A 72,089-nucleotide genomic window follows, 5' to 3' on the forward strand; every position below is an offset into this window, starting at 1 on the left:
CTGGCTATTCTGCAGATGCTTTACATAGATGGTGTCACTTAATCCTCACATAGTGCTAAAAGGAGGTTTCATGAATCTTATTTTACATGTCAGCTTACAGAAATCAGAGAACTTGCCCAAAATCAATATATACAGACATGCATGGATAGTTGATCCCCAATATTCATGGATGCTGTATGTGTGAATTCACCTATGAATTAAAATTTACCTGTAACCTCAAATCAATGCTCGTGGTGCTTTCATGGGCATTTGAACACAGGCACAAAGTGATGAAAACTTAGAGTCACCCACGTGCACGTTCTCAGATGGGGTCAAAGGAGACAGCCCTCTGCCCTCCTGCTTTAGCCCGCGCGCTGTAAGCGTGCCCTTCTCATAGTCTACTTAGTGCTGCATGTTTTTACGTTGGTTATTTCACTATTTTATTATTTTTCCCTTTATTTATTGAAGTACAGTCGGTTACAATGTGTCAATTTCTGGTGTACAGCACAGTGTCCCAGTCATGCATGTACATACATATATTCAATTTTCATATTTTTTTCATTAAAGGTATAAAAGATATTGAATATAGTTCCCTGTGCCATACAGAAGAAACTTGTTTTTTTAATCTATTTTTATATTATAGTGGCTAACATTTGCAAATCATGAACTTCCAAATTTATTCCTTCCCAACGCCCTTTCCTCTGGTAACCATAAGATTCTTTACTATGTCTGCAAGTCTGTTTCTGTTTTGTAGATGAGTTCATTAATGTCCTCTTTTTTCCTCTTTTTAGATTACACATAAGAGTGATATCACATGATATTTTTCTTTCTCTTTCAGGCCTACTTCACTAAGAATGACAATCTCCATGTCCATCCATGTTGCTGCAAATGGCATTATTTTATTCTTTTTTATGGCTGAGTAGTATTCCATTGTATAAATATACCACAACATCTTTATCCAGTCTTCTGTTGATGGACATTTCAGTTGCTTCCATGTCCTGCATATAGTGCTGCTATAAACACTGGGATGCATATATCTTTTCAAATTAGGGTTCCCTCTGGATATATGCCCAGGAGTAGGATTGCTGGATCAGACGTTAAGTCTATTTTTAGTTTTCTGAGGAATCTCCATACTGTTTTCCATAATGGCTGCACCAAACTGCATTCCCATCAACAGTGTAGGAGGGTTCCTTTTTCCCCACAGCCTCTCCAGCACTTATCTTTTGTGGACATTTTAATGATGGTCATTCTGACTGGTGTGAGGTGACACCTCATTGTAGTTGCGATTTCCATTTCTCTAATAATTAGAGATATTGAACATTTTTTCATGTGCCTATTGGCCATTTGTATATCTCCATTGGAGAATTGCTTGTTTAGGTCTTCTGCCCATTTTTGGATTGGGTTGTTTGGTTTTTTTTTGTTATTAAGTTGTATGAGCTGTTTATATATTCTGGACATTAAGCCTTTGTCAGTTGCATCATTTGCAAATATTTTCTCCCATTCTGTATGTTGTCATTTTGTTTTGCTTATGGTTTCCTTTGCTGTGCAAAAGCTTGTAAGTTTGATTAGGTCCCATTTGTTAATTTTTGCTTTTATTTCTATTGCTTTAGTAGACTGCCCTAGGAGAACATTGCTAAGACTTATGTCAGAGAGTATTTTGCCTATGTTTTCTTCTAGGAAGTTTATCTTGTCTTGTCTTATATTTAAGTCTTTACGCCATTTTGAGTTTATTTTTATGTATGGTGTGAGGGAGTGTTCTAACTTCATTGATTTACATGCTGCTGTCCAGTTTTCCCAACAACACTTGCTGAAGAGACTGTCTTTTCCATTGTTTAAAATGTCTCCAAGCACAGGGCCAAAGTGTTTTCTACTGTTCCGGAGCACAAGAAGGCTGTGATGTACCTTACAGAGAAAATACGTGTGCTAGATAAGCTTCATTCAGGCGTGCAATATAGTGCTATTGGCTTTGAGTTCAATGTTAATGAATCAACACCATATAGTAAATGCAGTGCTTTTAAACAGAAACGTACATAATAAAGGTTACATATGCATCTGTTGATGAAAACGTCATGACCAGAGGCTCACAGGAATCTAACTCTGTATCTCCCCTAAGAGCTACGGTTCAGTATTCACTAATTCAAGGTTCATGGCAGCTTTATAGAGCAAAACTACTGTGAATGATGAGACTCAACCATTTTTTTTAACCCTCAGCGAAAATTATAGATATACATAGACATACACATACACACATACATATACACACATATATACATGTTTATCCTCAGGGAGACTCCTGGAACAGAAGACTTTGAAAAATCATTTGAAATAGGAGATAAGACTCTAAGGAAATTGCTAAACTGCCTCCTAAGAAGAGAAAGTCTGAATGAATGTGGTTGGATGCGGGTCTGTTACCCTCTAACACCTCACGTCTCTTCACATCTGCAATGACCAGGCACTTTCTATTTCTTGAGTTCCAGAACTCCAGAGAATAAGAAGAAAGAGCCTGTCATCCTTCTGCTGCGCACAGTTCACCCTCCTCCCATTTCTGAAGTCCTGTCTTCTTCTCACCAGGTCATCCTAAAACAAAAACTGAAACACTCAAGAATCCCATTCTTCACTCAATACCGGTGGATATTTTTCTAAGAACTGAAAAGGTTCCTACGAGCTGAATAGCATATGAGCACGCTGGTTGCTTTTACGTAACTTATAATGAGGTACGTTTCATATTTTTCTGTTTCTCTTTCCCCTAATGTCACCCAGCTCACCTTGGTGCTGGCTACTTCTTTATGCCTTTTTCTCCTTTACAATCTATTCCCACTTACTTTCTCTTCATTCCTCAATTCAGCAGGTTTTTCCAGCCCCACCATCCCATTCCCCAAGTGCCAGAATCAGCGGACACTGTTCATTCTTTATTTTCTCCTCTCTTTAGCCTTTGGCATCATTGACTGCATCTCCATTTTTTGAGGCCTTGTGGAATGGGTGAATGAAATTTCGGGTCACAGAATGTTCAAGCAAATTGGATTCTAGAGACCATGAGATTAAATCACTCAGTTAAGAGGGGAGTGGGAGAGTGGCTTGCCAAAAATCACAGCTCCAACTGCTGGAGGAAGTCCAGTGCCCGCTATCCTGCAGCATCTGTTCTCAGCCCATGGCACCTGCTATTCTATCCCAAGCCAGTCTCTCATCCAAACATTATACAGGTCTGACCCTGACCAACTCCGCGACTGGCTGAGCGGGGGTATGCTCAAGGTGATAGATCTATCTTGTCTGTCACTTCACCCTCCTCTGCCTCGCTGGGGCTTCTCACCCCTCAGACTCGCCTTTCGCTGATCATGACACCAGAGAATCAATACCAAGAGGAGAAGAAGATTGAAAGTGCCAGGCAGCATCCTTGAAGACGCCACGCTGCGTTGATAAAGATAAACTGATCAGAATTTTACTGCCCAGAATGAAAGACCCTTGGACCTGTACTCCATAGAGTGAAACAGGTACTCAGCAGTAAAGGGATATAAATTTGGGGGCATTGTCTGCTTCAGCATGTGAATCATCATTTGTGCAGATACCCTAGTCAACTTCGTATGTCTGCTACTAATGGGTATCATGGGTCCTTGCACTCTGAAAGTCCCACGCCACATCCCGTACAGGTAAAAAGAAAAAGACTTTGAGAAGAAAAGAGGGAAGGAGGGAGGGAGGGAAGGCAGAGGGAGAGTTCAACTTAGGTGATCTCCAGTGTGGCTGCTTTTGTAGGAGTGGGGCCATCAATACGGGGAAAACTCCCTCACCTCATCAGCAACAACCAAGGGCTCATAGACTCAAGCTTCAGCTTGCAGTGATGCTGCTTCGCCCTGGAGCTTTTGGGAGGGTTCCTCATGCTGATGGAAACCTGGGGTGGAATCCATTAGGTTGCCTGCGCTGCACCGTGGGAGCCAATCCAAATGATGAGCTGCCCAAAGCTCTGACAGGGCACAGACACAAAGGACTTACAAGATGCACCTCTTGCCTCTACAAACACACAGAGTGCCCTCAGGATTTGGAAGGAGAAACCACATTGAAGGATTTTCCTTCTTTTTCCTAATTCTTCAATGTTTTACTAGTAAACCTTAAATATTATAACAGCCTAACCCCTGATGTCAAGCTTCTTTCTTTCTTTCCTTCTCTCTCTCTTTCTTTCCTTCTCTCTCTCTTTCTTTCTTTCTCTCTTTCTTTCCTTCTCTTTCTTTCTTTCTTTCTTTCTTTCTTTCTTTCTTTCTTTCTTTCTTTCTTTCTTTCTTTCTTTCCTTTTCTTTTTTATTCAACAGGATAATGCTGGGCTGGATTGTGTTTATTAAACTGAAGAAGATAATGCATGTAAACGATGTTCTGCAAATTGTAAAACACCACACAAATGTTAGTCATTGTTACCATCTTTTATTAACCAATGCTGATCTGTATTCAGAAGAGTTTGGTGAGCCTGTCTCCTACTTAATCACCCTCAGCATCATATGCTGTTACTTTATGATGCAGAGTAAGTTAGGAAGAGAGAAAAAGCAATAAGTCTTCCATACGCCACGTGCTATCAGAAAGGGAAAGGACCTCCATTTAAAGATTCATTCGTTCATTCATTCAGCAAATATCTATCGAATAACTACTATTTGTGAGAGCAATACAGTGGTGAGTTAAACATTCTCCATCCCCAGAGACCTTAGTGCACTGTAGGAAAAAAAAAAGACATTTAAAAAAGTAAACAACAAATTGATGATGACAAATTGTGCCAAGTACTACATTGACTGAACAAATGAATAAGCAGTAAATGAACTAATAAATGGTTTCTCTGCTTAAGTGATATTTAACCCGAGAACTGAAGGATAAATAAGAATTAGCCAGGGAAAGAGCTTGAGACATTTAAAGGACTGAAGAAGGCCAGTAAACCTCGTGAGCAGGGAAGGACAGAGCCCAGCAGGCGGTGGGGCGTGTAGAGAACCTCACGCCACAGGAAGGAGTTGGTTCTGGCTTGGATGACTAGCCTATGATGCTTTGGTCCAGGAGTAACTTAATCTGATTTCATCTCTAAAGGGACCACTCTGGTTATTGCGTGAAGGATGAAGTGGTGGGGGAGGCAGGTAGGGATCCAGGGGCTGAAGTGCGGGGACCACTTAACGAGCCATTGGACGAGTCTAGATGAGTGATACCGGAGGCTTGGACTAAGGTGCAGGCAGTGCAGACATAAGTGAGCAGACATCCTCATGGACGCATTGGACATAGAGTTAAGAGGCATTTGATGATTGGGAGGTGATGGAGATGCCAAAGATCACCTCAAGGTTTTTTGCTTGAGCACCTGGATGGATGAACTTGGGAACATGGAAAGAGTTTGGGATGGGTGGTAGGCATAATTTTAATCTGAGGGAAAAAAAATACCTTGGTCTGATGAGAGCAGCGCATGAGGTCTGAAATGTAAGATGGGAAAGACAGAACTGCATCACCAAACTCCTTTTTCTTTGAGACTGGGATTCAACAACCCGTCTTTTGAAAGCATCTTGCATAGAGTAAGTTTCTGTCAATTCTGAATAGATGGTACAATGTGACACAGAGCTCTTCTCCAGGATCAAGGAGACTGGAAAAGCAGAAGCCCCACTTTCATTCATGGGGGTTCTGTTTCCAGGTTCCCCCAGGAGGCTGTGTTGTCATGGTGACTAAGTTATGATCAATTGCTTGATTTCCTTGTCATCCCTGGGGCACTTCCCCCTTTTGTGACTCTTTAATGTCTTCTAATAATGTTTTGAAGACCACCTCAATTATGTGATAATAGTCTTTTCTTTCAATTGTGTTAAAATACACATAAGATAAAATTTACCATTTTAACCATTTCTGATTGGACAGTTGAGTGGTATTAAGTACATTCATTGTTACACAACCATCCCCACCATGCATCTCCAGAACTCCATCCTGCAAAGAGAAAACTCTGTACCCATTAAACAGTAACTCCCCCTTTCTTCCCTTCATGGGAATACTGTTTTTAACTCAGATGTACCAACTTTAGTTGCTTAGAAAGAAAGGTCTTCTGTCTTGAGCTGGGGCACAGGAGGCAGTAGACAGAGGAGGGGAAAGCCAGCTAGGACTCTGTCCTCCGTGAAAACCAGCCTCCCCTGGGGATCTGTCATCATGGCAGGTAAAGAGTGATGGAACCCCAGGTGGAGACTGAAACCGGAAGGGTCACAGCCCAGCTTCCCATATACTTTTCTCCCGATACCGAGAGACTCCTTCTCGTGCTTCCCAGACAAAACCTTGGCATTTCTGGGGTTTTTGTTTGGTCTTAACAGCTTGATTGAGATCTAATTCATATAAAATACAATTCACCAATTTAAATTAGACAAGTCAATGGTTGCAGTATATTTACAGAGTTTGTAACCATCACCCCAACCAATTTTAGAACATTTTCATCACCCCGGAAAGAAACCCTGGACTCATCAGCCGTCACACCTCATCCTTTCCCAGCCCCGACCCTGCCCGCTGCCGGTCACTAGGCAGCCACTAATCTACTTTCTTTATTACTTTTCCTATTCTGGACACTTCGTATAAATGCAGTCACACTGTATGTGGTCTTTGGTGACAAAATGTTTTGTTTTCACAGAGGAATGCATCACTTTTTCGCTAAAATCTCCCTTATTAAGCAGTGAGAAACCGCAGCCCTGACCCCAAATCACAGCCCGGTGAGCTGGGAGAATTGCAGTGTCAGAGGGGCTGCCAGAAGCCCCCCTGGCCTCAGGCTCCCCTGGGGCCAGGGGATCAGGGCTTCCGAGCTCCCTGTCTCATCAATTTCTAGAAGCATAAAGCCCATTCCTTCGTGCCCTGAGGGATCCCCTGGGGCTCAGTGCTCCAGGTAACAGGAAAGCCTCAGGCCTACGAGCATTTCAGGTCAGGATTCTCCACCCTTTAAAACAGAGGGAGGTTAGAATAGAAGGAAGAGCGACTCAGGTTGATGCTGAGACAGAGGAATGACAGCAGAGCCGAGCGGCCAGACAACCAGCCCAATGTCTCATGGAGGAGCCACCAGGAAGATATTCCCCTAAAAATATTCCCCCGCTGGTACGAGAATGCCTCAGATAGCAATTCTTTCCTTTGGGCGAATCACAAACGCTGCCTCCCTGTGTTTGGTGCTTTAGCTTCCCCAGCACGTGGGCACGCATCGCCTTCACAATCTCCTTCTGCTGGTTTTGAGCGAGCGCCGTCCACCTGTCTCCTTGTAATGCGCTCGTTGAGGACAAGGTGCGTCGCCTCACTGATGCTCCCAGAACACTTTACATGGCCCCCTATCGTAGCACTTAGGACCTCTCATCCTCTCTGTTTACACAGTCCACTCCCCCCTTTAGACTATCAGCTCCTACAGCGGCAGCTTCCAGACCCAGCACACTGCAGGGCACGTGGCAGGTAGACATAAAGGATGCCAGTGCCTACAGCCCGTCTTACAGGAAGAAGGCAGGGCTGCCTCCTGCAAGGATTTAAAGGGATGCACTGAAGTCACTATTCAATACGGCACTTGGGCTCAAGTTTTGTTAACTGCGGACTCAGGGCTTTTCACTTTGCACAGGTGCTTATAGACACGGTTTGCAGTTTACAAAGGGCATTCACGTACATTGTCTCAAGTGACCTTCATAATAGCCTTGTAAGGTAGGTGCACCATTTATGACTTAACAGGTAAAAAAAAAAAAAAACAGACTCAGAGATGTTAGGCAATTTACTGGGCAAACCAGCCGGAAACAAGGGCTTTATGGAACTGCTTTCAAATGCTGGTTTTGCTCCTTCATGATAGTGATTTAACAGTTACTTCATGTCCAAAATGGGGACTGTAAACCCTGCTTTGCAGGTTTCTGAGATTTACAGACAATGTAAACGAAGCACGTGGCTCATTGCAAGTGCTGCCTGGAAGGTAACTACTATGATTGCCAGCTCAAAGTTTGAAGCTAAAAGCTACATCTGCACTTTCTCAAGAAGCCCTCTGCTTCTTGGTAGTTCTGGTAGAACTTTCTCTTAAAATGTCAACGAGAGGAGACCCAGAGCAGCAGGTGTTAGGGTCAAGTATTAGGGAGTTACACTAAATACCAAAGAGGAGGGAAACTCCGGGGCGGAGGTGACAAAGACAAATTTACTGACGTAACCATTGTATTCAAGGGGGTCTCAGAGGGTGCAGAGTGTCGGGGGTGGGCAGCTAGACTGCCCGGATGCTTTCCTGTGCAGCTCACCACCCTCTAGGGGAGTGCGATGGAGCCTCGACACCTGGAGCCCACGGCTCGGGAGGAGAGAAAGTTGCACCAGCTCCCGCTCTCCCTGGAAGCTGGGGGTAAGCGGGTGTCTGGAGTGGTGATGAATCAGAGAAGTCCGTGCACCTGTTTGACTTTGATGTGTCCACACTTGTGTGCATATGTCGCCTTTTGCAATGTTTGGAACACGAGGGCCTGGAAGATGGAGTGTTGTACCTCTTGCCTTGGTCACCCTCGCAATGAATAGCCTTGTCGCCCTGAATTCATTTGGTGTTTATGGGAATATCATATGTAGTTCTGTCGACATTCCCTAACCATTATAATGCAGTTACCATCGATAATGCTCTCCTCCTGCAATATGTTATCGCCATTTTAACAACCTGACATACGATCGGCTCATATTATCACTTAAATGAAGCCATTAAGCAGCTAGAGGCTTCCAGAAGTCGGATGCGAGAGCATTCAATGGACAAACCTGTGCCACTTCCAGCACGGCCGACCTCATCAGCTGAGGGGGAGGACGCGGCTCTACCTGCAGGTCATCCAGCCAGCTGGCCACAGACTGGCAAAACGGTTCCCTTCAGAAGCTAACTTAGGCCCTGAGCTAAGAAAGAAACTCCTGCCTTATTACAATTCCTGTTTAATGTAGAAAAGGAATGTTGGTGCCTAAGAGCAAAGCAATGAGATGTCATCAAATTCACAGCTTCATGAGTGGGCTGAATAGTTGCGGTCTGAGGGAGGCAGCAAACTATGCAGAGACCTGAAATTACACCTGAAATCACCACTCGCCCGTGCGGTTTGATTTGAAGGCTAGTAACACTGTCCACTAACAGTTGTAAAATGCATGAGGTTGACAAACTCTGATCACATATACTGTATTTTATATGATCTTCAAAAGCAGCCAGAAAAGTAAACATTATTATTATCCCCATTTTACAGATGAGGAAAGGGGTTATTTTCATCGTCAGCCTCATAGGATTGTAGGAGGGGTAAACAAAATAATGCATGTGAAAGCGTAGCTTTTAGTAGGCACTCTCCATACCTCCCTGTTACAGTCCCATCTTTCAGTGGGAGGTTTCCTCTGTCTGAAATCCTCTCTCCATCTTCCCAAATATTCATCCCTAAATCCCAGCATCAAATCATCGGTCTGATTGGTATGAGATCCATGAAATGGGTCTGCGGTAGGAGTCTGACCCTGTGAGCCCCTTTTCATAAAGTGACCAGAGATGGGAGGAATCAATAACTTGGGAACCAAAAGAAGTAGATCTAACTAAATAATTAAATCTCAGGATTAATGAGGTTTCACTTAACTACAAACTAACAAATGAATTTTACAAAAGGTGCTGCTTAGACCAGAAGATGAAGTTAAGACATCCAGAACTCTGAGAGGTTTAGATCAGGAGAGTCGAATTTTGAAATTAAATAATTGCAGACTTTTGCCTTGGGCTCTGCCGTTTGTTTGCAGAACACCCAAGAGTGAGCAAACACGCTCTCTTCACAGCAGTACCTTAGGGTTTGTCTTTGTAAATGGGTCTAACGTGATGCGACAAGACCAGAGAAACTGGATATACATTTACATTTTTGAATATGCTTGTTTGTTTCACATGATACATTTCGGGTAAGTGGCTCCCTTTGTAGTTTTTATTTTTACTATTTAAGTTTGGAAACGATGCCAAATTTTTGTATTTCTTTAATCAGTGTGTCCTGTTTGGTGGTATAGATTGCATTATATATGAATGTGTGTGTCAGTATAAGCTGATATGTATACACTTACACAAACACCTAAATAAGAGGGGGTGAAAACCGTAGCCTTTACATTCCCTGTATCCTCTTCAGAGAGGCCCTAAGCAGTGAAACCTTGATGTTGTGATGCACAGAAATGGAGAGGAGTACTAAACTATATTTAAGAAAAATAAATACATTAAATTAAACAACGAAATTTTGTCCTCAGCTGGAACAACAGAGACTTTTTTTTTCCCCAAGATTTTACTTTTTTAGAGCAGTTCACAGGAAAATCGAGAGGATAGTACAGAGATGTCCCATATACTCTCTGTGCCCCACACAGCATGAAGTTTTAAAACCAGCTTCTAGGACTCGGGAGGTGAGACAGAGTGAAGATCCCAGAATAGGAAGGACCTCATCCTGGGACGGAGAGCCACGGGGGCTCTTGTGGGAGCAGAAACCCACTCTCTGTAAACTGACAAAGTAATTCCGCCGCCAGCTGGGCCTGCAGTCACCTTAAAGCTTTGGTGAGTTATGCCTTGAACCCTCCAGTTCCAGTATTGAATTCTGCCTGGCCCTCCGCATTCTGGGCGGCCACTCTTGGTTTTATCCCTTGCTTGAAGCTCAATGTCACCCTCTTCCCTTTTTTTTTTTTTTTTTTTTTAACTTTTTTTGATGGTTTATGGGCTCATAGCGGGTGGAGGTGGGGCTACCATTCAGAGTGGCTCCTACCCTCGGTCCTCCCTTTCTCTCACTGCTGACCCCCTCATGCTCTTTGCCCTACTTCCTTCAGAAACCCGTGGAATCAATATGTGATTCTTCCCATGGCATGTGGACCCATCTGCTTCTCTCCAGGGAGCAGCCCTGTCCAACAATTTACTTCTGTAGCTCCAAACTGTTCCCAACCTTGGCCACCCCTGTCTTAGGGAATTCCAGCAGATTTACACTCAGCCATTCTTATGTGCTTGTTAATTTCCCTTCTGTATCTCCGCATCTCTTGCAGGGCCAGAGGGGAGAAAAGAGGACCACGAGAGAAAGTTAAAGGGCACTGCAGCGAACTATATCTACTTTACATTCATGGCCTGACACTAATAAGCTGTAAATGGCATTCACCTGTGGACAAATAACCTGGCAGTGCTAGGCTAAAGAAGCTGACTGAACTTTTAGCAGAAGAGATGTGCAAAACACTTAAGAACCGGCAAGGCTGAATGGCGCTTGCCAGCCATAGAATGCTGGAGGTCATGGGATGCAGCCTTCTCCCTCCAGACACGTCCATCCTGTGTTCATTTTATAGTTTGTCTGAACAAAGGAGTACAAGGAAGTGTGACCTGGGGAAAACAGATTCAGTGCTACAGCCTGGATCTGGTGGAGACGGGAGGCACTTTGATGAGCCCCAACAAAGCGGGGATCTTCTGTGAAGAGGGAACATTCCTTGCCCACTGGAGCAGGTTTGCCGTAAAGAAGCCAGAAAACGCTGTTGCCCCCTCTATGGTTAATGGGGTAAAAAAGGGCACTTCCTCAGCTCGGCAGCCTGTCCCATCACATAAATTGAAACAGACAGAATTACCATTGATACAAATTAAAAACAAATAAAAAGGGTACACAGAGCTGATTCTGAGAGTTCAAACTCCATTACCAGCTGATTTACTGAGCAGTGACCTGTGATTGTTGAGGGGAGGGCAGGAGGAGTGCGGAGTCTCTGTGAATCCCATCAACCCCATTGCCATGTGGCACACCAGTCAATAAGCTATTTAATTTAATGGGAAACGGTATTGACGAGACGAAGAATGCAACTCACAAAAGATGCAGCTGCAAGAAGCAGATAAAGTCCTCAACCTGGCCTCACTCTCCGGGTGTCCGCCCCTCGGCATCTCCTCTGTCAGAATCAGAGGAGGGGTCCATGGCATTTGGGAGGGATTGGGGCCCCAAGGGGACAGTGCTTAGGAAGGATTACCAACACTGATAGATGGAGTCAGCAAGAGGTGGATTGGCGGGGAGATTGGTAAGAAAATGGGAAACAGATCTCCTGAACTGAGGACAATGCTATGAATGACCTTTCAGAGTGAAGGCAGTCAGTGAGGGGGAGGCCAATAATTTCGGAGGGAAACCCATCAGCCACATCCCAGGAGGAGAACAAGCCCATCTGTTTGTTTTAGTCTGTTTTATGGGTCAGGCCAGGAGTGTAATGCTCCCAGAATCAGAAGCACTCTTTGCCCATCACCGAAGTGAAGCTGAGAAAACCAAGCAGGTCACACGTACCACTGGGGCTACAGTGGGAAAGGCGAGGGAGATTTTTAGAAAAAGGATCAGACATATAGAAAACTAGGACTGGAAGAGGCCTAGGAAAGAATCTGGCCCAGTGTCCTCCCACCACAGCTGGGGGCAGTGACAAATATAAGGTAACAAAGACAAGGAGATGGAGCTGAATCCTTTCACTCCAAGTTCAATGCGATTCCCACTTCTGTGAAGTGTGTAACAGATACAAGTGATGGTGCAGGACTTGGACCATTCCCAGCCTTAGCACACACTGAGTTTTAAGACATGCATTTTAAAAAATAAAAATAACAGAGAGCTAGTTGGTAGACGTGTCCCATACACTGATAATTACGCATTAAATCAACGGAGTTTATTTGTGTACTAGATATTGTTCTAAATGTTTTATAAACATTAGTTCCTTTACTCTCCAATACGATCCTATGAGAGAGGTACTATTTTTATCCCCATTTTTACAGATGAGGAAATCGTGGTATGGAGAAGTTAAGTAACTTTCCCAAGGCTCAGCAAGCTCGTAAGTGGAAGAGCTGGGCTGTGAATGCAAACAGCTGACTCCGGGGGCCACAGGTAGGCTGGGCCTGGGCTGCCTCCATGAACAGTCACAATATTCAGGACCGTTGGTGGAGAGCTTACAAAGTGCCCAGGGTGCTGCAAAGCATGGCATTATTTAAATACCCAAACAATTCCATGAGGTAATTATCTATTATCCCCACTTTACGAATGAGAAAACTGAGGCCCAGAGAGATGAAAGAAAATCACGTTAAGTCTCATAGCTACGATGTGCCAGGGCCAGGGCTTGAAGCCAAGTCTGTCTGACCCCAAAGCCCCTTCTCTGAACTACTGTCAGAGAGTGCCCTGCCCACCCGCAGTCAGAAGGCTGGGCTCCAACCTCAGCTTTCACAATGATCCATGATGTAACCGAACGTCAGCTTCTCGTTCCTGCGTAAATTACTAACCTCCAGGTGCTTCAACATCCTCATTTGCTGAGTGGAGGAAACCTACCTCTTAGGATTGTTACGGAGATTAAATGGCATAAATGTATTCATTTATCAATCAATGTTTATCGAGCAGCGAGTCCATACTAGGCCCTGTTCTAGGAATTGGGGTTTCATGCTCTGGGGTTGAAATTGACTTGAAATTCTCAATAATTGTATCTTTGTATTTTGTAAGCAAAGTCTGATGGGATGGCAGAGCATGAGCGGGGGCGTGGAGCCTCAGTCTCACGGACGGTTCTGCTTCCCTGAAACAGGCGATGACCACCTGTTCCCCTGCTTCCTGGGGCTCTGACCTCACCTGACTTCCCTCTACCCCCCCATCCTTGACCATGCTGCCCTCTGCCCACTCTGCCTCTGTGAAACAGGTAAGATATGTATGTCCTGCAGCATCTCGGTCAGAGCATGACAGTGGCCATTCCTGCTCTGGGCTGGCCGTGCCGCTGTGTGACTGGCAGGTGGCCTGTCTGTCACCCACCCCCGATCCAGGTAAACAGAGCATCCCAGCACAAAGGTTTTGATACACTTAGGGGCTTCCTATCTGCATGGATTGGTGGTGGTGGGCTCAGGGGAAGGGGAGATGCTCAACTTGACTTCTCTAACCTGTGGGTGGCAAGATGCGTCAGTCAGCAGCTGGATCCTGGCAGCCTGTGGACCCCAAGTTCCCTGAGTCACAGAGGGGGCATGTGGGCACCTGGGAGGGTCTGCACAGGCCTAGAAAGGATGCCTGTGCCCGACAGAGTGCGACATTAAATAGCAAATAAAAAACACAATGATGGGTCAGGAGACCGTGCAAGAAAAGGAAAAAAGCTTAATATTTTAGTACCTCAAATGACCCTTTTGTCCCTGCTTTTTAAATAAGGGTACCACAGTTTCATTTTATACTGGGTCCCTGCGTTAGTTTGCTAGGGCTGTCAACACAAAAACCACAGACTGGGTAGCTTAAAACAGAGCTTGGTTTCCCACAATTCTGGAGACGGTAAGTCCAAGGTCATGGTGTTGGCAAGTTCGGTTTCCCCTGTGGCCTCTCTCCTTGACTGAAATTTAACATCTCCTCCCTGTGTCCTCACATAGACACAGGTTCCTGTGTGTGCACATCCCTGGTGTCTTTTTGTGTCCAAATGGCCTTTTCTAAGAAAGATACCAATCAGATTGGATTAGGGCACAACCCAACGACCCAATAAAATGGGGTCATTTTAACCTAATCACCTCTTCACAGTCCCTCCCTCCAAATACAGTCACATTCTGAGTTTCTAGGGGTTAGGTCTTCAGCATAGGATTTTTGAAGGGGACACGATTCAGTCCATAATAATCCCTGAAATTAAATAGCTGCTGTTGTATAGAAGTGGAAAAAAATTCCATTCTTAAAGAGCTTGCTATCATGAGCAAGGACACAGGTACCTAAAGACTGAATACGTGGCATTTCAGATGCTGACAGGTGGTATGGAGGGCAATACACAGGGTAAAAGGGATTGCGAGTGATGGAGAGACACTTGCTTTTACACAAGCTGTCCAGGGACAGCATCTCTATTATGGTAACATTTACACAGTGACCTGCAGGAAATCAAGAAATGAGCCAGATGTATATACAGATTGGGGAAAAAAAAAAAGGCATGAAGTTTTAAAATAGTGTCCGGCACCCAGTGAGTCTTACGTAAATATTTGCCATCACCTTCACCATCATCACCATAGTTTCTGTTATCACTTTTCCTAAGCCCGTTTCCCTGCAGGTAATGGAGACCTACATGCATTCCTCAGTTCTTGAGCAGTTCTGACCAAGATTGACCAAGTTCAGGAATTCTCTGTCCTGCGGCCAGGTGAAGTCTGGAGTTAATCTTGTTGCCATGGCTCAGTGCATAGTGCGTCCAGGGTGAGTGAGCCCTGCGTGCCAGCTGTGCCCCGTGCTCGGGCCCCATGAACCCTGCTGAGTGGCTTCTATTTATATAATGAAACTGTAAGGGCCCCGACTCCTCCTTGACCTTCTGTGTCCCAGGCAGGACTGAAGTTCAGTCCTTACCCCAAGCTGTTTGTCTAGGGCCTGGCTCTTCCAACACCCCTGAAGTTCTTGTCTCTAGAGTAGTGGTTCTCAACTGAGGGGAGAGGCTGTAGTTTTTCAACATTTGACAATGCCTGGAGACATTGTTTTGGTTACTGCAACTTGAGGGGCGCTACTGGCATTTAGTGGGTAAAAGCCAAGGATACTGCTAAGCACCTACATTGCCCAAGACAGATCCCCCAACAAAGAATTATCCAGCCCGAAATGGCAGTAGCGCTGAGGTTGAGAAACCCAGAATAAAAATAATGCACTAAATGCCAAACACAAGGGCAGGGTAAGGGGATCAGAAAGGGATGTGCAACGTAGGGCCAGGTGTTTCCTCAGTGCTGGGTCTTCCTCTCCTGATCACCCCAGTCCCTTTCCCAGTGATGCCGGGCAGCACCTGAGGGCTCCTGTTAATAGAGGGATCCGCAGGAGCTGCAGCCCAGAGCCTGGGGCTTCCTCACTGTCTGCGGTCTTCCGACCCTGCGTTCCCACTTGGCTGGACACCCTTCAGACTGGCATGGCTCCAAATGGTTTGAATTCACAGACCCCTTGGGAGAGTGAATTTTTCAGTCTCATTCTTCCCCACAGGAACAGACTGACAGCTGGGCATGCGACCGGAAGTCAGGCTCGTGCCAGCTCCCCCTCCTTCCCCGGGAGGGCTTACCGCAGGGTCCGCCCCAGGGATGACGCTGGGGATGTTACCAAGACGGTCAGCCACGTCCTTCACATAGAGTCAGATCAGAGCTCCACCTTGGGAAGGGCATAAGGCTCAGCTTCTCGCAATTCCACGGTCCTGCAGCACAGACGCTGGCCCCGCGACAACTTCTGTTACGTGAACCCCTCTTCCACTCCCCAAATGACTGAGGATCTGTCCTCTCGCACCTTGAGTAACAGAACACGCAGAGATGTTCTTGAAGTGAAATCAGCCTTCCTCCTTATGCAGGGAGCGTCTGGCCCTGGCCCTGCCTTCGAGCAGCAGCCCTCTGCGGGCTGTGGGCAGGCTGAGGGAGTGGTGGGGCATTTCCTGTTCACAGATCCGAGGACAGTGGCTCAGGGACCAGCCAGTCCCTGCAGTGTCCGAGAGCTTTTGTGACCCCCGCAAGGCATGCTCCAGCAACCCAAAAGCTCCCTTCAGACAAATTTCTATGGCAACAGACAGCGTCCCAGAGATGAAAGTCGTGTTCCAAATGTTACTAGCATCTCAGGAACCAATAAAGTAGGGTCTCTTAAAGGTATGTGTGTGTCGGGGCGGGGAGGTGCAGAGAGGGAGAGAGGACGTTGGAGTAGGGAAGACGTGTGGCGAGTTTGAAGCCAGGTTATTCATAAACCCTATAGAGTTTCTCCCAAGAGGACAGAGGTAAACGAGAGTGAGAGAGCGTACCAACTGCTGAACCTAAGCGGGAAGCTGGGGAGAGGAGGGGACAGGCAGCGGGAGGCAGAGCTCTGTGGGTGTGGGGTTGCTCCCTCCTCTCTGTTTTGTCCTCCTCCTCACGCTTACCCAGAAATGACGCGTTGCTTCTCAGAAAAGGTTAAAGAATTGCCTTGAATCCAATTGTGGTAGCAAAGAAAGAGGGAGGGGGAAATTATGGAACAGTTTTCCAACCTTGAGAAACCCAGTGCCAAAGGGAGGGGAGAACACACTGGGCTTGTCATCCAGAGGCATGAATGTAAGTTCTGTCATGGTCGCTTTTGGCCACCTGGTCCGGGCCAAACATGAGATCTCTATAAACTGTGGTTTCTCCCCAATAAAACCAGAATAACCACTCTGCCTCCACCAGGACCCATTCTGGGAATCGAATGAGATGATAACGGTAAATATGTTTTGTAAACAGTAAAACATTAAACCAGCATTCCCCATAATGTTCTCTGTGGAACATTAATTCCAGGGGATGAGAGTAAGATTCTGAAGTCAAAAAAAAAAAAAAAAAAAAAAAAAAAAAAAAACCCACAAAAAACAAAAAAACAACAGTAAAAGTTAAAGGGCTGCTGCTGTTGTTTTAATTGTGGGATTTGAGAATGTCTTTCCAGAACTAAACTGACGGTAAAATCGTTTACACTGAGAGTGTCTTGCATGACTAACGTTGCAGAGCACAATTTGGGAGGTGCTTCCCTGTAGAGGCGTAAGGACGTGTTCACACGCTCCTTGGCTGTTGTATGAATGACAATGATGTGCAGAACAGAGGGGTCAGGCTGCCCTGGCAGCAAGAGAAACGGGCCCTAGGACTTGCTGGTCCTCAAGCGAGTCAAATGCTCATCAAAGTTTGAGAACCCCTCATTTTCTTAGCAAGTACATGCCACATGTTATGGGTGGAATGGTGCCCCCCAAGGATGTTGAATCCCTGACTCCCTGAACGGCACATGTCACCTTGTGTCAAAACAGGGGGCTTGGCAGAGGTAATTAAGTTAAAACGAGGTCACTAGGGGGCCCTAATCCAATATGGCAGGTGTCTTTATGAAAACGGGACATTTGAACACAGAGACAGGAATAGGGAGAGACAGGCACGTGGTAACATGCTGTGGGAAGATGAAGGCAGAGATAAGGGTGATGCATCTACAAGCCAAAGATGGCCAGCAAATCATGAGAAGCCAGGGCAAAAGCATTGGACAGACTTCCCCTCCCAGCCCGCACAAGGACCCAACCCAGCCATGACACCTTGATCTGGGACTTCTGGCCTCCAGATCGGTGAGACAATGCATTTCTGTTGTTCAGGCTCCCCCGGTCTGCTGTACTTCGATACAGCAGTCTTAGGAAACGGACACACCACACCTCCTCTAAAAAAACCCTGGCCACCTTGTACACAGCATTTGCAAGGGCCTGATACGTGGCTGGAACTCAATAAACAGACAATTTTAAAGCTGGGCTCTATTTAATAAAATCACAATAAAATCTGCAGAACATTCCTGATGTCTTTTTTTTTTTTTTTCCCCTTTGAGCTCAAAGCAAACCACATTTGAAAAACCAAGTGACTCTAAAAACTAGTCAGCTGCCTTCATTGGGAGAAACACTCTCACGAGGGGTAAAAGACATGACGTCCATTTGCAGTAGCTGACATTGTCAAATCTCTTCAACAAATATACCCAACCAAGCCATGGCAGAGATGCGGGCCAGGTGCTTCCTCAGCAGGAACCCCCGGCGGGGTCTAGACTTCAAATGATGTCCAGTATCAGGCACCGAATGGATGTCTGAAAAGAAGGGGGGAAAACGTGGTAGTTGGGCCTGAGTGGCTGCTTACTGGGTTCCAGACAAAACTTCAATTCGTTTCAACCAATCAGCCTTCTGAGAATTACAAGGGTTATCTCAGTGCCATTTGACAAGGTTTTTTAGAGAAATTGCTTTGTTTTTTCCCCTAAGATATCCAATCCTTACAAGTATTTAAATAATATGTTGATTCATTTCTTTATGACTTCTGACAGGGTCAAATATTTTCCCTAATTTAATGGGGAATGTTTCAGGGCCAATAGTGACAACGCAGCATCTTTAAATTGTATTTGCCGGCTTTTAATTTCAGGGAGTGTCGTTAGCACTCTGCCATTTCCCCAAATTTTCTGATCTATTATATTGAGCAAATTCGCTTTTTTCCTGAACTCTGGCAAATGGGAACACAATGTGAATAGAATCAGAGCTTCCATTTTGTCCAGACCTCTAGGAAGCTCCAAGCTAAATTAAACATTCAATATCAATAACTGTTAACATTTTTGCTTCTTCTTTCTGTCTCTTTCTTTTTTTGAGTTCATGATTTTTATTTTTTACTTCTTTTTTTTCCTCTCTCATTTTTTTTTTAATTGAAGTCTAGTTGATTTACACTGTTGTGTTAGTTTCTGGTGTACAGCACCGTGATTCAGTTATACACATGTATACATACATATATATACACATTCTTTTTCATTACAGTTACCTACAAGCCATTGAATATAGTTCCCTGTGCTATACAGTAGGACCTTGTTGTTCATCTACTCTGTATGTACTTTTAACATCTCATTTTATCATTAACTCTCTGAAGTACGTCTTAAATCTCTTTCCTGAAATTCAAACACCAAATATCCAGCTGTCTAGCATGTATCTCTGCCCGGCCATCTCACAGAAACTCATGCTCAAGACTACATTCAAAATTGTGCTTTTACTTTTCCTTCTAAAACAAACAAGTCATCTTGCGCTTCTGTCTCGGTGATTGTCGCCAAGCCACAAATTTGGGAGAACTTCAGACACTTCCTGCTTTTTAACTACCCACACTCAATCCATTACTGTTCTGTTGACCTTGACTTGACTATTTCTTAGATCCGTTTCCGCCTGTCTATGTGCTGCACTGACCTTTATTCGGGTCTTCCTGGATCACTGTAATGCCTCTTAAGAAGTTTCCCTTCCTGCAATCTATTCTTTCAAAAAAAATTAACCCAATGATGTTACTCACTATTTAGAATTCTTCCAGGCTTGTTCTCATTGTGAGGATGGATTTGGGCTCTCTTAGGGTGGCACACAAAGTCACCTCTCCAGCTTAGTGTGGTACCCAAGCTCATCTCCTCAGACTCAGCTCATCTCCTCAGCTCCCTTAAGGAGGGTCACATGCTCACCTCCAGAGCATCAGTCCTCTTAGCATCAGACACAGGCTCACCTTTTCAGCTTCTGGCTCCAACGTGCACACATGCACACCTCCACAGGCTCCATTCTCACTTTACTTTAAACTACAATTTTTGTACCAGACATTCCGAATTACCTTCAAGTTCACAATGAAAATCCATCTTAAATATACACAGTCTCTGAGCCTCCTTCTTCTGGGCCAGTAGTACTACCATTAGACATCTCAATAGCTCTGACTGACCCAGAAATAACAGTGTCTTCCCAAAATCAAGTGTCAGAGGGGAAATAAACTGCAGGCCTTTGAACTGGCTTTTTTTTTTCTTGAATGGAATTTTCAAATTCAGTTCACTTGGATAATTCCTCATCATCTTCAGAGACCCAACTCAGACATCTCCTCTTCCCCTAGAAAGGTTTTGATATTTTTTGCTTCCTTTTAAGACTTCTTGCTTGTGTGCTTCTAATGTATCTTATACACAGTTCTACTGTATCCTTTCCTGCTGCGTTGTGATTGTATGTTACCTTGTCTGTACTCACCACTGCCATGACCACTAAATTTTAAGTTCCCTGAAAGCAAGAACTGCTTTGCATCATTTCAATCCCCAGAGTCTAGAACAATGACTTCAGTTCCAAGAATCTAGAATAGTCACATAATGTGAATTCAATAGAAAATTTGCCTAGGAAATGAACAAACGAGAGCCTTCTTGGAATTATATAAGTTATAATAGGTAAATAAAAAAAATAATAACCTTTAAAATATAAGGCCATACCAAGTACAGCTGGTCACAATTACGACTAATCTGCTTTACTGCAAAGTAGTTTGTGTCTGTGAATCTATTACCAATGCTATGATGTTCCCTATGTAAATCACATGTAATTAACTAAACTTTACATTTTTACTTTTATAAAGCAAAGCCTTAGGATAAATCACAGGCTGCAAAGACATGGTCCCTCCGCCTCTAGGAAGCTTATGTCTAGACACAATATAAGACTGTTTTACAGATAATAAAACTGAGGCATTGAGAGAATAAGTAACTTACTCAAGGTCACTCAGGGAATCAGGGGAAGGATGAAGATTCAAAGGTGGGCACTCTGCCTGCCTCCTGGTTCAGACGACTTTCCATCTCTACTGACTGGAGATATTAACGAGAAATTGAAACATAACATCCTTTTCAGCTCAAAGTTGTAGTGCAGGAAAGCTATAGGAGGTCAGAGAAGTGGCTGGAAAATTCATCGTGGACGATCACGTGAGCTGGCCTGAGAACTGGCTCCACAAACACAAAGGAAAAGGAAAGGCATTCTCAGAGCGGGAAATAGCATAAATGGAGGTTCCTGCTTAGACAGATCATGTAAAACAGAACAAGAGTACGAGGTAGAAAATTAGTATTACTTAGAGACAGTAATTGTTAAAATAGACTTAATCTATTTTCTCCCAGAGTATTTTTTTCCTTCTAAATGCATATGCTTTTTCCTTTTCAAAATTGAGATCATAGCATATGCACAATCTTGAATTCTTTTAACTTGTAGACGAACATAAGCATGTTCTTGTCATTATGAACTATTTGTAAGCATTATTTTAATGGCCCCCTGATCATTAAACAGATGTATGATAGTTTAATTAAACATTTCCCTATTGTGGAACACATACAGTTGTGTACAATTTTGGGAGGATTTAGAAATAATGCTACGAAGAACGTCTTTGTCCATAAAACCTTTACATATTTACTCTTAGTTCCTTGTGATCAAATTACACAAAGCAGAATTGCTAGGTCTAAAGTTACTATTTTTTTTTCACTGTTTTCTCCCCTCCAGAGAATTAAACCAACACTTGCTGGAAATCGGGCCTCAGGGCTAACTGAGTTAAACTCGCTGTCCACAGGAGCTGACTTTCTAGAAGAAAAATACATAAAAAACCATAGACAAATAAACAAAATGCAGTAGAGAAAAAGTCTTCATTGAAAGAAGCATGAGCAAAATCTGTGGGACCAAGTGAAGCAAACACCTCTGTTGGGAGAGTATGAAACATTGTCACAAAGAAGTGATTTCTGAAATATGTTTTTATTCGCTTAATTTGACACTGATTTAGGGGAGACAGCTGTTATTTCTGATCGAGTCAGAGCCACTGAAATATTTAAAGCTAGTGCCACCAAGCCAGAAGAAGGAGGCTGGAGATTATATATATTTTAAGATGCACTTGGCTACATAATTCACTAATCTGATAACAATGATAAACTCATATAACCAAAATACTAAGTACAAAACACTGAGCTACCTAACCTCCATTTGAAGAAGCTCAGCGCCTTGCTGGCATCATTCAACTTTGTACCATCAGGGGAGAAGTGAACGATACTGGAAAGAAACAAGAAACTGTTTCTGTTTTGGATGATTCTGGCAACAGCATCTTGTTAAAAACCAGAGAGAGAAGAGAGGAGAAAGCCCCAGGGTTCCGAGGACTCTTTCCTTCACACACACCCTCTAGCCCACCAGGTTTCCAGACTCTTCAGTTTATGGCCCCCTTAGTGTCTCCATAATGGCTTTCATGGCATCCCTAAGCCAGAGGAAATAACTAGCTACCCCATTTACTAAGCAGTTAGGTTAAACACATACCTCACTGACATTAGGTTAAATGCATAATGATATTTATGTTCTAGTAGCATCGTAGCCATTGGAAAAATAATAAAAAATAATTGGAATAATTGAAATAATAAAAAAAAATTACTGAAAGGACAATTTATTTGCACTTGATTCTTAAATAACTACAATTACTTGCAAGTGAGACGTGCAGAATCCTCAAACCTTGGAATTAGATTAAACATTGCCACTCTTATCTCCTGATCTGCATTGGTTTTTATCACGATACTTAACTTTTATCATAGTGACTACTATAAATGCAACATTCGCTGGTGTGAATGTAAAATGGTGCGGCTGCTGTGGAAAACAATATGGTGGTTGCTCAGAAAAAAAAAAAAAGAAAGAAAGAAAAAGTTAAACAGAATTATTACCATACGGTCCAGCAGTTCCAGGTCTGGGTATATACTCAGAAGAATTCAAAGCAGGGATCTGAACAGGTATTTTTATACCAATGTTCATAGCAGCATTATTCACAACAGCCAAGAGGTGGACACAACTCAAGTGTGTCCACTGACAGATGAGTAGATAATGTGGCGTGCATATAATAGATATCACCCACCCCAGAAAGGAAAGAAATTCTGACGCATGCTGCAACATGGCTGAACCTTGAAGCCACTGCGCTAAGTGAAATAAACCAGACACAAAAGAACAACCCTTGCATCCTTGCACGGTCAAAGTCATGGAGACAGACAGTAGAATGGCGGTTGACAGGGGCTGGAGGGAGAGGAGAATGGGGAGTTGTTGTTTAGTGGGTACAGAGTTTCAGTTTGGGAAGACGAGAAATTTCTCAAGCTGGATAGTGGGGACAGTTGCACAAAAATATGACTATACTGAAGCCCACTGAACTATACATTTAAGAATGGTTGATGTAGTACATTGTATATACACTTTACTACAACAGAAAAAAAAAAAAAAAAGAAAAAGATACAATGACATAGAAAGAAACTCTGTGCAACTTAATGTCGAAGCACAAGCTACCTGGAGCTGACACTTTGCATGATGTCTTACCCTGTTGAATTTCACTGTATTTTCCTCAAAAATGTAAAATTTCCAGGGCTCCGCATGGGTTTGCTGCAGCACTCCGGGGTTCCCTGGCTGACTTTATAGCCAGCTATAGGTCATGTTCACTGCCTTAAAGCTCATCCTTTTCCCTTCGGGGTGGTTATAGACAAAAGGGCATGGAAGGAATCAGCACGGCTGTTTTGCTCCCTGATGAGCTCTGTGATCTTAGAACGCAGCTTACCTCCCTCGCCCACAGCTCCCTCCTTCAATGAAGATAATATATACCCAGACTCTTGACAAACTCTAAAGCACCACATAAAACCTACACTAAGTTCTCTGCCACTCACAGGGCTCAGAAAGAATAGGGGTTTTCCACTGCTCTTTTGTTCAAGTCCTCAAAATGGCAAGCTCCAGCCTGCCCAGTCCACCCAGGCGGTCAGGCGACCTCCCCAGCTGCGGCCCACCATCCCCATCACCCCAGTCTCTCCATTCCCGCCACCTGTAACCACTCTCTATTGCAGACTTGTCCTCAACTTCCCTCACCAAGCCCTTCCCCATACTGCGCCTTCTCCCAAGAACACTTTTCCCCATTCCACTCTCTTTACCTAAGAAAGCCCTGCTTATCCTTTAATACCCAGCCAAACTGTCACTGTCCGTATGGGACCTTCCCTGATGTCCCAGACTAAGCGGCTGAGATCACTTCCTTGCAGCTGTTGTAGGATAAATCTTCCTCTCTAGCCTGTAAGCTCTCTGAGGGCAGGCACTGCACCTATCCTTTCCCACACTGTGTCCTCAGTGCCGGACTTGGTTCCTGGAACATCATAACCGCTCCATAAACAGTAAGTGATGCTCATCACAGGAAACGTCGATATTCGTACAAGTGACCCTGAGATACAGGAAAGAGACTGACTGTGTTGCTATGAGCTCACTTTATCCCTCATTCACCTCAGTGACTGCTTTTCTTTCTTTCTTTTTTTTTTTCTATCCTCCTTTTCTCTTTCTTACTATCTCCCTCTCTCTCCTTCTGGTACTCTGTGCTCTCATACCAGGGACTGGTAAGAAAGTGCTGTTCTGTTCTGATGGTCTGAAGGGGGCAAGGAGGAAGGAGCTTTTTGTTCCTTTCCTTTGGCACAAAAAGATGAGAATTTGTATATTGAAATGTATCTTTGAACAAGTATGAAATTCAGCCCTCACTCCCCTCTTCCCTAAAAGTATAAACAAGCCTCTGCCTCCTTTCTGTGTTAATATCCATGTAAAAAGGTCTCCAGCAGTAGTTGACGGGGTGGGGTGGGGGGTCTCCTCTTAGAGGGCCACTGGCGATAAGAGACTGCCTGGGCAATCCAGTGCCCACCCCCCTCCACTTATTACTGAGAGTCTCAGACGGCCAGGGTTGGGTAAATCACTTTACTCATATGCTCTCTACTTCACTTTTAATTTTTTTTTTAATTGAAGTACAGTTGATTTACAATGTTGTATTAGTTCCTGGTGATTCAGTCATTCCTATGGTCTCTACTTCTTAACAGGAGTCCTGCAGCAGAGATATCATTATTCCCATTTTACTGGTGGGGAAATTGCCTCTCAGGGTGGTTAGGTGACGTTCCCTACATGGCTAACTTGGTCCTCAGTGTAGCAGGCATTCCTTCCTATTTTCCAACTCCCCTGCCACCGCCCCTCCACTCCATGCCCACTCCATTTCAGCTTCTGGAAAGAGACATATGGCGATGATTTCGTCTCAGGATCCTACTCATTTTCTTGGGTGCTGGGGCTTACGCAGAGCTGAGAGCGCCTATGATTTTGTCTGCCACTTAATAGAGATTAGCTGGGAGCAATCTGCTGAAAGTTTAAGCATCAACTTATCACTTTGTTAACTGTGCATTCATTTTCAAGGGGATGGTTAACTTTAATGGAAATGGGGGACTCAATCATGTGGCAACAGGTTCTGTGACATGTGGGAGCCAGAAGGGAAGTGGGAGGCCCTCCTGTCAGATGTTGTATGGAGGGGGGTCTGGTGTAAAGACCTGGATTAATTTTCTGCCTGCGATTTCCCCACAGGCGACAGACAGGAAGACTGCCATTCTGTCACTGTGTAATTGACATCCAGAGTTCACTCTCCTCACAAGACAGGGGGATGCCTGAAAGGATGAATAAAGGGAGGAGTCAGGGCCAGAATTTCTCATGGCCGCTGGATACCTGGGTGGTGCACAGGCTATCAGAACTTGTCCCCTGGAAGGGATCTCCATGCTCGTTCAGTCTCACCACTTCACTTTACAGAGGAGGAAACTGAGGCCCAGAGAGGGATAGCAGCCTGTCCTACGATACACAGCAGGTCCTAGAATACAGCAGACTTGCTTCCCCATCTCTCACCTTCCAAGGGTCTCTTGACTTCTCAACAGTAAACCAAGGACAGTTTGCTTAATTCCATAAACCAAAAACCAACTTTTCTGGAATTTTAATAAAAAGCATTCTTTGATTTCATGCCCATGTGGTTTCCTGTTTTCTCCAGAAGAAGCAAAATTTTCCTTTGAGAAAATTAACAGGCTCATAACGTCTTGAATTTCCATAAGTTCTTCTCCCAACCTTCTCTATGGACTATAGTGCACAACCTCCTTTTTGTCGTATGTTCTTATTAGATAAGGAAGGCTTAGAAGTCTTAACTTCATCAATAATGGGTGAAGCAACCAGAGGAGAAGGGTAGTTAGGAGAACTTACAAATCCAGAGATGAAGCCTGACTGAAAGCCTGGCTAGTGTCAGTCTTTAACCCGATAGCTGATTTTAAAATGTTTCCTTGCTTGGCATCTTAGAGGTGCCATCCTCTGGATCCCCTTGAACCAGCCACCCTTCTCTTAACAAAGGTCCATTCTAGGTCAGGCATGTTTCTCTACTGGCAACTCCAATTTCTCATGCCCCTTCATTAAACATATGTTGAGCTTCTACTACGCATGTGACATTGTCCAATATTCTGGAAATAAAAGGAAAAAAAGAGATAAATCCCTCGAATAGCTTGCAACAGATCTGATATAAAGTCGCATCTTTCTGTCTGCGGTGATCCATTTGCAGGTCATGAAATAATCTAGAAGGTTGTGAGCAGAATTTTCTTTTCATGAAGCTATCATGACCCTCAATTTTTTTCTTGCCTCCCTGAGACTCAATGGCCAATGGAACCATGGCAAGCGTGACACAAGCAAGGACTTCACAAATGCTTGGGCTTTGGAACATGTTCTTTCCTGTTGCAGGTGGGAACTCTGAGCCCATCAGCAGATGAATGAACCTGGAGCAGCCTTGGGAAGAAGAAAGATACATGCTTCAGTTGTCTGTATCCTGGACTGCAAACCAACTACCTTCTGTGTGAGTACCGCCCATCCAGAACCAGCCAGCCTCCCACCCCCGCAGCCCACCCACCAACGGACCACAGATGCATGAGTGAGCCAGGCTGAGGTCCTCTGAGCCTAGCCCAGGCCAGAAGAGAGTTTTTCCAACCTTGGCATTATTGACATTTGGGGCCAGAAAATTCTTTGCTTGGGGGCTGTTCTGTGCCTTACAGGATGTGCAGCAGTATACCCACTAAATGCCAGTAGCAACACCACCACAGTTATAAAAAGCAAAAGTAGCTTCAGACATGGCCACATGTTCCCGGAGGGGCAAAATGACCCCCAGTTGAGAACCACAGGTCTAGAAAAACCACCCAACAAAATCATGAGCAAATTAAATGGTTGTTGTTTAAAGCCATTGAGTTTTGGGGTGCTCTGCTATACAGCCACACTCTCTGATATAGAAATAGACTGGACTAGGCTAAATCAGGACGGTCGCTCAGTAAAGCTAAGTGCTGTTTTATGAAACACCATCATGTGCGTACAGGCTCATGATGTAAAACGGATTTCTTGCTCCGGGTTATAGTCAAAAAGATTTCAAAGTCCTCTGGACTGTAAAGGAAAAGGCATGGAGCTAGTGAGATTCCTGCTCAGCTCCGATATCTATCCACTGGGTAAATATTAGGTCATTTTGCTAAACTTTCTGAGTTTAGACTTCTCATCTAATCAAACCAGCTTATCTTAAATTTAGTTATGAGGGCTAAATAAAAGCGCATTGTAAACTATGCAGAGCCATAGAAATATTCATTAATGTCATCCTCAGGTCACTTTGTCTTCTTATTTTGTCTTTCCCTCCCCTGAATGCCCTCTGTCTCCCAGCTTCTGGTCAAACTTCAACCATGATTCATGGTTCAGGATCCATCTTGTTCAGAAAACATTCATTCATGGAATCCTTCCGGCAGTTTTTAAATGTGCCAAATGCCCACTTATCCAATGCTACCTTGATTGACACTTATTACTGATTCAGCTTAGCACTCAGTTCCATTCTATTTTGTTTACACATGTGCCTATTCTCCTTTCTCTCTCCACCTGGTCTCCACGCTCCCTGAGGACAGGAGCCGTGCACATCCTATTTGCATTTCCCGTAGTGTCCAGCACATTTTCCTGGACAGGTCTTCGGAAGGACTTAAATTACTGATTCTCATTCAAAAGACATGGCGTTTACTTTCTTTCCACTTTGTGGATCTTACCTCCAGAAGACTGCGGTCTCCTCTGTGAATTAGTATGTCCTCTGTTGGACAAGGCAAGTCCCTTCTGGGATTTGAGCCGTCACCCAGCTCCACCTGTGCGATTCATACAGGTGCTCGGGAGCACAATAACAGCGGCGTGCTGGCTGTGTGGGGTATCACCAGATAAACCATCTCCTAAGAGGAATGTCACCCACCGGGAAAGTAGCAGCTGCCTGTGATAACTGCGCTTTTCAGCTAAAGAGGGCCTGGGGCACCTGACCCCCCTCCTTGGCCACAAGCCCTGAGCCAGACAATTAACAGCACAGCAGCTTTGCAGCCTGCAGAGCTGGGGTGGATCCTCCAATCCTCACCCAGTTAATTCACGCTCTTCCCATAGTAGGCACGCCAGGCTGGAGGGGCACCTTTGGTGGGGAGCATCCTTATTGCTGTGGGTTCTCTGAGGCTGTGCCTGGCTTTCTTCTCAGGAACGCTACTCTCTGCCTCCCTTTCCTCCCCCCACCCAACACCGGGAAGTGACCCTGCTGGGCCAGCATGGAGAGTCTAGGCTGAGAGGAGGATTTACTGTTTGTTGTCAGACTATTAACCAGCCAGGCTGTTAATGCTCTCTGATTGATTTCTGGATGCTTTTTCCCTTCTGGACTGTTGGAACTCAGCTGCGGAGGATGGTGTGAGGAGACAAAATGTTTACATGGTTCCTCACCCCAAGGGCTGCAAGGAAAAAGCATAGGGATTTATTAGACGAACACCTAGAGGGGAGACACAAAGCCAACTGTACCTTCCCTGGAAATCATGTTCCCCAGAAGAGGCAGCATTGTCGGAAGGAAAGCTTGCTGGATTTGGGGCCAGAATATCTGAGTTGGAAGCCTATTTCCTTCCAGTAACTGATTCTGTCTTCAGTTGTCAAGGTGCCGCGGCTTTGGGCATCTCACTTAAGCCCTTGGTGTCCGCTTTCTCTCCCAGTAAATAAGGACAGTAATAGTCCTGCTTCCAGGGTGGTTGAGGAGCTTACATGAAATACTCTCTGGAAAATTCTAAGTCAGTAGGATCATTTGGTAATACACAAGTGGAATTAGAACATTTCTACGACTGGTAATTCTGGGACACAATGGGAAAATGGGACACATTGTATCTCATTGATAATTAGACACAATGGAATTAGCCCTTTTCTATGACTGATGATTCTGGGACGGTTAAGGACAACATGGCTTTTTTCTCTCTCCCTCTGTACTGAGGGTCATGCTACCAAATGTGCCCACTCTTTTAAGAAAATCAGGGTGTGCTTTTATTTTATTTTATTTTTTTGGAAAAAGGCAGCTAAAAGTCACTCTTGGTTTCCCTCAAGAAATAAAAAACCTACTTTGCAGTGGAAGATTTTAAGTGAAAGGGGAATACTTTTCAATACAAAGAACTTAACACTGCGGACTGATACATTAGTAATAATCTATGTCTGTTACACTTTACAGTTTACAAAGGTGGCTTTTCTTTTTCCCCCTCTGGATGCACTTAAGAGCAGAGTTGGTGGTGACAGCTCTAGAATTCATTCGTTCAACAAATCTTTACTGAGCGCCCACCGTGCACAAAGCACTGTTGACGCCCTCAGGACATAGCATAAAAGGTGGCAAGCAAACCTGTCTTTGTGGAACTTACATACCCCCAAGAGACAGTTCAGAAAGAATTAAAAAATGTAAAAATAAACCAGAATTCCAGGTTTTAGGAGGAAAATGAGATAGATACTACGTTGCTGAATCAAACTTGGGTCTGCTGTCCACGCACAGTCAAGACAATCTACTGACACCAGGTTGTGTGAAGGAAAGCGCAGTGTTTAATGCAGGGGCCAGCAAGGAGTCCAGGTAGCTAGTGCTTAAAAGACCCAGACTCCATGAAGGCTTCCAGGGAAAGGTTTTTAAAGACAGGGTGAGGGAGAGGGGGATGCGGGGCACACGATCAGCTGATGGACATTCTTCTGATAGGTTGGAGGTGAAGTAATCAGAAGTCAACATCATCAGCCTTCTGGTTCCAACCCATCTGGGGTCTACGTGCTTGTGGGCAGCATACAGTTAACTTCTTCCACCTGGCGGCAGGTTCAGTAAACATAAAACAGCTCAAAGGCTATGGCTCAGAATATTATCTATAGTCCTTGAGGAGGAACTAAAGATCCATGACTTTGTTTGATGGCTAAACTATTATTATTTTGTCTTGCTTGGCTGTTTTTCTTTCCTTCTGCATTTTTCTCACTTCTCTGCTTAAATGTACTCTTGGAACTTGGGGAAGCCTAGGAGACTAAAGTTTTTCTATAGAAAAGAGGCAGGCAGAGGACATGGGGGGGACATCTGTTCTAGGAAGGCCCCACAGGGTCCTGCTCAGTTACAATTAGACTATAGAAAGGAACTGTGGGGTTCCGTTTTAGAAAAGATGACTAGGGAAGGACTTTTGGAGCCACTGACATTTGAACAGAGATTTTAATGAAGGAAGGGATTTCTGAGAAGAATGTTCCCTGATGAAAATGAGTGCAAAGGCCCTGAGGTAAGCATACAGCTGGCATATTTGAAGAACAAGACAATTCAGACTTGCCCCTGTTCAGATGAAATGCTTTCTCAAGATTCTTTCCAGCATTTTCTATTTTCCTAAAAGAGATTTAGTGTTTTAATGATTATTTATTCACTCTTTATGGGTAATATATCAGCAACATAAACTTTGCATGCAAGTGGAATGAAATTTCCAGTCAAATTTGGCTGAGTTGAGGATGTCAGCTGTTTCACATAAGGCCCCTGGGCTCTGAAAGAACATTTGGAACTGGTTATACCAGGCAGATCTCCTGAGACCCCAAGGCTCCCTGCTTATCGTCAGAGTTAAGTGAGAAGACGTGGTTGGTCTCGGAAGTGCTGTGGTTGAAGGAACCAAAGAAGGCCTCATCCCCACCCTGCCTGGCTCCTGAAAGCTTCCCAGCAGAGGAAGAGCTGGCTGGGGAACTGGGAAAGAAGGGAGGGGACAAAAGGGACAGGCTTTGCAGGATGGGGGGAAGCACATCTTCTTGGTCATTTTTATCTGCAGACACCGATCCGCACCAGACAATGAAATCCACGTGCACGGCTCAGTCCTCTCTGCAGACAGGGGTGAGAGCTTCGCAAGGAGCCGCCTTTGCGTCCCAGATGAAATGGACGTGAAGTTCCAACTTCCCTTGCTTTTCTCTGTCTCCTGAGTCACCAGCTCAGTGCCACTTGGCACCAGAGGAACTGGGACAGTGTCTTTGTAATGGTTTCATGTTAAACTAGTTAATGGGGCCCCTTCTATGTCCTTTCACATTAGAGAGAAAACTGTCACACATGAGATTCTATTTAGTTTTCCTCTTGGGAACCCAGAAGGCAACTATGAATGGACTGACTTAGGATCCCTGGGTTTGCCATGACTCCAAGTGGCAGTGGGAAAAGAAAACAGACTGAATCTATATATCAGTTAAAAAAAAAAAAAAAAAAAGAAAACAGAGTGGAGGAGAAAAGGAGAGCGAGGAGCAGAATCTCACCTCTTGGCTGGCTTCTGTTGAGTTACTCTGGTTCCAGACTTAGCCCCTGTTACCACTCCTGGCCAATCACCCCTTATTTAGATGCCCACACAGAAAGATTTGAGAAGCAGGCCAACTCATAATTTTCTTTTCATTAGAATCTGTCCATTGTCAAATTTCTGTGAATTCCGGCTCTGTATGATATATTTCCTGGGCTATGCGTCTTTCTTACAAACCCGTCTCTACCCTTCCATGTAGTTATCCCCTTTTGCTGTAATCTCTGTCTACCTAGAAGGCAGAGTTGTAGGCAGTCTGGATGTGCTCTTGAAGAAGACTAAATTCCAACATTTAGGCCACTTGGTAAGGCTTTCAGAAACTCAAGTCCTGAATGCCTTTTTTCCCTCCCAGGTGTGAAAGGCTCAGATTTTCCACAAGAGTGATGAGTAGATAAATTCTCCCCTGGAAGATACCTTCATCCACCATCACCATTCTACTAGGGGTGGTCGATTATCTGCTAATATTAGATGTAATAGGTGTTCTGGGGAAAGGGGAAATTTGGGCTTCAATCCTTGCTCTTCACCGATGAGTCATGTCTTCGTCTGAGGTCTCAGCTGTCTCATTTGTAAAATCAGGGCATTAGGAGCAAATCCGCGAGCCACGGGGCTCTGCTGGGGAGCCCTGAGCTCTCTGCTGTCACTTTAGCCAGTGCAGAGCTGTCTCTGACTCCAAACTGTGGGCCTCTATGTGGGATTTCATTTACAGGGAGTTTCATTGAAGGAGTTTGAACACCCCTGAGCTGGATAAGCTCTAAGTTGAAAAATCTGAGGATGCCACACCTGAGAGGACACCGAGGCTGAACTGGTTTCATGACCAGCTGCTGTCTTCATCCAGGTGTAGGTACTGGTAATGGTCTCAAAGTGTGGTCCCTGAACCAGCAGCAGCTCTGGTCACCTGGGAGCTTGTTAGCAATGCAAGAGCCTGAGCTCTACCCCAGCTTTACTGCATCGGAAGCCCTGGCGGCGGGCCCTTCCATCTGTGTTTCCTCAAGTCCTCCGCATGATGCTGATAGAGGCTCAAGTTTGACAACTGTTGAGATGGGTGGACTCGACCCAGTTTTGCCAGATCCCTTACAGTCCCCCTTGCCATCCCTTTACCCTTGTGTTTTCAAGGCCACAAAAGACACACTCCCAACTCTTGGAAGTATGCCAAACCCGGCTTCTGCAGGTGGAACAGGGCATCCGGAACACCGACCTCTAGGGAGGACCAGGCTGAGGGCAGGGCTCTGTGATCGCCTCAAGCCGCAGGACTGGTTCCCCTCTGCAGCTGCCTCCAGGACACCAGGGTTCTCCCAAAGGAGGCGACTCACTTATTAACATCGTAACTCAAGCAAGTTGCTTGGAGTCACCGCGCACGGAAAATTGCATCCTGCAAAGTGTTGAAGCTGCAAAGTCACCAGCTGAGTCGATAGACTTATTTTAAAGATGTTTGTGATCAATATTTAAACAGGATTGACCGAGCCCGCTGCTCGTGCACCTCTCTCCTTCCAGCTGCTTGTGAAAGATAAAATATTTACTGGGGTAGGGGGTGGTTTACAATGGTCGGAAGCCAAGGGGAGTAGTTCGGGGCTGTGATATGGGACAAGAGTGCCAGAGGATACATTAGCATCGAGCTCTAACGGGTCTGGAGTTTCTCAGGACTCAAGGGGCTTTTGTTCAGACATTCTGGGCAGATTGGGAGAGAATGAGAAGAGAATTTATGGAAAGATTTGGTCATTAAGACCAGTGTAGTATTTAGGGTAATAAGAGATTTTCTTGAAAGTAGTCACAGCATATTCAACCTTGATTTTATTAAAACCCAGCAACAGTTAGTAGGCAAGAGCCCGGTTTGGGGTTCAGACCAAGTGTAACCCTACCTACTGCGTTTTCACGGCATGCTAATGAACATCTCTGGGTCACATTTTTTTTTTTAATCTGTAAAATGGTTCCTCTTGTAGAGTATAAATGAGACACAATGTAAAGCAGTTGAAATACTGGCTTCCTAGAGCAAGTGCTCAATAAATGTTAGAAAATTGTTGGTAGACCTGAGGCTCAAAAGCCAGATCTATTTGTTCCTAACACTGTAATTTCAGAGACTCAGATGATCTATGTACACAATCAGATAACATTTGAGGACACAGTTTGATTAAGTGCTAGGCTATATAGTAATCTCTAGAAAGGGAAGTCTGAGTAGAGAGAAACCAGAGATGGCTTGAGAAATCAGGGGAAACTATGTGGGGAGGATCAAGCTGAAGTAAGCCTGGCAAAGGTGAAGAGGACAATTGAAAAAGACACTGGGAGAACAGAATATGAGAAACATCCCACGCAGGTATGTTTCTGGGAGGGGCGCGTTGAGTCTGCGGTGCCTCTGCGCTTAGCAGCACAGGGGAAGGGGGAGGGCCCCGGTGAGTAAGGCACGCCGGGAAATGTGTGGTCTGCGCAGAGGGGGCTGGAGCTCCGCTTCCGAAGGATGGGCAGCAAAGAGGGGCCCATGCCGGGGCCTGGGCAGAGAAGATTAGCGGTTGTGATGGGGTGACCAACCTGTATCAGTCTGTCTAGCACTTTCCCATCTTGGCAGTAAACGTCCCCAGTGCCAGAAAGCCCTCAGTCCTGGGAGAGCACGGCAGTTGGTCCCTCTAGAATGAAGAGGGGCAGCAGCACACGTTTTCCTAAAGCCAGAGGACGTAAAGCTCCACCGAGGAGGGCGTGCTTGACAGCATCTCGTGCAAGAGAGAAGAGCTGAGAAGTTTCTGTTGGATCTGACAGTCCAGAGGTCACTGGGGACTGATACAGGAAAGCCGTGTTGCCACGATGTAGGTTCTGGACTTGACTTTCTGTACCATGGAACATCCCCGTGGTCAGTTTCTCCAGCCCAGGAATGAACAGATGAAAGTGATTTGTTTTGTTTTTTTGTTTTTGTAATTTTTTTGGTTGTTTTTTTTTGGGGGGGGTTAATTAAATTTACTTATTTATTTTTTAGAGGGGGTACTAGATACTGACCCTAGGACCTCATGGACGCTAAGCATGTGCTCTAGCCCTTGAGCTATACCCTCCCCCAACCCCGAAAGTAATTTCTTAAGAACTTGATTTGTCTTAGGACTCTTTTGGAGCACAATAAAAATGACCTGGTCCTAAACCTAAACAACCCCCAGGTGTGGTGTCTGGAGCCTGTGTGTTCAGCATTCCTTTCCGCCAGTGCAGACAGTTAGAGGAGTTCGATAAACTGGTCTCTGGTGTTTGGTTCCTAATGATTTTGACATTATGTGAATGGCCAAATGACCGACTTTCCCATTGATCATGGGAGCTTGAGATGTGAGTGATGGATTGGGCCACCCAAGTGGCTGCCTGCGGGAAGTCTGATTTTGTTCAGATGAGATGATCCAGACAACCTCTCCTCCCCTTCCTCCATGACACTCTGTTTCAGGCTGTCTGTCTGTCTCTCTCTTGAAAACCCAAACCTTCTCCTTGACTTCCTTCCTTTTTCCTCCCTCCCTTCCTTCCTCTATTCCTTCCTTCTCCCCCTCCATTTTTACTTCCCTTCTTTCCATCCCTCAGTTCTCTCTCCCTTCCTCCTTTTTTCATTTTCCTCATTTATCCCCCTTGTCTCTGTCTCTTTTTCTTCTTCTGGCTTATTTCTTAAGGTCCTTTTTTATTCATTAGGGACTTGGCAGGAAAAGGGTACACAAAGCATTAAGATTCTTTCCTTTAAATCGTGGGCTGGAGTCCAAAAGTCCTCTTAGCACATCCCAGGTCTCAGAATTGTATCTACTCTGGGTTTGGCCCAGGGGATTACCTAAATCAGTGGGAAGCAATGTCTCCCTTACCTGGCCTCCTGAAGACAGGGCTGCCGGGACAGGCTACCCTGAAGGAGATAGGGAATCCATCACTTTCTATTGGGAGAATTATTTCCAAGGTGCGAGAAACTGTATCTCAGAGCTTTAGCTTCACAGACTCTCCTATTGCAGGAGAGTGAAGGACTCTATTTCAAGGATGCAAAACAGATGCGTATAGAAGATGGGCTGACTTTAGTTACTATTTGAAGGGTTGAACTGAAGCCAGCATGGATTATTTTAAAAGCACAGATATATTTTTAAAGTCAAATCAGTCTGGATCTTATTAAACTTGCCTGCCTCCATGTGTGTATGAGTAGGCAGTGGACGTGGATGTGTGTCTAGATGTTTTCATCCTTCTTAAATTCTGTGAAGTCATCCCTCAGCTAATATATAGGATCAACTTCTAGGCTTTAGATCTCCCTCTTCAGAAACCACAGTGCTAACTTTGAGGGTCTGAGCTCAGACATATTCCGCTTCTCCTTAGAAGTCTCGGTGCATGACTGGGGGTGTGTTTGAGAAGGGATTGTAGGTTTCTCAGTGTGCTTCTCGTGAGATCAGAGATTAGAAAAGAAAACAAACAAAAATTTGTTTTGGTTTGCAACACATGTCGTGTGGCCCGTGGCAACAAGCCACACCTGCTGTCATTTACCCAGAGTAATTCTGTCTGGATTGTTTTTATAGCTTCACCTTCCCCCCAGCTCACCCCATAGATTGTCCAGACACCCTCCTAAAGGATTTGCCTCTGTGCATCCAGATGTATCGACAGACTACCAAATTATAAGTGTGTGTCTACATATACAGAAGCTCATCGGGGAAAAATGTATATTAAGCATTCTGTACAATCAAACTGATTTGGTTTTCTTTTCTTTTTTTTTTTGCCCATGGAAATTCTCAACTGCACACGTGTGTGGCCCTTTTCCCAGAGAAAGGTATTTTTCCCAGTAAGTGAATCTCATCTCACATCTCACAGATTTGACTCGTCCTCCGTCTCTCACGTGTATACATCCCTTTGGTGTGTAATCACACCTTAGTCTTTACTATCTTGACAAAATCCTCCCTGCAACTTTCAGAAAGACTATAATACTGAGTCTTCTTTCTCTGAAACTCAAAGCTGGTTACCATTTTCTCTTTCTTCTTCTCAGTATGTACCCCTCAGATTCCAGACTTACACTGGGTTCCTTTCTGCTTATCAGAAAGGATATCATTTCCTTAGAGAATCTTCATCCCTGAAGACTTTGGCCAAAGACACCATGACCGTGATCTGCAGATTCTCACCGTAAGCTTAACCGTTCACCTGTGGTTCACTTCCACATTTCTACTCACCCATGGGATTTTTAAACTAAATTTTGCCCCCAATTTTCTATCTAAAATCAAGCCTAATATGTTTTCCTTTCAAACTGCTTTCATCCTTTATTTCTCACGTTCTAAATTTACTAAAACCATGACATCACCATTTAATTCATCTCTGTCAATGTGTCTCATCAGTCCCTGGGGGTTGCCAGTCTGGCTGTAGTCTCGCACTTTCTCTTGCTCACCAACCCCTCAGGTCAATACGTCCTTGTCAATACCTCCCTAGATTTGTGCAAGAGATTCTTTGTTTTTCCCTCTGCCCCGTCGTCTCCCATCTTCCACTCCAGTTTCTGCATTAATGACAAAAGGCTCTGCAAAATATCACCTCAGCATCTGAGTTCTTGCCTAAGAGCCCGCAGCATCCTGATCACCACTTGGCTCACATCCATATTCAAAACTCTCTTTTCTAAATGTATCCTTTATCTCTCCGGTCGTATTCCTCTCCACACAATGTTGGAGCTACTTACCACGCCTTTCACTTCTCAGGTATCCACCAATGCTGTTTCTCTCCCTCGAGTGACCTCTTACTCTCTACAAACCCAAATTCCATGTCTCCTGCTGGGTCTAATTAGAACCAAAATGAAGCTTTCCCAGATCACATCTACCCTTCAGTGTTCTTTGCATTAGATTTCTCTCCGTACATTTATTGAGACACGTAATCATACATTTATGCATGTTTCCCCCATACATATTCCAATTGTCGCATCTTATTTCCCTAAATGCATGTTAAATAGCTTAATAAACCAGACCTTGTTAAAATTCCCAAAGAGTCAAGTATACTACTTTGAAAATAAGAGACATAAAAATGAGTGCTTGTTGAATGGACTAATCATATTTTGGAAGAGGGTGCTATATTCATATCTGCATGTGATAAAAACTCAACTCAAACTGACTTAAGTACATAGGGACCTTACTGGCTAACATCTAAGGAAGATCCAGAGGTAAAACTGGTCCATGACACGGTTGGACGACGGCTCAACAGAAGTTAGCTTCCAACTCTCACCCTTGACTGTGTTCTCCTTCAGGTTGTTCTTACTCTTAGGCAGGACCTCCCTGTGAGTGACCTCCATCAGCTCCAGGTTTATGACTTTCCAGCTCCAAACCTATCAGAAAGAAAAATTCTTTTTGAAATGATTAGCTTGGAATTGATTTTTATTGAACTAACCTTGTTGTGTGCCCATCCTTAAACAATTTATCACGGACTTCACAAAGGGGATTGTGCTGACTGGCTGGGCCTGGTCACCCCTCCATCCCCGAGTCCATCGGTAAAGTGAGGGCATTTGGTGCTCTGTCCAGGCAGGCCTGGGACGTTCGCCTAATCCTGATGCCACCACTCAAATGATAGGAACTAAGGATGAGGAAGGGGTTTTCCTCAAGTAAATGGTGGTTTGTAGTCAGAAGAAAGAAGAAAAGAAGGAAGATGCTAGACAGATAAAAGCGACAAATGCTATTATAGGAGATGATTCCCCATTTATCACTATCTGATAAGGCTGAATACTCTGGAAAGAAGGAAGTGGGTCCCAGGGTGGACAATTGAAGACTAATGGTTGGTTAGTAAGTAATTTTACCTACTCTCATTTAATGAAGGAAGATACTGGCTCTGGGCAGAATTCCATTCTCCTATGGGTTCTGCTTCTCTGTCAGATCTGCCTTCATTCATTGTCCATGGCAAAAAGAAACCAACTCAGTTAGACATTAAAATGTAGTTGAATTTTGTTGTAACCTCAGAATTAGGGAAAAAAACATAGAATAAACTGAAAGTTGAAGCAAACTATAGGATTTCTTATAAGAGGAAAATGGCCATTCCTTTGCAGATTTAAGAAAGATTCAGGTGAGTTAGATCTGTAAAGTGAAATGGGACTAGACTTAACGGGTGATTAATATTTATTAAGTTTTTAATACAACAGACATCATTGAGGCTGATTATTGGTTCAAATTTTCTTACATAAAACCTGACCTTTCCCTTCTGGGACACTTTCCAGCTTTCTGAACACAAGACAGTGCTACGTAATTCTCATGCCCATGAGGTGGAGGAATTGATTTTGAAAGAAAGAAATTCAAACTACACCTTTTTCTTTTCCTCCTTAATACAATTAACGGATGCATTGATCTGTCTGTCTCACCAAGCCACCTCAGTCTCCTCTAGGTCTGTTTCTGTATTACACAAATTCAAGAATGCTTGGCAGGAGGCAAAATGTCTGGGTTCCCAGTTGAGTCACCAAATTGGCCCATTAACCACATTTCAGTTTCCTGTTCTCCAATTGTTGGTGGCCTTCACCCTCTAAGTGAAAACTAATATCATGTCTTCACGTGGGGCTCCTTAATGACACCGGGAAGCAGAGTGGTGACTTCTCATGTTAAAGCAATTTGTCAAAGCCCCAAGGAACTCTGCAGAAACTGCATCAAGCCATTTCCTGCTTCCCCAGCCAGACAGGGCAAGTGATGAGACTCGGACTCGCTGTCCAAGTGAGCTGTGTTGTTAGCCTGTCTTCGAAACACGGACGATTAAAAAAATCATAAGGAAATAACTTTACAGGTGGCCCAGTGGAAGGAAAAGTGTGGCAAACACGTGTAAAATGAGAGAAGAGTTGATCTCTGATTTTGACAACTTAGCTCAAAATGAAACAGAAGCGCCTGTAAGCATGGTTCTTGAGTAAAGAGAAACAGAATTCTTTATTCTGAGCTCAGACAAGCAGGGTTCCCACCCTCCATGCATTGACACCGCCAGACTTGAGAAAGAATGTTCTCTGATATGTTTTGTCCTTGTTGCCTTTGAGGTAACTGACTTAGCCCCAGAACATGTTTACCTAGGGGCTGAAACGTGCGATTCCACAGAATGGCTTGTTGACGTCATTCATTGTAAGTGATGAATGATGACGCGGCATCCACGTCTGGTTCCCAGCGCTGGGACCGCGGTTTTCTCCCAGGGCCCCACCGGCTCCCTGCTGGACATTGTCCACTGCCGCCCGGGCTCTGCGCTGAGTGTTCACTCCCTCCTGGCCCATCACTTCCGGATGTGAAGCTCCTTTTCTTACTCCATCTTTGGTTCCATTGGAGGCTTTCACTCTTGGATACTATCCTCAGTTCCTCCTCATCTCCAACCCTCAGCAATTCTTACCCTCATGCCTACTTCCTGCTGTGAATGAAAAGTACTGCAAACCGTGTCAGTAAACAAAGAATGCTGAAGCCATCAAGTCGTCACTGGCGGCCGCCACCCCCCAGTGAAGACAAGGCTGCAGCCCGGCCTCTGCAGCCACTCACAGTGGTGCCCTCTGAGCGGACTCAGACTAAGAAAGGACAGGACACTGGCCCTAGATGCTAGTTGCTTGTCAAAGGAATGAATTCAGTGAGCCCAAATGTTTGCTTCCTTCCACACACAGAAAAGCACTAAATTCTTTAACTTGAGATGCCTGGTTTTCTTTAACAAATAATCTTTTATTGTTCCAACTACCTGGTCTTTGTTGTAAAACTCTTATATATCCTAGCTCCTCCCCTACCTCCTCAGAGCAGTCCCTCAGAGTGACCTGAGAGGCTGTCATCCCGGGCTGAGTCCTCAGAACTTTCCACTGAATAAAACATAACTCTCAGCTTTTAGGCTGTGCGTTTATTTCAGTTGACACTGCCGTCTTACCTGTGATCGGAGCCATGGGCCCCTTCTGGGCCCAAGAGACATGAACAGAACTGAGCTCTGAGGCCTTCGTGCTTCATAATGCCAGAATCTTAACACCTCCTCATCAGTAAACTCCCGACCTCATAGGACGGGTATGAAGATTAAGGAAATAAACATATGAACAGTACTTTGAATCGTGTGTGGCAAATAGTGAACACCCAATAGATCTTAACATTTTTCGTTATTGTCTCTCCAGTATTCCAGCCTGAGCCCTTCCGGGTGCTCCCCTCTATTCACAAACTCCTTCTTCGTCTTCTTCTTCTTTTTTTTTTTTTAATTTGAAAGATGAACTTCATCACTTTGGAAGATGCACCAAATAAGCCTATTGGCAGACAAACTAGTGGAATTTTCTCAGCCAAAAAAGTCCCTATCACATTCTGCCCTGGCTGTGGACATGAGTTGTTCTTCCAACAAGAATTAAGTCTATTTCTATCCCTAAGGTGCATCCACAATCTTCCTTTCTTCTCCCTTCCAATCATTCCATTCCAACCCAAACAGGAGAATAAAAGGCTCTATTTGGCAAGTGCCTCTCTGGAGCAACCCTTGAGAGGAGGCGGCTGAAGGAAGTGGCTTCCATCTTTTAATTAGCAGTGTGTGTGCCGTCCAGCTCTGGCCACTGCAGCAAGGGCTAGAAGAGCAACAGTCTTCTCTTCCTCCACCCGCTTTGATTTTCCCTCAGCTCCCCCTTCCCACCCCACCTTTCTACAGCCTAACACCCAACAAAACGTGAATTTGCATGAAATCAATATCATGATTCACACACAAAGGCCCAGAGAAACCTGCTATGCAATTGTGTGAGTAATTTTTCATGAACCAGACCCCTAAGTGCTTGCCAACAAGCTAAATTATCCTCTTGTTGAGTGTTATATATTTTCTTCCTCCCTCTTTTTTCTTTTTCATGTACTCCTTAATATTGATAAGCCTCTCTTGGTTGAAGGGGACATTTGCATTTTTCTTTAGTCCTCTTGTGTAGCAAGCACATCAAAGGACCTTCCCACCCCTCCGCCTTTCTACTTTTTCTTCACCCTATCTGAACTCTCTCTAGCCCAAACTCAGACTGAAGTCATGGTACTGTTTTAGAGGGGAGACGTGAAGACTGGTGTTTAAGAATCTGGATTTTAGATCTAATACCAAAAGTTCTATGAAAGCTAGGCTTAACGTCTTATTATTCAATCAATTAACCAATAAAGCACTAAATAGTGGGCATCACCTGGGTTTCCAGCCCTAGGCTAAGTATTTTGGTAACCATAATATTACAAAGAATAAAAAAGAAAAAAAGAACTGTCTATTAGTACAGATAAAAGTGCTTTGTGAATACTAGCATAACTAGCATAAGTATATGATTGGTATGGGGCATTAGGGCTGCAGATCAGAGTGGGGAGAGGGGTCATGAGGACAGACGGTAAGGAAAGGATCACAGAGGAGGAGAGAGGAGATATGGACATGGGAATTGAGTAGAATTTGGATGGCAGTAGGCAAGAAAAATCATTCCAAGCGCGGAGAAAATTCATTACCTATTAATGATGACTGGGATAATTAGACAATGGGGACCTGTTTTCCAGTGGCCTGAACTTTCTCTCTGGCATGTACCACGTGCACCGTGGCACTTCTGCGTACACAGGGGCTTCACATTGTGAGTCAGGCTCCAAATCAGTCAGGCTCGGTGGCCAGGGAGGTAACACGCTACAGCGGGCCAAAGAGGGAACTCAGCTGTGGATTTCCTCTCAGCTCAGCTAAGAGATGAGCCAGCAGACCCAGCCAGATAAGGACAAGTGGCATTCCCTTAGCTCAATTGTTGTTTAATATAAAAGCGTACAAACGACACACTCAAACACACCCATCACTCACAATAATAATTGGAATCATGATGTACATACAGTTTTCCAGTTTTATTCCCTTAATAAAGTGTGGGTTTTCTGGCTCTGCTGGCAATTAAATATTATCTTCAAATATAACTTAACAGCTGAATGATCTATCCCATTGCTCTACCATGATATATTTAAACACTTTCCTATTACTACCTGTTTATATTATTTCCCATTTTTCCATTAAAAATAGTATTGTGATAAATACCCTTTAATATTAATCTTTGATAGCATTTTTAATGATTTTTAAGACATATTTCTAGAAATAGTATGATTGAATCATCAATTATGAGCAGTTTAAGATGTTTTATAAATAGTTCTAAATTGCTTTCCAGAAACACGGTACGCATTTTTATTCCCAGAAGCAGTGAAAAAAAAGTATTGATTTCAGTAAAACTCTCTAAACATGGAATGCTACGTCCACTTTTTTCCATTTAAAAATTTATATTACTTCATACATACGAAGGAATATATAATGACACATTTATTTTTTTTAATTTTATTTGCAGTATCAAATATGCATAAAAGTTAAAAATAATTTATGGATGTTTTAAAGCATGAAAATGCATGTGAAAACCTGCCACACAGGTAAAGAGAATATGATTCTGGGTGTTTAAGCTCTCTGAGCGCTTTTCCACAACATACCCCGTAGCCTCCCCACCGCCAAGAAGTCAACACGACTTTGGATTTTTTCATCAGCTATTTTTCTTCATAGTTTTGCCATATATGTATATAACCTAAATAATCTTCAATTTAATTTAGCTTATGTTCAAATTTTTAAAATATGATATTGTATGTATTTTTCAGCAGCGTGCTTTTTTCACTCATCTACCTCACTGTTGTATAGTGTTTCATCATCATGAATGCATCCTGGTTTATCCTCCTTCCTGTAGACGGATCGTTCGGGTCTACTTGTGGACAACGTTGCTGTGAAGATTCTTCTGTGTCTCCTGGTATCATCCTTGGGTGGGAGTTTCTCTCAGGCCAGGATTTATAATCTGAAACAAGTGTGACCCCAAGGAGACATGAGGCTTTCCAAAGGCACGTGGGCATAAATCAGCTTACAAATCTCCAGCTTCTGCCCATACACTTTTCCTTAAACCAATCCTTTCTTTTTTTTTCTTTTGCCTTTTAACATTTTTTATTGATTTATAATCATTTTACAATGTTGTGTCAAATTCCAGTGTGCATCACAATTTTTCAGTCATACATGGACATATACACACTCATTGTCACATTTTTTTCTCTGTGAGCTACCATAACATTTTGTGTATATTTCCCTGTGCTATGGATAGACTGGGATTTCAAAATTGTAGAATAGATAAACAAGATTATACTGTAAACCAATCCTTTCTAACCTCTCCTATTTAATAGTTTTTTCCCCACTTTACAAAAGTAAGGCATACCTCTCACTCATCCAGATTTCTATTATGGTGCCTTAAATTGGAGAATAAAAACTTCAGGATGACAAACAAAGGGACATTTTAAAATTTTATGATGATGTTGAGAAAGCGAATGACTTTAATGAGTGGATAACAAATCATTTTGCAAGTCAGATGTATTCCAATTCCTTGTTGTCCAAGAAACCCAGCCTTCAGCTGCTAGATCATTAAAAATAATTTCCAGTGATGAAATCATCAATCATAAATCACTAGGTGATTTTTTTTTTTGGCATAAAGCTGGGAATAAATTCAAGGAATTGAGTGACATTGCTAAACAAAACTACGTCTACTCCTCTGTTTATTTATAAGAGAAAGGATTCTTAGCGCTTACACAGTAAAAACAATAAACAGGAATAAAATTGATGCTTTATTCTGTCCTGTTCTAAACATAGATAACATTTATCATTAGACATACAATACCAATACAAAAAAACCCTCTATTTCAATCAAATATATATTTCCACAAGATTTTAGTTTTCATAACTTGTAATTATCTAACAAGGTTGTCATTTATTCATATTGTTTTAATTATTTATTACTAATGACTATAATGATAACTCAAGAAGAAAAATTTGATACTTAGAACCTTATGGTCATACAGAAAATGTTCGATGTAGTCAAGTGACACACATATTTTTGCTCTAAAGATGTGTGATAGGGTAATCAAAGACTTTCAAGCTTAAAGCTATATTAAATTTGGATAAAATTATTTAGGGAGATATGGAATTGACAAAACAATTTCTACAGAGAAAAAGAAGTCATTAAAATCTTAATCTGTAAAAGAACTTGATTCTTGTTTGGTTTTTTTGTCTGTTTTATTTTAAGTCAGTCAGTATATTTGTTGCCTAGACTAAAATCCCAAAAAGTTTAGGTGACAATTTAAAATGATGCAAGCAGTGCGCAGTTTTTCAGAATTCTTTTAGGGATGCACAGGGGAAAACATTTGACAACCACTATTCGATAGTGTCTACTCAGGAATGGAACTGTGTCGATGGTGCATTTCAATATTTCAATATTCAGCATCTTCAATATTTCTAGATACTATTACTTTGTTTTACAAATTGTCCAACCCTCTCAGAACTACAGAGTTCCTAATTGCCAAACGTCCTCCCGAACACTGAGGATTGCCAAGGTTTTCCATTTTTGCCAAGCTAGGGGATGCACAATGGCATTTCATTGTGGCTTTAATTTGCATTTTCCCGATTTAATGAGGTTGAGCATATTTTCATACGTTTATTGGCATTTGTGTTACTTTTATTTATTTTTAAGCTTTGCTAATTTGATTTACAAAAACTGATGCCTCATTTACATTTCTTTGATAACTAACAGGGTTAATACTTTTTTCATATGCTTATTAGCCATTTTTATTTTTTATGTGAATTGTTCATTCATATCCTGCCCATTTTTCTACTAGGATTTTAGGAGCTTTCTTATGAATTCCAATGAGTTCTATTAAGGCTTAAGCCCTTTCCTTGTCATACTTATTGTGTTACAATCTTGGGATAAACTGTACTTTTTTTGTATGATACTATAGTTCTCTTAATATACTGATGAATGTGATTTGCTGGTCTTTTGTTTTGAATTTCTACATCAATATTTATAACTCAGTTCGTCCTGCCAGTGTTCTGCTCTGTTTTGTTTTGTGGGGGTGGCACTCTGTCAAGTTTTAGTATCATCATAGTGTTTGCTTCTTAAAATGAATTCAGAAGATTTCTATTTTTTTTTCCCTAGGCAAACTAATCAATTACACACTGTTGCTTAAAAAATTGACAGAAGACAACTATTAAGTCATCTACAACTGATTTTTGTTTGTAGGGGGAGTAATTCTTAGGGCAATTTATTCGTTTTTCTTATCTTTCTTTTTTTTTAAACCAAATTTTATGTACATACTTCTCCAGCACATCATCTATTTCATTAAGAACTTCAAATGTATGACCACAGATGAGGATAGTTTAGGTGATGGATTTTAAAAAGTCCTTTACACGGATCTTATATCTCTCTTTTTATTGCAGATTTTGTATACTTGTGATTTTTATTTCTTACTTTGAAATGTCAAAAGATTTTACAATTCATTTTTCTCCAAGAACTCTCTCTTGAACATATTTATAAATTTGCTGTTTATTTCTCATTGATTTCTCCTTTTGTTTTTTCCTTTCAATTTTGTTGATTTCTAATCTGTTGAGTTGATGCTTAATTTGTTTATTTTTATTATTGCTGACTTTCTATTTACTAATAAAGACACTTAAGGCTATTTCTTGATCTTATTCTCTCTTTAGTCAAGAATCTTTCCATGGCCAACTAGTTACTATCTGTATCTTCCTCTTGGAATTAATCATCCAGAGGTGCAGCTCTCACCCTTCCTCTCCTTAAAACACCTAAAATTGTTCCCCAGGTACTGAAATAAATTTCAAGTTCTTACCTTGCATTCAAGGTCCTCTGTACTCTGGCCATAGTGTTCTCTGGCCATAATACACATTTCTAAATGCGTATTCCTACCTCCTTTACCTGTATCCTATCCTAGAGACAAAGTAACTGGACACTAGTTTTTTCAAATGTTCTAACCATCATGTATTTTGCCTATGTTTTTCCTTCAACTGGGAGTGCCCTTTTCCACACCCCTCGCCCCCGGGAAGCATTACTGTTTTATGAAATTGTGTTCAGCTCTTCAGGTGGCTGTGGTTTCCTGGGACGCGGGAGTCGCGCAGAGCCGCACCCAGCAGGGTGCCTCCTACCAGGACTTCATTTCACCTCGTCAGGCCTGCAGCACACAGACCGACAGGCCGGGTACGCTCGCCAGTCCCCTTCTTTGCTTGATGTACCCAGCCTTCCCAGACGCATCTCATGTCCACAACACCAGTCCAATCGCGGCTAACCACATATCCTTCAAATCTGGACGCTTGTTGTACTGAAAGGAATTGCTCTTAACAATTATATCGAGATAACAGGTTTACACCTACCTTGGGCAAACCAGAATATACAGTCCTCACCCAACTAGAGCTCATGATCTATGTCTATATGTAATTTAAAAGTCTATAGTTTTCTTATTTCTCTGTAGGTAGGGGAGCGAAGGGGATGTAAGAGCACATTGTGCAAAAGTGCAGAAACAAAGTGTGTATTGACACAGATAGCCTCACCTAGGATTATTCAATGTACCTCCTATTTGGGTTTTGTACATAATTTGCATAGACTTTGTCTATTACTAATCACAGGTATCAGAATCTGACTGTGGCCTCTCAGGGTCCAAGTTAACTAAAGGGAGGCAGAGAGCCTTCTGGTTCGGATAATCCTAGGATATGCTGTTGACCTCATAATGTCTAAGACATGTCATGGGAGAGAGCGATGTGATGTCCCAAGTTTATCTCAAGATACACACTGTCAAATAGATTTTATAGCTCCCAGTGTTACATTATTTTCTCAGGTCTTCTCCCAACTCCACTTGCTCTCCCATCACCATGACAACACACATTTCATTAATAATGGAGACCTGAGGGAGAGCTCCTGGTGTTAGGTCCCTCTCAGGACTCACCTCCTGCTTTGGCATTCCATGAAATCGTTCTGATCCTAGCCATTGTGCTTCGAAGAGGCCAAGTGATCTTAATTTTGATCTCAGATTTACCATTGATTCCAACTTAGATGAATGTATGATCTTAGATGAATATATGTCACTCCCCTGAATTGCTATTTCCTTTCCGTAAAATGGAAAGAGTAATACTAACATTGAAGATGAAAATTAAATGCCTGTCAGAGCCTGGGAAGTAAACTATTCTCCAAAAAAGTTAGGAATAATAATACTAAAATCATCATTATTGTCATTATCATCATCAATGAACTTTGGGAGGAACAGTTTTGAGCCCTTCCTACGGAGAACACAGAAATTCCACCTCAACCACAGCCCTGGGTCAGGAGCACTAGACGGACCATCTAACAGGGGAAGAAATCAGAAGTGAGTCCCAGACCCAGCAGACTAAGATAGGGTAAGATCAGGAACACGAGCAGCCAGAGTCAACAACAACAACAAAAAAAATTGTGTTCTGACCTTTTGTCCTAGGAGGAGCAGCGGGCGGGTCAGAGTAAGAACGAGTGTGCCTGAGGATTTGACGCGTCTGGCCGTCCCTGGCAGGGTCTTTCACCAGCACCTGGCAGTGGCTTCGTGGCTGTGCCACCTGGACTCCAGCATCGTGGGGCCGTGAGAGGTAAAGGGATCCGAGCAACAGGAAGGAGAGGCAAAGGGATGGGTCTTCTCACCTCCTCCAACCAACAGCGTTCTGTCCCAGGGGCTCAACCCAACGAAAGCCATTGCAAGTTTTCTTTCTTTCACTTCCCATTACTTAATCGGTCCTTGAGCCTTCTCTTCTGCTGAAATGTTTCCCTTGCTTCCCCTTTCTATTGTAGTTCCACAGCCACCGTTCCACAGCCAGCCCTTGTCAGCTCATGCCTGATTTAATTCAGCACCTTCCACACAGATGTCCCTCTCTCCAGGGGCTGCCGACTCCAATACATTCAGCACAGCTGCCAGGATAATCTTCCTATGGCAATGTTTTTGTCACATCATCCCCCATCTCAAGGGCCTTCGGTGTCTTGGGTTCCCTCCTGCCTCCCACCTCATCCATCCCATTCCTCCTTATCCTTCACCTCCCCCTCCACTGTTACCACGCTTATTGGTTTCTGAAGCCCTGCATATGATTATCTTCCGTAAATTTTTATATATCATTCCCTGATTTGAAATGGTCCCCACTTCCTTCAGCTAATCCACCCTCTTAATTGCCCTTCAAAGATTAGCTTAAAAATTATACCTTCCTAGACATACACACTGTAGCAGTAAATTACACCCCAGCTTGTGACCGGACTGGGATATTTGTGGGATAAATCATGGTCCCTGAAACCCCTCCTAGATGCCCAAAAGGGAGCCACTAAGTTTGCTCTCAATCCTGCCCCAGGTGCCAGCTTTACAATACGGCTCCACCGCACAGTAATTCTCACTTCATGATAAGTTAGTTTATAAATGTTGTGACTTCATTTCAATCTCTCTCCTGAACTGGATGGAAATTCCCCAAAGGCAGTGATTCCGCTTTCCATTTGCACCCGCTCTGATCACATATGCATAACTATGTGCATAGAACCAATTCAAGAGATGCTGGTGGCTGCCTGAAGTAGAAACTCTCCCATGGCCCCAGGAAGACTGACCTTTCCATAAGAAAAATAAATTGGAAATAACCTCAACACTCAACCTTATAAATACATTATGGGATATCCTTGTGATGTAATTATTCATACCTCAAAAACATTTTTGAAGGAATTTTTAGGGACACAAGAAAAAATCTCATTATATAAACTTGCTTTATATATATGATTTTTATATAACTATATGTAATTTCAATGTAGCAATATAAAAATAGAAAGATGATGAAACGAAGGGAGGAAAAAAGGAAGGAAGGAGGGAAGGAAGGAAGGAGACAGATTAATGGAGGAAAATGCAATTGTAGGTAACTAGAGGTGATCCCTGAGTAGTTCTTGTAATTTTTAAAATTTATTTCCTTCTTCAGCATCTTCTGTTTCTTCACATTTTCTAAAATAATCCTACGTTGCTTATAATATAAACAGAAAAGCTAAACCTTATTAAAACTATAATTGCTTATCAAAAGTCATATTTACTCACAGTATTTTTAAAGCTGTAACATAGAGGGGACAACTAAGCAAGTGATAGGGTGGAGAAACTGATTGATAACTGGGAGAATAAAATTTTGATATTCAGGGATTTTCCTGCTCATAGAGAGGGGGCAGCAATTTTTTAGTGGGTAATATCTTTACTCAGACCAGATAGGAGAAAATGTTGGGTGTTCCATTTTGAACACATTACCAATCCCGTCCTTTGAATGACAAAATTACCATGTCCATCTCCACAACTACCACCATCACCATTATCTTCACCTCTGCAACAACCAAAATCGCCTCTACCACCACCTCCAGCATCTCCACCTACATCATCACCATCTCCACTTCCATCACCATCACCCCCACCTCTACCACCACTATCAACTCCACCACTTCCACCACCGTCATCATGCCCACCATCATCTCAACACCTTTGCCTCCATCACCATCACCTGCACTGCCACCACCACCAAGCACCGCCTCGACCATTGCCTCCAGCACCACCACCAAGTTCACTTCTACCACCACTACACCACCACTACACCACCACCACCTCCACTACCACTGTCAGCTCCACCATCTCCAGCACCTCTACCCCCACTTCCACCTTCCCTTTCCTCACTACTTCCATCACCCCCGTCAACCTAATAGAGTAGACAAGTCCTCTATGGGAAAGTGAATGGAGGGAGCTTATAGAGACAGGAAATTAGAATGCACTCCCCTGGGTACAGTATTTTAAATATTAAAAAGAAGCAGAACTTTCTTTTTAAGTCTCCACGTCCATAGCTCAGAATAGGTGGGACTAGGGGTTAGCCGGCTAATAGGATGGAGAAGGAATTCCCTGACCTACTCCACTCGGGCAGCTATAACTAGTTAGCTTATAAACAATACAAATTTATTTCTCACATTTCTGGAGGCTGGGAAGTGCAGGATCAAGACACCAGCATGGCTGGGTGAGCACCTTCTGCCTCACAGCCAGGGCCTTTCTACCGTGTCCTGACATGGTTGGAGGAGCTAGGGCTCTCTCTAGGGCATCTCTGGTAAGGGCACTAATGCCATCCGTGAGGGTTCCATCCTCACAACCTAGTCACCTCCCAAATTTCCCACCTCCAATACCAACATCTTTGGGGGTTAAGATTTCAACACATGATTTGTGGGGGGACACAAACATTCTGAGCATAGCACCCCCTCAGCACCTGAGCTGAAGGGGAAGACTGACTTTGGAAGGAACACTGCCCCAGGTAATCAGGAGTTCACATCAACATTCTAAGAACCAGACCACTCCATGAATCCAGTATCACATCATCCAACATCTCACGGAATGTTCCCTTTAAAAACTATTGTAAACTGAAGGCAGTGGAGGGCAAAGGCGCAGAGGGAAAGGGCAGGTAGGGGTGAAGGCAGTTGAGGTTGAGGAGAGCTGAGCAGGTGGGTGTGTTTTCATGCGTGCGTGTGTGGGCATGTGCACAGGCACCGATACTCACACATTCACTGGAGCACGTGTGAGGATCACTGAGTTCCTGGATGCCTGTAGCACCATTTGGTTATGCTTAGTTTATTACATATTTTCACATACAAATTAAATAATAGTCACTTTTGCCCAGCAGCATGAAGGGATGCACTGTTTCAAATTAACCTTGTCTCTAGAGGAAAACTTGTATGTGTGACACAGAAAGGTGGAAAATGGCTTCTATCTGCAGTGCCTGTTATAATGTTATAATTCAACCAAATCTACTGCAAGGCATTGTGGGCTTTCAGGAGCACAGGGAGGGAGGGAAGGGTGGAAAGTCTGGATGAGACAGGGTCTGCAGTGGGAGGTGGAGCATGAGTCCCTGTGGAGCTGGCCCCTGCAGGGGTAAGAGACCATGGCGACTTGTGCACACGTCCATATCCAAAGGGCGCAATGTGGTGATAGTACTTATATTCATTCACTCATCCATTCATGGGCCAGTCACGCTGGGCACTCACTATATACCAGACATTGTTCTGGGCACTGGAAACAGAGCAGTGAACAAAACTGGCAGAGTTCTTTTCTTACAGAGCTTATATCCTAAAAGGGGATGCAGATAATGAACAAACTACTTTCTCCTGTTATGATGTCATGAATAGTAAATGGCATGGGGGGCACGGTGGAGAGAAAGAGAGCAACCACAGCACTAGGGGTGCTGTTTTAGATGGGGCGGTCAAGGAAGTCCTCTCTGAGGGGGTGACATTTGAACAGAGACTTAAAAGAAGGGAGAAGGAAGCCATGCGTATATCTGAGGAAAGAATGTTCTAGGCAGAGGCGATAGAAAGTGCAAAGATCCTGAGGCCAAAAGAAGCTCAGAGGGTTTTTGTTTTAGAGCATGCACAGTAGTACGTGGTTAGCATGTGGTCCAGTCAGCAGGGCAGAGCTGGAGAGGAATGACCCGAGGGGAGAGTGTAGACAATGAAGTCTATGAGATAGCTCAGGTCCAGATCAGGCAGAGGCTTAGTGGCCATGGCTGAGGACTTTGAATTTAATTCTAATTTGATGGAAAACCATGGGAAGTCTTGGGGGAAGGAAATGTTTACTTCATGCCTAAGGGAACTTAACCGTTTATCTGTCTAGTTCTTCATGCAAAGGCACAGCTCTGGGATGTAGGTACGTATACCGGGCATCTCTAGGCTCTTCCTCTTCCTCCAGTCACTTCTGCAAGGCCAGTCCCACAATAGCCTTCACCAGATTTGCTCAGACACAGCATGACAGGCCCACAACTCAGCCTCACCAGGGACCTCTCACTTCTTGCCCCAGAGCTTCTCTGAGTCCCAGCTTGGCATTCAGGAGTCTGATCTGGAAGTGCCAGCAGTTAACACCCAGTGGGGGTCGCCCTTGACCGAAGGGTAACAGAATGGTGGCTCAATGCTTCTCCTTTTGTTCCCCTGGACAGCCAGTTCTGATTGGAAATTCCAGTGGTGCCAGTCTTTTGCTCAGTATCCAGCTCCATAGCTCCTCCTTGTACTGCCTTGCCTGCCCCCTCTACCCTGCTTCACTCCCAGTGTCACGTGTCCCTTCTGCCTGGGGTCACATTCCTAAATTACCTTGCTGTATATTTAGCAAGTGCTATGTTTAGAGGAATCCAAGATAAGACAATATGACGATCCTCATTTTACAGATGAGGAAGGAAGATGTCGAAGTCTAGATGACTTCCACTAGAGTCAGAAATGGAAACAAAGTTTATCCTGTTCCAGCTACCATGACCTTCTACTTCTACCACTCTACTATGCTGCTCATACTTAGAATTTGGCAGGTGGCGGTGTTTCATATCTGGATGGTCCTTCCCGTCAGGAGCAGAGAGAAAGCCCCCGGCCAATGATGAAGACACACAGATTGGCAAGGAGAAGGGTTCCAAGGGCAGCCCATCTGATGGGGATTCAGGTGAGGCCGCAGGAGCTGAAGGAAGGATCAGAGACAATCAGGGAGGGACTGAACAAGCAGCATGAACCTACGGCTTGGGAAACGTGGGTGAGTACGGGAAGGCTGGGCTCAGGGGGCAGTGCTTCCCCCCTGGCTATCCTGGGTACCAGACCTGCAGCAGCAGAAGGGATTTCAGAGCCCAACCCTGCAGGAAGCGAGAGAAGAACCTTGCTCATTGTGCACGTAGGTAACTGTAGGGGAATTAACATCGGCTATTTTTTTTTTTAAACGATAAATGTAGTCAGATTGATAAGAAACAAAAAATCCTAATTGCTGGTAATAATAGTTCTTTTAATCAGCACTTATTTGTGTCAGGCACTGTGCTTTGTATCTCGTATCTGCTCAGAAACACTGTGATGTAGATAACAATTATTATCCATATTTTAATGATGAGGATTAGAGTGGTTCATGCAGCAAATGTCACACAGTTAATAAATGATGGAACCATGGCTCAAACTAGGTCTACATGACACCAGAGCCCTTTCTTCTTAACCACTTCTCTAGCATGCCTGAGCCAAGACTCTTTTTTTAGGAGGCAATGAAAAGCGATTGGAGATATTGGGGCAGAACACTGTAGGTAAAATTATTCCGATGCCAGTGCAGAGGCTGAAATAACTTTAAGAAGAAACGATTAGGAGAATATTTCAAGGATCCAGAAGAAGGTGACATGGGGTGAAATTAAGGGGTGGCCTGTGAGTTGGAAAGACAAGACAGGATTTGACCCAAGTGAGACAGAAGAGTCTATGAGGCCATAGTACCAATTAAACAAGGGAACGAAGGAAGCCTTGGAAAATTCTGAAACTTTGATTCTGACCAAGTAACAAGGGTGCCGTTAGCAGATGCAGGGACATCAGCAGGAGGCGGAGGGCAATGGTGGGGTCTGTTTAGGTGACAGAAATTGAGATCTTTTCTGAGAAACATATCCCAAAGACTGACGGAACTGGATGTAGGGCTCAGGAATGAGATGAGGTCTGGAGATGCAGATTTAGGCCAGTCCCAAGCTTGCGCCCTCAGGTGAGATGAGTGGGAGAAGGAGGCTCAGGCGCCAAGATCACTTGGGCCCGGTTTCCTTCACATCTCTACCACCTGCTTCTCGCCCCTTCCTAGGTCTTCCCCGTTTCCAACTCTGCCCCGTCTTTCCCAGCAAGAGATGCACGCACGATCTGTCTTGCCCAGATTGGATTCCCAGCTATCTGACAATAGGGACAATATCTGAAATTTCTTATCCCCAGTGATATTCTAGTAGGCTGTGAGCAACCTACTGCTGGGCTTTTAATTTTTATAAGAACAAATTCTGAAATGCAGTGCAGATCATCACTGTCTTCAGTCTGGGGCCATTCAAAGCAGAAACATACACATGTAAAGTACTCACCTAAAGTGGAACCATTCCCATCATCTTAACTGCAGTCCGCAGCAGGCCTTCCTACATCCTCAGCCCTCACTCCTGCTTGTAATCAACATTCGAGTCTCCCAGCCTTCCCTCTCCAGTTTCTAGCCTCAGGCAGTTGACACAGAGGAACTTTGCAATTAAATTCTCCCCTCCAGCCAAACTGACCCCAAACCGTACTTACGAAATTGCTCAGGTTAGTTTGTTGTTTTGTTTTGTTTCTGCGTTTTCTGGAGGCCACACAGAGCTTCCTGACAGGACGGGCTGCCTTGCTGTACTCTGAAAGGTGGCCTCCTTTAGGGCACGGCCGCTAAGATGAGCCTTCCCTCTTGCTGGAATCGCAGGCCGCTTTGACCGCTCCCGCTGCTCTGTCCCTGCCTGTAGGCAGGTCAGGCCCTCAGCAAGGGGGTGAAACAGACAAAGTAAACCTACAAGGCCCTCCCGCCCTCTCTCCTCATCGGCACCATCTCTGCTGGTTCACACCTTGGTTGTGGTCCATCCCTCAGGACGGCACCCACCAGCTCTGTCTTCCTCAGCCATCCAGCTCTACAGGAATGTATAGAGTGGCTGCGTGAGGAGGCCCTGGGTTTTGTGTGGGATTCCACGATGAACAAAGCACAACTCTTTCTTCTCCAGAAGCACCTCACGTACTACTGGTGTGGCAAGTGCCATACTAGAGGAGAGTTTACGGGGACAACCTGGGGGACAACCAGGGAGGCAGGAAAGGCCCCTTAGATGCAAGGCGGCCGTATCCATTAGGCCCAACAGGTGCGTGCCCAGAACCCACAATACTTTTACAAGCCCACGAGAACTATTTTTTTTTAAATGTTAAGTGTTTTTAACGTCAGAAGAAAATAATTACTAGAATTATAATAAATATATAACAATGAATTCAGCCTTTATATACCAATGCAGTTGTAAAACATGATCTTTATTTTATTTTTTTTAGAAGAAGGGCCCACAGGAACAGTATTACCTAGGGCCTCCAAAAGTTATATCATGACCCTGCCTGGATGAGGAGACTTCAGGGTGGAGGAGGAGCTGTCTAGGAGAGGTGGGGGAGGGGGAGGAGACTTGCTAGTAGGGGACCAGCCCAAGTGTGCATAGAAGACCAGCCTCATCCAGGGATGCTCAGGAAAAAGGCAGGCAGCAGTGAGAGGCAGAGACGTGGTGGAGAGCCTCACCCACAACATTAACAACCTGGCAGCAGTCCAGCGGGCCGGTTCCCTTCCACGCTCTCACTTAACCTGCTGCACTAAATCAAAACTTGCCCATTCTGTGCCTCACTCTCTCCCAGCTAATACTTTCTTTAGAACATCATCTGGGGAACAAACACAAGCAGAGCTCATGTTACTGGGCTTTGCCAATATTGCGTTGCTTTTTTTTTAACAGACCGAAGGTTTGCAGCAGCCTTGCCTCCAGCAAATCTAACTGCACCATTTTTCCAGCAGCCTCTGCTCACGTCATGGCTCTGCGGCACTTTTTGGCAATTCTCACGATAGTTTACACTTTGTCATTATTATTCTGTTTGTTACGGTGATCTGTGATCAGTGATCTTTGATGTTACTACTCTGATTTGCTTGAAGGTTCAGGTGATGGTTAGAATTTTTAGCAATAAAATATTTTTAATCAGGATATGTACCTTTTTTCTAAAGACACGATGCCATCGCACACTTAATAGACCACAGTATAGGGTAAACATAACTTTTATGTGCACTGGGAAACCCCCAAATTCCCGTGAGCTCCTTTACTGTGATACCGGCTTTAATACGGGCGTCTGGAACCACACCTGCATCCTCTCCGAGGTCTGCCTGTAAGTACCTGAATATTCCTGCCCATGCACGGTTTTCTACACCACCTTTCTTGCAGTGATAGGGATGTTTTAGATAAGAGAACGCTGCCAGTGGTAGATAAAGCTTGAGATTTGGGAGCTGGAGGACTTGGCTCCCACTGTACCCCTCTGCTGCATCAGGACCCCAGCCTGAGCCTCTCTGAAAGGCTGGTGATGAGCCCTTGGCTGCCTTTTTCCTTCGATTTACAAAGTGCTCAGAGGTCTGCTCGCTAAGCAACCATTTTTGAAACATAAAGTGAAAGCAGGATGAAAGAATAAGAAAAAAAATGTTCATTATGCAGGAATACAAGAAGCCCCCCCCACCCCAGCACCTCCTAATGCGTGTGTCATTTAAATGCACTTGTGAGAGGTGTTCATTATTTCCCCCATTATTTAGAGATGTGCTTCAAAGACCCCTCAAACAGCAGTGTGCCGTCAAGTTGTTTAAACATATGATTTGTTAAATCACTACCCTCACAGCCCTGAAGCTCTGGGGTTATATTGTCTTGGAGCAGACACAACTCTGGGGTCACCCTGCCACTGTGGGTTGTCTCCACTTCTCCCCACCCCATCCTGATGCTTAATAAAGATCAGCTTCTGAAAGGCAAGGTCAAAAGGAGAACTAAGTGACTTTTGATGCTGGCTGATGGCGTGAGTCCATTGTTCTCAGAGGCTGGTCAGCGCCCAGAAAGACAGGAGCCCACTGTTGTCAAGGAGCCCCGGAGACAAAGCCTAGCCCAGCCATCCACACGAGCCGGGACCAAAAGGGGGCTTCCAGAAGGATCCTTGCCTTTAGGAATAGCTCTCTGTAGGAAGACTTGGGTACCTGAAAATGGGAACCTGCAAAAAGACGCAGTGAGTGTGGGTTGTGTGCTTTATCAGAGAACACCTTTGAGCAGCTGTTCTCCTGGGTGCACTAAAATGTTTATTTATATGCCAATCTTGAAATTGTAGGATAGAGATGCTTATGGCAAGCCACTGATTATAGAAAATCAAACTGAGATGCAGTCATTGATTTGAGAGGAAAATAAGAATAATGGGGAGAAGGGTTTCAAACTTTAAAAAGTCAATTTATGTAAATTTATCAGGAAGGTTTGCGCTCCATAGAGAGAAGTGTATCTCTCTTGTTTTTGGCAGAGACTGTCAGCTCTTATCTTCTTTCTGCATTGTTTTCCCAACACCCCAGTCTATACACCTTGTCTCTGCATGGCTGCTTTATCGGAAACACAAAATTCCCTAAGAAATCAAAGGTGAACCAAAGGAAAGTATATAAAGACTGGGAGGCAGCAAATCAGTGAATACCGGCCTCCCTGTGCTTGTGGGAGGGCGTGGCAATGGGCCGGGTGGCTGTTGTGTCCTCGGAAGGAGGGCTTCTATCGCTGCTGAGGGCAGAGGCAGACCTCAAATGATGCCCTTCTCAAACTTCCTTTGTTCGGTTAATGGCACTATGGATCTTCAGTCATGCAGGCTCAGACTCTTGGAGATCATATCAGTTATTCCCTTTCCTTAATCCCCAAGATGTTGTCAGCCTCCAAATCCAAACTATTCTTCCCCAGTAATCATGTCTCAGGCTCAGCCCTGCCCATCCCAGGCCTTCCTCACCTAAGACCTGAAAATCTGCAACAGCCCTTTATCTCGTTCACCTGCTACCTTCCTTCTCCATCTTTCTTAAAGTTGAGTGTGTTCAATTTCCCTTCATGCTATGGTGGAAAAAAAGCACAAAACAGTGCAGGCTGGTTTTCTGATTCTTAATTATTTCCTTCGGATGGTCTCGTCTCCAGCGTGGGGTGGAGGTTAGGTGCAGCTCCTCCGTGTTGTCTCACAGACTTGAGCTCTCCATCTCCTGGGAGCATCACTTCAAAGAAGAACACAGACATCTACAGAAGAACAAGCCACGGTTTGTGGGCACAGTTCAGTCTAAACTCGTACTTAGAAGGGAAACAGTCCCTCGAAGGAAAGAGTCTGAGAAGCTGCAGCCCTGCTCTCTGCACAGACAAACCTCTTACTGAGTCACAGACAACAGTTTGGCTCCTTGGAGCAAACACTCCTCCATCACCTCCACGGCAGATTAGCACTTGGTTTCAAATTTCCATAACGTGCGATGGATTTCCAGTAACACTGTATCAAAGGCGGGTGTAGGTCTCTCACTTCCCACAGCACAGGAAAAGGGAAAATCCAGACCTCAGGCCAGCTTTCAAGTTCAAGCTTTATTATTTCTATCACAATTTCAAAGGCCTTAGGACTGAGTTCCATACAGGAATGAAGCTCAAGGAAAAAATATATATATATATTATATATGTTACATATATAATATATATATATATATTATATGTAATATTTACATATATCATTTATATATTTATGTATTATATATAATATTTATATATATAAGATTTATATAAATTTATATATATATTTTATTGAAGTATAATTGACTAACACAACATTGTAAATCAACTATACTTCAATATAAAAAAAAGGAATACAGGGTAAAAAGAATTGTCTAAACAACAGCAAAATGTTTTGTTTTCTCTCTCTTCCAATCATTTGAAGAGGGGCAAGGTGAATTTTCTACTAAAAGTATTAGATTGTCCAGGAGATAATGGATGTCCTCTCGTAATGGAGATTATTAAACTGTGCTGGGCATAAAGACAAATGCAGGGCCTTCCTAACAAAATTTTGCAAAGAAGCCACTTCACTCCCTTTCCTCTAGGGAAAAAAATCCTCACTGTACAAACCCGGAGTCTTTGTCCTTTCCTGGAAAAGCAGTGAGCCCCAGTTTCTCCTCTAACTGGTCACTGATGAGGCACTTCTCTCCTCCGGCTGCTGTGTGTGTTCCTCTGTCAGTTACAGGAAGTTGAAATGTAAGATGCTTTGGCTCTCCTTCATCCTTCCTGGGACATGACCTTGTGCCGGCTGCTGGAACCTCCTTTACCATGTGCATTCTGTGGCCATCAGGGAGCTCGTGGACCAGACAAAGAAACCTGTCTCCAGAAGCTTCCCACATCACCCAATCACCATTGCACCCAAGCTGGGCTAGCAAATTTGTGACCCTTGATTTTAGTTCTCACGCAGGAATTGGCGAAACATAGTCTCTTTTCTCCCCCCGATAAAAGTAGAAGGGTTTTGTTCACTAGTTCATCATCAATCCTAGCGTGTTTTATATAAATGCACCTAGAAAGCTCTCACATTCACTCCTTGCCAAAACTGGCTGGGCTTCTGGCTCGGGCTGGGGAACAGAGGAAGAATTACGAGTGTGGATGAGCACACTGGCATGCGCGAGGCTGAGGCAGCTCTGTGTATCAGTAACGTGGAATGACAGCCTCCCATCTGTTCTCTGGAACTCTTCATCTGAGCCTTCATCAAGCTGGAAATCTGGAAGGAGATGAACACAAGAAGGCTGTTCAAAAGCCATACATGAGCTCAGAAGGGCCTGCAAAAAGAGGGATCCGCCACCGGCTGACAGTGGGGAGGCTGGCTGACTGCAGAGCTCGGGGAAGCGGGCAGGGGTCTGAGAGGTCAAAAGGTAGGTCAAGGACGGAAAGTACATTCTTCCGCCCCAACTTCTGTGCTTTAGAAAAGGGTCTTGAGTATTTCTTGTAAGGAAGTACCAGCCCAGGAAGGAGCAACTGTTCCCCCAAACCCCCTTGCTAATGAGACCCCAGATTTTCCCAGCGCCCACTGCAGCACACACCCCTGGGCCAAAGCTGGAGCTGAAAGTCTGACAAACGTGCAGGATGTCCAGCTTGCCTGCAGACGCCCCTGCCTGTGCTCTGGGGGAAAAAGAGATGGGCAGTGGGGAAAGAAGGGTGGTGTAAGACAGCCTGGTCCCCAAAACTGGTGATCTGAAAATAGAATTATACAGAATAAGGTCTGGGCCTCTTTCATGGGTACAGAGCCAGAGCTACCTAGGCCCCCAAGAGCCCTGGGGAAACACTGCCCAGGGAGAGCGAGCTACAGAGCGAGATACACCCCTTGTGTTCAGAGCTCTAGCTCTGCCCTGAGTGGCCCCGTGGACGGCGTCTGTCCCACAGCACCTGGGAGCCCGGGGCTGCTGGGGCAGCTGATTAGCCAGCAAGAAAGCTTATTGGCGCCCCAATTTCCCCCTATGAAGCCTCCCCTTCAAGGGACGGGGGGCACATTTTCATGCTCTTGGGAAGCTGAGGTCGCAGTCTTGGAATAAAAACAGGATGTGAGAGCAGGAGATTAAGGAATTTGTTGAGGCTGATATAAAACCCGTGAGCTGCCGCCTCTGGTCTGGGCGGAGGACCACTTCCCAGCTGTGGGTTTCAGGCTTCTCGTCCCCTCGATTAACTGAGTCAATTCACAAGCCTCTTTACCTGCTCTCTATGCTCTGCTTTCTTTCCCCCAAAATGTAGGCCACTGGGAAAGACCTCGGAAATATGAAGCAGGTTAAAAATGTTTCCTTAACACTTGAAGGGATTGCTAAACATTCCTCTGAGGGAGTCTCATTAGAAATAAAAGTCTTGAAGGAGGTCTCACTTCATTCTTGAATTCATTTATTGAGTATTTTGGAGTGCATCCTAAGTCTTGGTAAGTGTTAGGCCTGAGGATAGAAGAAGAAGGAGCTGCAGAGGGAGGAAATATGTATATGAGGACATTACAGAGCCATCTAAAGCAGTTTTAATTGAGGGGAGATGGTGAGAGATAAAAAGCAAAGCGTTGCTGTAGAGAGATGCTTGGGGGCTTGACCTGGTCAGAAAGGGCTTGGAGGAGGGGGCGATCCCAGGCTAGCCTGTCAGGGATTGAGGCTTTGAACAGAGCAGAAGGGCAAAGGTGGTGGAGAAAATTGGCAGAGCAAAGTCTATGCTTCTTCTCAGACGGAATCCCTCCCCTGCCCCGCTCCCCTCCCAGAATGAGCAAAACGTAGCGCCCATCAAGACCTCTGTAAACCACAATCACTTACCTTCCATAGACACAGGCCTGAAACCCACAGACAGCGCACCTCCGGGAGAGCTGGTCGGTGTGGTCCGCAGATCGGCAGTACCAACAGCATCTGTGAGTTTGTAGGAAAGGCAGAACCTCAGCCTTCCTCCCCCTATCCTACCAATTCAGAATCTGCATGTAACAGAGCCAGGAGACTCACACGCCACAATGTTAAAGTTTGAGTAAAAAACAGGCTCCCAGATCCCCTCCTCCAGGCTCCATTCAGGCTTGTTTTCTTTGCCCTCCCAGCAGGGTGGTGAGAGCTGTCCTGACTGCAGCCTTGCTGGGAGTTCTCAGGGCGGATCAGGACATCTCAGCGCAAGAGCTCTTGACCCTGCTTCTGCTCAGCTGACCTGTCTTTTTTTCCTTTTTTTTTTTTTTTTTTTTAATTGAAGTGTAGTTGATTTGCAATGTTGTGTTAGGTTCTGGTGTGCAACACAGTAACTCAGTTATACATATTCTTTTTCATTTTCGGTGGTTACAAGCTATTGAATATAATTCCTTGTGCTGTACAGTAGGACCCCGTTTATCTATTCTGTACATAGTAGTTTGTATCAGCCAATCCCAAACTCCCATAAGTTTGTTTTCTATGTCTATGAATCTCTTTCTGTTTTGTAAATAAGTGTTTGTGTCATTTTTCTAGATTCCACATATAAGTGATATTGTGTGATGTTTGTCTTTTTCTGTCTGACTTACTTCACTTAGTATGATCATCTCTAGGTCCATCCATGTTGCTGCAAATGGCATTCTTTCATTCTTTTTTAGAGCTGAGAAGTATTCCATTGTGTGTATGTACCACAACTTCTTTTCCGGTCATCTGCTGATGGACACTTAGGTTGCTTCCATGTCTTGACTATTGTAAACAGTGCTGCTGTGAACGCTGGAGCACATGTATCTTTTCTAATTGGAGTTCCCTCTGGATATATGCCCAGGAGTGGGATTGCTGGATCACACGGTAAGCCTATGTTAGCTGGCTTCTGTCTTGACTGCCCCCATCTCACACCTCCGTGCTAGCTTGGGACTGCTGTTCCATTCAGGAAATGTGCCTTCTGCAGCCGCGGTCTCCTTCCCTAGCGCCAGCCTCGACACACAACCTGTCTCTCAGATACACGACTGTGGGAGAAGATGGGCTGTGAAAAAGAGAGCCAGCTTTACAGAGGGGAATTAGCCCTGAACTTGAAGTGAAAAGACCAAATCTCAAATGTATGACTCGCTGCTCTGTGACCTTGAACAAGCCACCTTTTTGTTGAGACTCAGTTCTCCTAATTTTAAAAAAATTCATGTGCTAAGATGAGAATGATATGACCAGACAGAGTGGTTAAAAGTAAGGGCTGCAAAATCAGATCCCTGGGAGAGAATCTCACTTAATTGCTGAGTGACATGGGTCAAGTTACTTAACTTCTCTGTACCTGTTTCTTTATCCATTAAAGTAGTAATACCTCGAGCACTGTAAGGTGGATTGAGTTAATATTTGAAAAGTGTTTAGAATAGTTTTTGGTATACTGTAAATGCTACATAAGTGTTTGCCAGATAAATTTTAAAAACACAGAGCAGAGTGACTGGCCTAAAGCAAGTGCTCGTAAATGTTTGTTGGTTTTGCATTTAAAAGTCAATAAGATAAAAACACAGGGGGAGAGAGAGAGAAGATACAGGAGCCCCAGAGAAAAGGGACACACACCCATTTCTACATTGGTGGTCCAAGTGCCTGGTGAACACAGGGTGGGTGAGCTGGGCTGCTGTCTCACAGACGAGGTCGGGAGGAGCAAGACAGAAAGGGGATGGGGACGGGGAGGCATGGCCGGGCACGACAGGGTAGGCAGACATGCCTGCCCTTCAGTCCCTGTCCGTCACTCCCCAAGTTGAGGATGTGCTGATGTGAGCGAGAGCCAAGACAGCAGCAATCCGTGCTGGATCTTAATGCATCAGCCCCTGGGGAGCCGGGCGCTCACCACGTCAGAGTCAGGGAAGAGGAGGCGCGCTTCCCCAGCCCCCCTCGCCAGGCAGGCGCAGCTGTGCGTAACTGTCCCCCCTTCTGAGAGGGGAGGTGAGCCCAAGCCCTCGGCCCCTTCTGCCATCCCTTTGGAGATATCAGAGCACAGGTTTGGCTGAATTCTACAGCCTCTGTCTATAGCACTGGGTCCCCAGCTAGTCTGTCCAGCCGGGGACCCTGAGAGAGACTGGAGAGTGTGCAAGGGAAGGAGATGCTTTCATCATCACATGCCTGGGTTCTCGCCTTAATAAGCATTCCCTCACTGCCCCCTAGTCCATCCCACCACACCCCCTGGACACATCTATCAACCCTGTGGTCATGACGTGGCTGGCTCCGCTAAGACTTTTCGGTAGCCCCTCTTTCCTACTGTTTCAGGTTGAAGCTACCCCAGCTGCCCCAGCAGCCCTCAGTGTCACAGAGCAGCCAGCCTTTATTCAGTGCCGACGCTGGTAGAACTGTGTCTGCCTGCCTTGCTCTGTGCTTTATCTTCACCACCATCCACGGGATGGGACAGCTGGATGCGGTGAAGCGATTTGACCATTGTCACCAGCTAACATGTGTCAAGCTGGGAACAGAGCAGATCTGATCTCAGAGCCCAAGACCTTGTCTTCATTGCTTGCGTTTCCCAGTGTATGAGGCGTAGAAGACCAGTTCCGAGGTTTAGTAAAAGATATTACAAAAAAATCTGTGAAGACGTATGTTTGAACAATTCTAGATTTAAGTGAAAGGATTTCTTTTTTGCAGGACTTCTCAGAGCCTTGCAAACTCAGCTATAAATGGTCAATCTCAGAAAGAGGGTTAAAGCTTATTTAAACGTGGAATGCTTTTGCCCCCTCACGGTACACCTTGCCTGGCTGAGCATCTCAGAGTGCACTTAGGAAATACTTCTCTATGCCGTCTATTTTTTCAACATTTTCCCCCTACAGTTTATAATCCTCAACCACCCTGCCCACTTCAGACAACCTGGTCCTCCTGTCTCATGAATACTTCCCGTCACTCCTTCTTGCCTTGATGCCTTAGCACTTGTCCCTCCCTTCGTGGTATTTTCTTGTCTTTCTATCTACCCCTCGAGACCCAAATCAGTCCTCCTCTGTCTGTAAAGCCTTCCTTGCTCACGCCAGCCTTCCCTGTCATCTGCGCCTCTCAACTTCTGACACATTTGTCATCGCATTTAGAGACTCCTCAGTGTACTGGTGTGCCCACCAGCCCCCAAATTCCCGTAAGATAAGAAGTACGCTTTGCACTTCCCTGATGCTCCCAGGGTCCTTAACACAGAATGGGACATCTTCATCAGGATCTGCTGATGGAGTATGGATTATTTAAAGCAGAAATTTGTTCCCCCCTCTCGTGTAAGAACACCAGCTGGGGTGAAGAGGAATCCTACATCTGTCTTCATCTGGATCCCACCGGGTTCCCCTGACTGCATTCATGGGGAGGTGGGGTGCAGTTCCAGACCACTGCTCTCAGGGGCACCAGCCTTCGGGATCGGTTTTGATGGCTCCCTTGATTCTACTGGTTAAAAAAGGTGGCCAGAGGATACTGGTCCAGTTATAACCAGCCACGCTCCCCACCCCCATCCTTTAGTGAGGTGGGAGGGGCAGCGGAGTGCTAGACTGCAAACTCCCTGCAACAAGTCAAAAAAAAAAAAAAGAAGTTTCTGGAGCCTCTGGGATCATTGCCCATTTGTAATCTTGTTTCTCTTCCTGAACTTCAAGTCTCCTCCTGTGTCTAGTCGTGTCTGTCCCCGCCTGTCTGTCAGTTTGCCTCCCTTTTCAAAAAACCTGAGTAAAACGCAGAGCAAACTGTCTTCCTTTCCTCCCTGAGAGCAGAGAATACGGCGGTCACGTGTCAGCAGCCCATTTCTGAGTTTGATTTTCGTCAGCAATATTCTCCCCCTATAATTGCTATAGAAACCACCAAATCCCCTTCCATCCTTTTGTTTGTGCTGACAGACCTCGCTTTCATGTACCCTGCTCAGGGCCGGCTGCAGCACACGGCAGCGCCCAGGGACGAGCGAGCATCGGCATCGGGTGACACACCCGTCCACTTGAGGCTGGCTGCGCTCTCCTGTCCCCAGATCCGGCTCTTTTCATCTAACTTAAGATGCAGCATGGAACGTCAGAGCCAGACTGGATGCTGCCTGCGTGACAGCGTCAGCCGCAGAGGCAGCTCTTTGGGAAGAAGGCAGCTCAGCCGGGACAGGAGGGCATGCTCTCTCTGGGGAGCTTCTGGACGTGCAACCTGCCCGCATACCTCTTGGAAAGCTCCGACTCTGATTCTGAGCTCTTGGGGCTGTGCAAGCCTAAAGGAGGGAGGGAAGCTCTACTGTTGGGGCTAGAACCCAGTCTCCTCATGCACTTGCCCAGCTAGCTGCAAGGATGCTGTTTGCAGGCGCAGTGAAACAGGAACTGGTCCCTCCAGGTCCAGCTTCTCCATCTCTGGCACAAATACCCTCAGCGCCTAGAAGCAAGTAGGACCAAAGGAGGCTGGGCATGTCTTGTATGAGTAAAGGACCTGCTGCAGCTCTTTGTCTCTGGTCCCCAGGGAAAAGCTTTGGGAGAATATGGGGATAGGGACAGGTTGGTTGTTTCCAGCCACAGTGAGAGAACATGAAGGCTCATAATGTCCAGGGACCAAAGCCTTTCCTAAATGCCTTTGTGAGGGAATTTGATTAAACAGATGCTGGCTGGATGTGTAATAATGCTGACCTGCTAAACCCTGGGAAGGATTGAGCTGCGGGCGGTGTAGGCTGTCCAGACACAGTGAGCACCAGTTATGCGTTCTACAGAATTATCTCATAAATCCTAAAATGGATTTTTCAAAAAAAGAAAAACAAAGCAAAGCAAGATGAATAAATATTAATGAATTGCCTCCTCTCTGTGGCAAGAGGAACAGGAGGCAGGGCTAATGACTGTCAGCAGATAACATCGACTCTGAATATTTCATGGAGCAGCAGAGGTGAACCTCGGAGATGGGGTCACTCGCCCACGTGTACCGTGGCAGCACTCAGAGCCCTAAAAACTGCAGGCGAGGAACACTTCTTTGAGCAGGAGGCTGGATTTTCTAGTGAACTTTCTGGAGTGAGTTACCCTGGCATGTGGCATATGTGATAAAAGCATTACATTTACTGAGTAATGACTCTTCCTTCGCAGATGCTCACGTATGTTAGCTTTACCAAGGAGCTATGACTATGCCCACTTCCTAGTTAAAGAGACTGAGGCTTAGGGAAAATAATGTGTCCCACATTACATATCTGGTAAGTGGCACAGCTGGGATGCAAACCCCTACATCAACAGTGTGAGGGACAGCCCCTCACATAGTAGGTGCTCAATAAATCAATAGGTGCTTGTTAAATTGGATTGAATTTCCTGCCAGGAGAAGAAAATGACTTTGCCCTGTTCTCATAGACAGGTGGAAATTCACGAGATAAATTCTTCCCCTGGGGGTTGAAAACCCACGCAGCCTGACCTCCTCAGAGGCAGACACACGGGTATCATCCTCCCCATCATTACTGTTATTATTATTACATGGCTGCCAAGGGCTTGAACAGGTGACAGAAATGAAAGACTCCAGCAGACAATAAGTGATTCTTAAGAGACACCCTCCACTTTAGCACCATCTCTATCAAGGGGGATCCCCCAGGGGGTGCCAATCACACCCCTTTCCCCAAGCATCACATTCACTTAAAACATTTTTTTTTTTAAATTAACGAACGGAAGAACAGGAGCCGACTTTCTCCAGCCTCTCTGTCGCGTCCCCACCCAGCGACAGCTAAAACGTTTCACTTGTCAGTCAGCGGTAAATACCAGTTCTAAGCTTTGTACTGTACATCCCCAGAATAGACGTCGCTAATGGCCTTGATGACAGTCCCCGATTTCCAAAGCATATGTGAGAAGGCAGAGAAGAGGGGAGGCCAGTGGGAGGGGGCAGGAAGGCAGGGGAGGCTGCTGGCAGGAGTGGGTGGTGTTGCAGATCTTTCTTTTTTGTAGCCTCATTCTGCCTCTAATTTTGTTTCCTTTTTTAAAAAAATCATTTTCCTCTGAAAGCTTTTTCAAGTGTCCACAACCCCCTGAGCACTGAGCAGCTCTAGCCTGAGGGCCAAGATGAAAAGGGCAGAGAGAGAAAGCCCATCCCACCTACACTGATGTCCTGACTTGGACAGGAGGACAGCCTTCAGCCCTCCCCATGGACCCCAGGGAGGCCACAATGCTCTGGGCATCCTCTCTCTGCCCCCGATGCCAGCAGGGGCTGCCCAGTCAAAGCAAAACCCTTCTTCCCTGGGGTTGGGGTGTTCGTGGTCCAGCTACAGGGAGGTGGGGGGGGCGGCATGTCTGCAGACCCTGCCTGATAGTGAGGTCAAACAGTCTATTGTCTAATTAACGGATGGCCATTCATCAGGCAATGGCTGGGGCTGGTTCTTCCTTTCAATGAAAAGGAAAGGGTGATAAAGCCAGGGAGGGATGGACAGCTAGGAAGTTTCATTGCTACGGCAAGTTTCAGGCTACGTCCTACTCACTGGCTGGGTGAATAAGACCCAGCCCCTCTCCTCAAGGAGTCTTCAGCTCCTGCTTGGCCCTGTCAGATCCACTGACCAGAATTAAACGAGCAGAATCTTCAACTCAACTTGCAGGGACTGGAGTGTCAATTTCACAACTCTGATCATGAGAAAATAAGCAAAATTCTTCCAACCTTCTCTGAAATGAATCCCTGAGCACCTACTACCCCACTCCACCTCCCCACAAAATTACATTACTCTCCCCCACCACCTTCCCCGTGCCCTCAAACTGAAATAGTCCACGGTTCTCCTCGTGGAGATGGTCTCTTTACCATGCTTAACATTTATTAAGGTTTACTGTGCATCACCTGCTCTTACCACGTGCCTTACGGCCCTTACTTATGACATAGGTACTACAGATGCCCCATTTTATGGATGAGAAAACTGAGCCTTCATCATTGTTCAGTAACTAATCCCCATTGAAAGGAGCCTAGGTCACCACCTAGCTGAAGAGTCTTTTTGCGTGCTTTTCTGTCTCACTGAACCAGCATTGGTCTGGTCCTCATCCCCTCTGTGACAAACAGGTGACTTTTTCTTTCCATGAGGAAAATAATACTAGCTTTTTTGGCTCCTGTGTGCAACTGATCATGGACTGAAGATTATAGGTGTGGAGACACTTAGCTTTCTCCTTTCTGTTCTCGTAGATGACTACAGCTGGATTGTGCCTAAAACATTCAACCTGAAAGAAGAGGCCACAATGCTCAAGGGACATTGGGTACCACATCATGCTCCATGGCCCTTGTTGACTAATTTATTACATGGTTTTTCTTGATCTCTGTCGTGAGCAGAGTTATTGTGAATCCAAACAACTTAGGAAAGGAAGACAGGTTTCCCAACAGTCCTGTAACTCATGGCACGGTGTCTCTGCAGACAAATTGACATTATGCAGACAGTCAAGGGTTTATTTTAAGGGTAATGATAAAATCGCTTTCCAAAGCCTTCACTTCGCTAGCCATCCGAGCCTAGCCCGGATCCGACTTCACACTCTCAGGAGGACTGCACCCCCATTCTCTCCAGAACATCAACTTTAATTTAAAGGCCCATCAAAGATCTTTGAAGGCCTAAATCTTTCCCTTCCAGCTGGTCAGAGGTATTGGCATATTAATCTATTTAGTAATTATGCATACAAGCTCTGGCCATGTGTTATTGAAAATTAAACTATCAAAATGTGTCCAATCAAATCGTTCAATGTCTCAATCCCATCGTGTCATTAGATTCAACACCAAGATTAATTACAAAGTGATGGGCCAGGTCTGCCAGATGTTGCGCTGACTCCAGTCGAGGTACGTCTGTTTCTCCACCTACCATTGCTGTGGACTCAGTCACTGATTCCACAGTTGCTGGCTCAGGGTTTCATTAGCCTAAACATGGCATTGACTTAGTGAGATGCTCTCACATCTCCTGCTCCTTGCAATTGCTGTCCAAGGCCACTGTCAGCCAGTGATTTGTCCCAAGAGAGTTACAACGGAGTGAGAACTGCCAGCCAGCTTTGAGATAAAAGGCTGGTGGTTTGAGGGGCATTATAATTACAGGGATGGGGAAGCCACAGATGTGGGTTCTAGCCCGGAATCTCTGATCTTCTCCCTCATGGCACAATTTCTTGGTTAATTGCTTTTCTTCCTGGTTAGGCAGTTGCATCATTTCCTCCTCTGTAAAATGGGTTAAGAATCCTTATTTCACAAGCTTGCTGAGATAATTAAATGAGTCAATTTATGCAGATCTCATAGCACAATATCTGGCATAAGGCATGTGCTGAATATGGGTCCTGTTCTTTCAACTTCCTATGAGATATGAGGATACTTCAGGCACATCAGAGAGTATGATGGGAGCCCACCTGTTCCTGGGGTGGGAAGGTGAACCATGGACATCTTTTCGCAATTGGAAGAAATGTGGCCTGGTTGGTTCACATAACTAAATGGATAAGATCTCCTTTCCCAACTCAGATTTGGCATCAGGAACATCAAAACCCCAGTGAACTTTCATCTTTGTCTCTTCTGGGACAAAAATGGAAAACTCACATCCCATGTATTTTAAATCTTCAGCCTGATAAATCAACAGTAGTTACTGAAGAAACTACAAATAGCAATGGTCATAATGATGCTGTGGAGGTAAAAGTCAGCAGTAAACACCTGTGATTCTCTAAGGGAGGCGGGTAGAGATTGACCTTGGGAGGGGATCGAAACCAGACTTGCAAATAAAAGTAAAATCTGTAAGCTCATGTTTCTAAAACCTTTGTTAATTTGTTCATTCATTCATTCATCCTTTCTATCCCTTATTTAACAAACCTTTATCAAGAATCAACTAAGTTCTAGGTATTAGATCACAAAAATCAATGAAACTGGCATCCTTTTCTATTTTCTGGTAACAAATGATTATTTATGGCAGCAACTGAATAAGAAGTTTCTTACAGTTGATCAGCCAGATCCCTAGTCCTCTGTCCTCCATGGTGTAAGTTTTGCATTTCTGCTCTAGACTGGCCACAAAACCTGTAAGACTCCTTGGGGCTGGAACCAAGGCTGAGGTTGAACTCCCTGACTTCAGAAGATGGAACACAGCCGAGGAAGGAATTAGTCTTCAAAATATTTTCAGCAGGTGATCTGCTTGACTCAATGGGGAACTACCTGGTTCATTAGCTGATATACCGGGTTCAATGGACAATACATCTGATTATGCAGGTGAAGCACTATTTCTTTTTAAAAAATGGACCTCTTTCCACCTGCATCCCCACCGCTGATAGTAGTGGGAAAAATTACTGCTCCGAGCAACTGTGTTTACTTCTGTTCTCCTCTCTCCCCCTTTAATGGGTGTCACTGTAACCTGAGGGAGCACGTGCAGGTGTGTAACATGTACTGGGCTGACACAGGCAGAAATCTGGATTTGGCTATTTCAGTAAATCACTGTCATCCAGAGTGATTCTGAATTCTGTCAAAAAAAAAAAAAAAGAACTCAATTTGCTGTGTAGTCAGAATGGGGCTATTTTTAGCTTGCTGAGATTCAAAGCTATGAAGTCATTGTTTGCAAATCAGGCGTCTTTTCAACAAAGCTGGGTGTGGGGACCAAAATAGCAAATCCACAGTCACTTCTCACCTTCAGTCTCCTCCCTCTACAGAAAGGTGGTTGGGGGGGGGAGGTTAGATCCCTGGCGGGGGGGGGACAGCTGTTTCCTGGCTGATACTCTTGTCATAACTAGGGACAAATAATCCCTGGAGCCGTCTAAGCTCAGGCTCATGAAATGTGCACAGACTTGCATTCTGATGACTTTAGCGCTGGGGAGGGAAGCCTGGAAGGAAACAGAATCCTCTGGAGGGCTTACGTGGATTTCTGAGTCAAATGGTATCCTGGTAAATGTCTAACAACCTGCACCCTCTGGAAGAAAAAATGTGGTTTGCAGTTGCCAATTTCTGTGGTGTAAATATCCCCACAACAGTCAATTGCAAACGACCGTGGAGCTGGGAAGAGATACACCATCTGCTCTCAAAGCTTACACTAGCCAGCTCCAGCCTACGCTGGCTGCCCCACCTGCCTGACGTGGCAGGTCTACCGCAAAGTTTGAGAATTCGTACTTTTGACAAGTTCCCAGGTGGTGCGGATGCTGCTGGCCCAGGATTTTTAGGTGCCAGATACCGTGGGAATTTCCTTGGGCTTTGGAGGCCTTGCCACTCTCTCAGGACCTCTTCTCTCTGTTCCCATTAAATCCCGAAGGGGCTCAGTGCAGGCCAGTGGAAAGAACTCTTAACCATCAGGACGTGGGTCTGGGCTGTAACTTTGGGGAAAATTAAACATACCAATGTTCCAAAAGGAAGCCATGTATTCTGCTGTTTGTTTACACCTCTCCCTTTTCTTAACGTAACTGTAAGGAACCAAGTCTTATTCATCTTTCTGTTCCTTGCCTACCCCTAAAATCCACCCAACTGAAATAATATACTGGCCTGCAACCATGACATACAGAGCTCACAGCCTCTGTCACTCACTTCATCTTTAAGCTATGCACCTATCTTTCTATTTATGAGTTCATTAATTTGTGCAATGGACTTTTGAATCCCTACTATGTGCCAGTCACTGGGTCCTGGGGACATAGTGGTAAGTGTAAGAGGCACAATATCTGACTTGTGGAGCTTCTAACATAGTAAGGAAGATAAATATTAAATATCAATTAGATTTGTAATGAGCTTCAGAGAAAAAAAAAATCCAGGATGCTATGTGGGTATCTCATAGGGTCAGGAGGCAAGAGAGGAAGTTAAAATGAGACCTAAAAAGATGGATAAGAGATTCCCCATGAGAGGAGAAGGTGGTGGGCGAGTGACAGGGAGTAAATATTCCAGGGGAGCCGGAGCAGAGGGAAGACAAAGTATGGCTCAAGATGAGGCTAGAGATGGAGATAGATTTGGGACTTTATCCTAAGAGCCAGCAGGGAGAACCACGGAAGGATCCCAAGCAGAGGAGTGCCACACCAGATCTGGCCTAAGGAAATGTTGCCTTTGGATGTAGTGCAGCTCCGCGTGTGCACGTAATTTCTGAATCACAGACATGTGCCTATTATGTAAGGTTATGACCAAGCTTGATCTAAGTTCTCTCTGGGTCAGTGATACC

This window comes from Camelus bactrianus, chromosome 23 (genome assembly GCF_048773025.1).
Source record: "Camelus bactrianus isolate YW-2024 breed Bactrian camel chromosome 23, ASM4877302v1, whole genome shotgun sequence".
NCBI lineage: Eukaryota > Metazoa > Chordata > Mammalia > Artiodactyla > Camelidae > Camelus > Camelus bactrianus.